The sequence below is a fragment of the Carassius auratus genome, unplaced genomic scaffold (genome assembly GCF_003368295.1).
Source record: "Carassius auratus strain Wakin unplaced genomic scaffold, ASM336829v1 scaf_tig00000876, whole genome shotgun sequence".
Taxonomy (NCBI): domain Eukaryota; kingdom Metazoa; phylum Chordata; class Actinopteri; order Cypriniformes; family Cyprinidae; genus Carassius; species Carassius auratus.
Genome location: NW_020523328.1, coordinates 1 through 53,013, shown reverse-complemented (window position 1 = coordinate 53,013; position 53,013 = coordinate 1). Strand labels below are relative to the sequence as shown.

Sequence of the window (53,013 nt, the reverse complement as noted above, 5' to 3'; positions counted from 1 at the left end):
ATTCTTACAAGTTTTGTTCATCATATCTTCCCAAATTAACAATACATTTAGGTTTTTAAACAAGCTATGCTAAGGTCACATGACATTAACACCACCAGCATTAATATTCTGACAACTGACAAAAAGTAAAAGCTTATATTTTATATAATTTAAAAGGTATTTTATGCTATAAAATGTTAAAATATTGTGAGCTTGTGTAAAAAAAAAAAAAAATACATAAAAAAACCCCAACAACATTTTAACCCTGACTTCAGGATGATGGAACCCGATGGAAAGCTTGTTCCAGGTTTTGGCCAATAAAAACATCTCCAAAATATCCCTGCAGCACTCTGTGATCTCATGTGAGCCACATGTTGTTGTTTATGTTTAAAGATTATGAGTGCACAAGAATAAAAAACACTGCAATATATAAAAAAATAACTAATAATTTAAATAATAAATATTTTTTTTCATTAACGCAAGCTTAGACAATGACCTTTTTTATTGAGCTTTATGCTAATGTAATGTACACATCTTATGCTAAAATAAAGAAAAAAGTAAAAAAAAAAAAAAAGAGTAATATATTTATGTACATACACACACACACACACACACACACACAATGATACAATAATAATAATCATAATTCAATATATAAAATAACTTATATAATTTATATTCAATAATTTCAAATCAGTAATTTAATTTAATGTAGCCTACTTATTTTTTGGCATGCAGTATGTATGAAGTCCAGTGAAAAGAAGGATGAAGTGCAGTCAGCAGGTAATTATCACTTTTACATATACATTTGAAATCAATTGTATTGTTAAAATACATAAACACTGACAATAAAAATATATTTTTTTGCAGTTCAAAATTCATTGAAGAAATGGCGGGAAAACACCCAACCCGTGACGTTGTCAGTAATCACCAGAGCACGTCGCGTGAGTCTCACCGCGTGGACGTAGAAATACTATTCAGGTAAAGCGGCCTCATTAAGGTTTGTTTAAAGCACTATGTTGTTCTTTGTCCCAGGTAAATTTCACACCAGCTTCTAACAAGGTGAGTTAGTAAATGTAATCGAGTTTATAAATTAATTCACACATTAAACACTCGTTTTCTCGCTAAAACATTAACTTAAGTTACATGACCAGACACACTAACGTAGATTTATATTAAACACATGCAGCCTACATGAGTTATTCACCTTAAATATGACTTAATATCCGCGTATATAGTTTCCCGTGTCTTCTCTGCTGATTTAAACTTGGAAATTGTTGTCTGTGGTATTTTCCACGGCCACATGAATGAACCGAAAGGCGTTTCTGTGAACATATAGAGAGACAGACCCCTGTGAACAGCTGTTGGTGCTGCTGACACGGCTGTGGGACACTCAAAACCGAGCGAGCTTACTAACATTACTTAGACAGTCTTCTGGAAAACAAAGCCGACGTTTCGTTCACCGAGCATCGGAAATCATTTTCCTCAGGCCCTGTGTTTTCAGATGCATTAGTTTCCCACACCTGACAACATGCCAGTGTTTGTGGAAGACCCCGCTCTTTTCTCTAAAGAGAGGCTCAAGTCGGAGCTCATGGCGCATAATGTGGATCTGCCCCCACCGGAGAGCAAGAAACACGCTTATGTGGAGCTTTATCTCAAACACGTGAGGACAAACACCACGGATTTCTCTAGCGATGAAGAGGAGGATCATCTCGGTGGCAGCGTGAGTTAAAGAAAGACGCCGGTGTAGCAGCTGTAGAGGTCACGTTATTAAACGTGATTCCCGGAGACTGTCTTTCTGTGATTGACGGGTTTTCACGTCTTGCAGACTGATTCTGAAGGATTCCCCAAAAATCTTTCCATATCCGCCCTTGTCTGTCCAACAGCTTGACACAAGGTGGCGTGATTGAAATAGATTTGATTTATGCTGTGAATATTCATACCCATATGTTCTTTGCTTTCAAGCTGTTGAGAGGTTTGTGGGTTATTGCCTGTCAGCTCCCAACTGCAGGGGAATACAGATAAAGCACGCATGCTTCTCAAAACATCAAAGACTGCTCTGTCAAAATGGGGATTTTTTTTCTTCCTTGAGAGTGAAACATGATTTCTTAGTTGTGAAATAAAGCTCCAGCTGTCTCACACACACTCGCTGGAAGTGTGTGAGACCACTGCAGGTGTGTGTGTGGGTCAGGGGGCCCTGAATGGGGGCTGGGGAATCTGGGTCAGAGCCATCTTAGACTTGGGTGTCAAATTCTCAGTTTATGATTAGACGTGTTTAATGTGCGTTGACCAAAGTGGTGTTGCACTGGAAAGTAGCAGGTCTTTGCCAGATTCAGGAGTTGGCCATTTCTATTTTATATTTTGCATTAAAGCTAGTACTTTTGAATCTATATCTAGTATTAATAACTAAAGCACTAAAATCACAAAAAAAAAAAAAATCTAAAACTGGAATAAAAATAAATTGTATAAACTATAAAATTACTAACATTTATAAATGAAAAGGTAAACCAAAAATACTATAATAGTGTAAAAACAATACTAAGAATACATCTTTTTTTTTTTTTTAAATGTAATGTGCATATATATTATACATATATAGATTGTTTTTAAGTTTCTGATTTATGTGACTCAGTTATGCGTCAGTGTATGTAAATGTTTGGCTTAACTTGGCTAACAGTCGGCTTATTTAGGCTCATTATCTGATAGTAGCATTCTAGTTCATTCCAAACTGCTGTCTAGTGTTGTTTTTTTATTTTGTTAGAAAAATGATGGATAATATTGGAGGCTCAAGGCAGGATCAGTGAAGTCTATTAGCAAATGAGACTATTAGGTTTTCTGCAATTAGTTTTATAGTTGGAGTGGTCTGCCGCCTGTAAGTTTGAGGAACAAAGTCCTAAAGGGATTTTTGACTAAATGTAACGATGAAATGGCTCAGATAAATGCCATCTGTTCTGAGCCATTAGCACTGCTGAGTATTTTTACATAATGCAGACCTCAAATATTTGTCCAGCATCATTCTTTCTTTTTTTTTTTTAAGTTGTTCTATACTTTTTCTCAATTTGTCACAATTGTGTTGACTTTGCATCCGGACTCAAATTTTATTTAATCGCTATCTTTTTATTTTGTGCAAAGCGTTTTTGCTCAATTCTGCTAAAAAGTGAAGAAGTTTCTTCAGCCTGAGGTTGGTTGGGAAACTGCAACGGCAGCTAATATTGGATTTGACCCCTTTTCAGAACGTGTCGGTGCAAGATGCGAAGGCGAAAAAAGCCTCAAAACAAGAGTCTGTTGAGGATTGCATGAGCCGAGGTTCACCCTTTGGCAAGCTAGTGTCAGCGTATGTTTATTAGATTATGCTAAAATGTGCTGATTCCTCACTCCAGCATGATGAATCGCTGTAATTTCACTGCCTCGACAGGATTTGTTTATTAAATTGTTCGTTGTGTGTATTCCACTGTACAGGCCGAAAAGGAAGAGAAAGCAAAAATGGTAGACCTGGGCTTACTGACTGATGATCAGCTAAAAGCCAAACTGCTCCAGTATGGAGTCAAAGCTGGACCCATTGTAGGTTAGTCTGTTTGAGTTAAAATCATTTCTTTCCAAAACTGAAAATACAATAAATGTAACATGTTCTTATGGTGTCTGTGTGTATGTTTTGAGCAGCTTCTACTAGAGCTTTATATGAAAAGAAGCTGAAAAGGCTGATGGATTCTTCAGCACAGGCCTCACAGCACAGGGTCAATGGCACGAGGGATGCAGGCCTCTACTCAGACAATGAGGAAGAGGACGGGAGGGAGGAAGACGAGGACAAGGAGTCCTCCGGTAAGGAGCAGCATCGACTCCTGAAAAGTCTTGGGGTTGCCTGAATGACTGAGCCATTAAAAACAAAACCATGAATGATTAGGCTTGTTTGAGTTCACCTGACCCCAATTAGAACGGTTTACAGCCTCATATAGGATGTGCAACTAAAGAAGTGGATCTAAAATGATCTAAATTAACTTCTGAAGAGTGGATGTCTTGTGGTCATCACTAAGTTATAGACATTGTATTGTCTGTTTATATAAAGGCTGTATATTACTGTTGTTGCTGGTTATACATGTGTTTTACATGTTTCTTTAGAGTCAGAGCAGCTTCGGTCTGATACGATTGCCCGGACTGAGACCAGCAAAACGGCAAGCAGAGTAAGTGGCTTTACATGCACCTCAACCCCCCCCTAGATTTAAACATGATTCATCCATTATCTCCACTGCCTGTTCTGCAATGAGTGTATGTTGATCATTAACATGAGCAGAAGTTGTTGCTTGTAAAGAGGTCAAACAACCAGCTGTCTGTCAGTTTTGTTGTGTAACTTATATAAATTATGTATGTGGGACGGACACTTTTGATGCATCATAGAAGCTCTTGATGGTAACTCAAGCTGATTTGGTGGTATAATGAGTTTAAAGCTGAAGTGTGTAATTGTAGTGCCTCTAGCATCACAAAATGCTGTGATAAATAATGACAAACAAGATAATCCTGCCCTAAAGAGCCAATGCTGCTGTGTTGGCCTGCTCAGGATACATCAAGGTTCCTAATCTTAAATTCCGTTCTATAATATAAGGATATAAATCTTAAAATGGCATGAAATTGAAAATCAAAATATCTATGTTATAAATGCATGTTATGGATAGTCCATCCATGCACATTGTGGTGACTGTGTATTGACATAAACCATTTTAATACACAGTGAATAAAACATGTCTTGATTATTTTACATTACTGATTAGCAGTGTGAAGTCCTCATTAAATGTGTGCCGCAGTCTGTTTAATTAAGCAAAAGATTTTAACATTTGAGAGAGTTTCTTAATTATTTGTTTTGAGGTTATGTAAGTTTGTACTGAATGGACAGTATTGCTATTAGTGCAGATCTCTAAAGGGCCTTAAAAAGCCTTAATTTTGACTTGACAAATCCTGCCGATAGCCTTTAAACAAACTGAGCAGTTGGTGCTGTGCATCTATAGCCACCTAAGTAGAAAAGTCATTAAATTGCTTTTTTGTCATTATTGTTAAGAAAGTACCTTTAGCTAAATAAATGTCAATTTTGAGCCATTTTCCTTTGATTTCCTCTTTGCAGGTATTTTGTATGGGCTTTATTCAATTTCTGCAGCTTGCATCTAACCTAATTGCACCCACACACCAAAGAGAGGCAAGCTCTACGAGCAGAACAGTGTTTAGCACTGCAGAGCCTCATTGTTTCAACCTACAGAGACGCCCTATAAGAAGTTGTTTCTGCTTATTAAGCTGGGCAGGAGAAAGTATTTAACATATAAAAATTGATGTTGCAGTTTAATGTCTCTGTTATTCAGTAGGATGAACAATGGTACCACTCTGTGGTTAAAATTGATATGACATTAAATTGCAATGAATGTCATACTGCAATTTTTACATCCACAGACAGGGACGGTCAGTCAGAGCAGAGATTTTTACCCACGCTGCTTTCTCCCCTCAGCTGGATTCATAAGTGTACAGTATGAACATTTCCTTTTGGCACAGGGATGCAGGGGATAAAGAAGTCAACAGCACTGTAATTCTGTTTCTTCCACAGATTGTTTTGTGGTGTGAACAATTTTGAATATTTTGCACTTTTCGGTTTTTAGAAAACATTGGATTCCTTTTCACTGAAGGATTGTGGGCTTTTGTTGCAGCAACTGATTGACTATTCAAGATATCGTAATCCTTTTCAGTTCTGCTTATTCAGTTTAGTTCACTTGCAGGGAAAGATTCAGCACAAGTCTTCAGATGCCACCCAGAATGAATCTTTGAGTCAAAGCGGGTCCCCGTACAGATCCTTCAGCATCACTCAGATGGTGGAAGAGGGGAGTGTGTGTGTTTGTGTGTGTGTGTGTAAACTGAGAATCTCAATCATTTTAGGATGATATTCAGTGGTAACTGTAAGTTATGTGAGTCTTGGGTGTTTATTATTGCTGTGGGATTGTATTTTTGTCAACAGATTGAGACCAGATTCAGTCCTCAGTCAAAACAAACAGAGATTGAGAGGCGATCTGGTTCGAGAAGCAAGCAGACGGTGGACAGCAGGGTCCTGCGGGTTTGTGTCTACAGATATGTTTGCTTTAATAGCATCCTTCAACAAATCTAACAAAAGCTCTGGTTTTCTCATCAGGACTTCATGAGACTGGATAAAGACACCATGACTGGCAGATCTCTTTGTTTAACATCTCCATCATCCCATCAGAAACTAACAGTCACAGTAACTGCTTTTTCCCCCTCAGCCTTCCTCTTCTCTCCTCAGGGTCTGCCTCTTCGTTTGTCCTCACTCTTTCGGTGGATGTTTAATTCAGCAGACATGCTGCATTGCCAGACATCTAATGGGCTTTCACACTCCCTCTGTCCTTTGGGAAATACTTCTGAGTTCTCTTTAGTTTCTTCCTTTTCTCCCTTTATTGCACTGGCTTTTCAGATGAAAGAGCTGTACTCACAGTGAAATGTTCAAAGGAAAATGTCAGGAAAATGCATCTTTTTAATTTGAGAGAGATGGGGTTTTTTGTATTCCTCTCTTCCTTATTTTATGTAAAAAGGTAGTGTAAAGTTTAATCACAGCATTGATGTTTGGTAGATCAGACAGAGAAAAGTTCTATCAAAGGCCTGGCTTTCTTGTTTCTGACTCGTGTTTCTTAGATGTTAATGCTGTGCACATGAATGCAGATCACATGATGCTTAAGCCCTGTACGGCTGAGCTGCACTGTTACACTTCTTCTTGTGCCATATTTCAATCCAGAAGCATTAGGAAAAAGTTTCCTAAATGTACCGATCGTTGTGATAATTATATTGTGTTAGCATGATTAGCATGTTTGGTGGTTGTAGGAAATACACTTTAAAATATGGTCTCGGAAGAAGTTGTTTAATTAGGATTTCAGTAAGTTGGCTTTTTTAAGCAACTAATAATATAAATATAGAAATGTGTAAATGTTTTCAAAACATATACCGTACTATATATATATATATATATATATATATATATATATATATATATATATATATATATATATATATATATATATATATATATATATACACACATATATATATATATATATATATATATATATATATATATATATATACATAAACGCAATACACATACATATGATGTAAACAAAAACTTTTATTTTGGATGTGATTAATCGTTTTACACCCCTCTATCTATCTATCTATCTATCTATCTATCTATCTATCTATCTATCTATCTATCTATCTATCTATAATATAATGTAACTTATAACTTGAGATTCTGATGAAATATACTTTATTGTCATGAAAATATAATTCTCAGATAACATTAGTATACATTTAAATGTTTAGGGTCAGTAAGACTTTGTTTTGGAAAAAGTAACTCTTTCAAGACCAATTAAATTGATTAAAAGTGATGGTAAAGACATTTACAGAAGATTTTCTTTTTACTAATCAAAAAAAAAAAAAAACTATCAGGGTATAATCAGCATATTAGTATGATTTCTAAAGGAGCATGTGACATTCAACTTTAAATGCATCTTATCACTCATGGACTGTGATTTGTGCTTTCCACATGACTTCCAAATCTGCTTTTCATGAGCCTGGGCTTCATCTCTATATTTTTACACTCCATCCTCCCTCAATTATTATTATTATTATTATTTTTTTTTGGTGGTGTCTGTTTGACTCTAAATTCTCTTCCTTGTTTATTTGTTGACCACACCTTTAAAGTATATTTTCTTATTCCGTCTGTTTTAATTGGTTTCTTCTGGCCATTAGGAACCTGTGACGGATGTTCTTTCAGAGATGTTTCCTGACACTGCCAGAACCCCCACTGGCATCTAGTGAGTAACACCTGTCATACTTTACTCCCAGCTAAATACTACATTGTTCACAAACTATGGACTTGCATGCCTAAATTTCAATACACCATTGTAAATTAGTTGTAAGTACGTCTTGTTCTGCCTGCAGTGCTACAAAGAGGCGGCCTATAAAGGGAGCAGCGGGCCGCCCTGTGCAGTTTAAATACCCTGAAATGCCACTACTGAGTCCCACTTCACTGGAGAGGCAGGAGATTCAGCAGCGTCTGGTGCCTCTGTGGGTTCAGATCGTGGTCTTCCTCCTGGTTGTCTGCATGCTGTACCTCATCTATGCATCCATGGAGGAGCCGCTCTCCAATACTTTCACTGATCTACTTGAAGATCTGCAAGAAGCTGCTCTCATATTCACCTCAGAGGACTAATCCACCACTGACTCTACAGCTTAGGTGTGCAACACGGATGCTAAAGAAGGTTCATTCAGATTTACCTCAGGCCAAGTGTCCTTCAGACGATTATCTTTTTAAACCGGTATCAGAGGAAACCGTGTGATTGGACTGAATGAAACCCAAAGAGAGCTACATCAGAACACCTGCATTCACTTGCTTTCAATGATCATATAGGATGTTAAACTTGAATTGATGAGATATGTAGTTGGCTGATCCTGTGCATGGTGTTTTCTCTGATAGATCTTTTACCATAGATGTGTATTTTATACAGTTTATTTGAGATTTGAACTCCCACAGAAACGATCACATTCTTCTCCTACAGTCTTATACAGTTGGACTAATGAGTCATGGGATATCTTGCGGTTTTTAATGTTTACTTTTTGTTTGTTTTATTTAAAGTAAATAAAAATGGTTCTCCTGTGATTGTTCTGTCTTAATGAAGATACACTTGCAAATTAATTTATTAACACCAGGAGGGTATCTAGATGCCAAATTTGTGTAAATACTTCAATATTTAATGATTGATAATTTTGTTAAATATCTGTTGCTGATTATTCAAACCCCCAGCAGGTGGTTAAAAAAAATCTCAACTGCTTTTTACCTTTGTGATTGGCTCCACACCAACCCAGGCCCCTTATGTTGCATCACCAGTTGACAATAAGGCTATAAAAATGTGAACCCTGATCATGCAGATGTAATTCCTCCTGAACTTCTGAAAGATGAAGACCAAAATCACTAAGAAGACAATTTTGAAGTTTTCTGGAATACTGCTGTTAATCCTTGTGCTTCCAGTTTTAATTTTATTTGCTGTTGTGATCGGTAGGGCGTTTACATTTAAAGTGAACACCGAACTTGGACAATGGGAAAATGCAACAACAATTTATCCCAGTTTAAATCCAGAACAGAAAAAGCAGCTGCTGGAAAATTTCAAGGGTAAGAAATGCCTAATTATATTAAAATTATACTTGTTCATACATAAATACTTTATAAATTGAATGTAGAAAGTAATAATAAAAAAGTAAAGAATCAGAATTTGGTTATTTTCAGACAATGCAAAATTTAAATATTCAATGAAATGCCCTGATTGGCATAACTTATTTGCAGTGCTGTATAAAGCACCTGAAAGCCATGCTCAAGTAAAAGTACAGATATCTTACCAGAAAATGACAAGTTGAAGTCACAATTTTTAATATTACTTAAGTGAAAGTCTTAAAATATGTGATTTTTATTGTACTTAAGTACAAAAAGTATTTTTTTTTTAAAATCTTAAACGCACACGTTTTTGTAAGTAAAAACAATTGTACATAGTACAAGTGCAAAATGGAAAATAAGCAAATATATTCATACACCGCTTGAGTAGAAAGATTTTGTTCCATTTTATCTCTTTATCTATTTTGTATTTTTGGATGACCAAGAAGCTCTTCATCTGTACTTTAGTGTCTTTCCAACAAAAGAAAACCTTTCTGTAATCTGCATCTGAAAAAAGCATTTATGTATATTTACAGTTTATGTATCTCAGAGAGAACACGGATGCATTTAATCTGCAGTTACAGATGGATAATGTTTTGTTTTCAACATAAAATGTTGAATACTGATTAAAAAAAAAAGAAAGTCACAATGTGAAATTAAAACCACCAGTAGGTGGCAACAAGTTACTGTTAATGAGCGAGTCATTGCGATTCAACCGATTCATTCAAAGGGCTGCTTCATTCAGAAACAAAGCATTTGACTGTTAATGAGTGAATCACAGAATCATTTATTCAACTTATTCGTTCAGAAAGCTGATTCATTTCTTTCAATAAGTAAACACCGTCCATTGATTAGAGACGCAAAACAGTGCTGTGATGTTTCTTTGGAGCTTTTTTCGTTAGCAAAATTGATCAAAACAAGCGATATTATGTCTAAACCCTAAGTCACTTATTTCTTTACTGAAATTTATAAAAATTATTATTACATTTGTTCATGCTGACATTTGCAAAAAAAAACAAAAAAAAAAAAAAAACGGTACACTTTGTGTAATGTAGATTGTTAACTATATTAAATTATAAACAGAAAAGGATACAGAAGCATTTTTCCTGGAATTTTTAGTTTTATTAAACTAATAAATCACATGGGGGCACTCTGTGTGATTTGGTGATATACTTGATAATGTCAGATAGCACATCATTACAACACCTTACAACATCACCCTTCACAAGGAGGGTAAGCCACAAACATTAATTGCCAAAGAAGCTGGCTGTTCACAGAGTGCTGTATCCAAGCATGTTAACAGAAAGTTGAGTGGAAGGAAAAAGTGTGGAAGAAAGAGATGCTCAACCAACCGAGAGAACTGCAGCCTTATGAGGATTGTCAAGCAAAATCGATTCAAGAATTTGAGTGAACTTGGACTGAAGGAATGGACTGAGGCTGGGGTCAAGACATCAAGAGCCATCACACACAGACGTGTCAAGCAATTTACTGAACCACAGACAACATCAGAGGCGTCGTACCTGAGCTAAGAAGAAGAACTGGACTGTTGCCCAGTGGTCCAAAGTCTCTTTTCAGATGAGAGCAAGTTTTGTATTTCATTTGGAAACCAAGATCCTAGAGTTTGGAGGAAGGGTGGAGAAGCTCATAGCCCAAGTTGCTTGAAGTCCAGTGCTTAGTTTCCACAGTCTGTGGTGATTTGGGGTGCAATGTCATCTGCTGGTGTTGGTCCATTGTGTTTTTTTAAAAACCAAGTCACTGCACCTATTTACCAATAAATTTTGGAGCACTTTGTGCTTCCTTCTGCTGACCAGCTTTTTGAAGATGCTGATTTCATTTTCTAGCAGGATATGGAACCTGCCCACACTGCCAAAAGCACCAAAAGTTGGTTAAATGACCATGGTATTGGTGTGCTGAACCTCAGAGAGAATCTATGGCGTATTGTCAAGAGGAAAATGAGAAACAAGAGACCAAATAATGCAGATGAGCTGAAGGCCACTGTCAAAGAAACCTGGGCTTCCAGACGATCACAATTTAAAGAACCAAGGACTTAAACTACTTCAGTCTGTGTGCATTGAATTTATCACGAATTTCACAATTTGAGTTGAATTACTGAAATAAATGAACTTTTCTATGACATTCTAAATTATAGAGATGCACCTGTATTTATAAAGAGATTATTAAGTAAACCTAAGATGTGTCAGTACAGCGAGTGTTCATCTTAAAATATTACTTAAAAGTATAACATAGTACAACTTAAAAGTACTCTTTTATGCTTATGATTTTTTTTTTAAATACATAAGCATGGACATTTTTACAATTATTCCAAAAGGGCTTTTACTTGCTAATATGGTATAAAATATAGCCGATTGTAAACAAATAAGGTAGAGCCCTAATGAAATTGTGTGAAATACAATCTAGGCTAAGTTAAGTCCTGTTTTTTTGTTTGTTAATTATTGAGCTTTTGTCTGAATAAAATAAATGAAAATTCAGGGCCTAAAAACCTCATGAAAATCTAATTTCAGAGTAAAGGCTTAATCGGAATATTGACATACATATAAACATAGTCAGATTTTCTTTTTTTATTTATTTTATTATTTTTAATTTAATCTCCCACAGTGGCAGTTCAGATTCCCACAGTGTCATTTTCAGAGTCAGACCAGAACACAACTGCCCTGCAAGAGTTTGACCTACTACTGAGGAGAGGTGAGAAAGTGATGATTTAAGGATTATTTTTGCATGCTTTATTTGTAAAAGGTTAATACTGAACTGTTCCTTTCTCAGTCTTCCCAAAGGTCTTCTCATCCAGTGTGGTCCAGCATGAGATGGTGGGAAGCTACAGCCACCTGTTGACTGTATCGGGAAGCGAGACTGATCTGAAGCCCTACATGCTGCTGGCACACATTGATGTAGTGCCGGCCGATGAGGCAGATGGGTGGGATGCTCCTCCTTTCTCTGCTCAAGAGATCAATGGCTTCATTTATGGACGAGGAACCATCGACAATAAACAGTCTGTGATGGTACAGTGAATCAGCACTGCATCGTCTTCACATCTGTTCAGTTCAACCTGATGCTAACTGTAGCGATGTGTGTTTTGAAGGGGATCCTTCAGGCGTTGGAATACCTGCTGGAACGAGGTTACACTCCTCGGAGAAGCTTCTACATTGGCTTGGGTCACGATGAGGAGGTCCGTCTCTGTTCTAATCATAGTTTATCTGCTAATATCCCAGCAGAAAGCTTGTGTTAATGCAGCTGTTAATTTGGTTTTCTCAGATCAGTGGCCCACAAGGTGCTGTGAATATCGTGAAGCTCCTGAAGAGTCGTGGGGTGAAGCTTCTGTATGTTTTAGATGAAGGTCTCACGATCATGGATGGTGTGGTAGATGGCCTGATCGGACCTGGCGCACTGTGAGACCTTCGTTTTACTGCGTTAATATGATCATGTAGATATTGATTTAGTGTTTAATATACGTCTTGTATGTTTTTGTAGAATTGGTGTGAGTGAGAAAGGTCAGGCCACAGTGAAGCTGAGTGTCAGCAGCGCTCCAGGACATTCATCCATGCCTCCCAGAGAAAGCAGCATCGGCATCTTGGCTTCAGCAGTTGCAAGGCAAGACAAAAGCATTTACTGTAATATGAAAACTGAGAGCATGATCTTAATTTAAATATTAAATATTATAGTTGACTTGATCTTGCATTTAAAAAAAGCAAGACAGAATGGAATAAACCCAACGCAAAAGCCATAATCAATATCCATCAGGCACATTTATGTAAAAAAATTAATAAATCTTGCTCTTAAAATTGTATTACACTGTATTCTAGCATGTAATTAAGTAAAATACCATAAACCTTCTTTGCATTTTTATTCATTTATTTTGCCATTCTACTTATTTAGTTACACTGTGGTGTAAAGTACCGATTTTCATAATGATATCATGTTTTTATAATTAAAATAAAAATTTATGTTTATATAATACTGATTGAATTTCATATTCATAAATGTAAATTTACAATTTATAACATATGGTCTTATTAAATTAAGCCAGGTTTTCTGCTGTCTAAATAAACAAGCCAATTTTACTAAAGAAATATTCAACTTTTAAGAAATATTTGTGAGCTTTTTAAAGTATTTATTTGAATGATGAATCTGAATTTGTTTTATACATTTTGTTTTATGAATAAATCATTCTGCCTTGCATTCTTCTTTTTCTTTGTATCTGATTTTGAAGTAATTTCATGTCTATTTTTGTGTAATATTACGTTTTTCTTAATGTATGTTGATGTTTACAGATATGAAATAAGATAAATAATTTAAACAAATGCATAAATTAATGAATAAATAAATCCTACATAAAGTAATTATGTAGGTAATTCTTTGTGTTTTGGTTAAAACTGACCCAGGTTGGAGAAGAACCGGATGCCCAATCTTTTTGGTCATGGTCCAGAGCGTGCCACATTTGAGCATCTGGCACATAAGGTAATAAAACAAACATGATATAAAATGCTCATGACACTCCTACAATAATAAATAGTTTAATACGTTCTCTTTTGCCTTCTAGTTTGGCTGGCCATACAGAATGGTCATGTCTAATCTGTGGCTCTTCTCTTCACTGCTCAGCAGGTAGGCTGTGTTTTTTCTCACTACAGTAACTAATGAGTACATGCTTTGATCCGTGGTACTTTCCAATCACATGTGCAGTGTTTTGGAAGAACAGCCAGACACAAATGCATTTGTGAGGACAACAACTGCTGTCACAATGTTTAACTCTGGTGTTAAGGTGGGCTGCCATTCACATCAGTTATTTTCTGTTTATACATATATTCACATAAAATACTGTAACTCTTAGCATTAATGAAGATCCAACTGTTAACTCCCGCATCTCTCTTTCTCTCTGACAGATCAATGTAATGCCAGCATATGCAGAGGCCTTTGTCAATTTCCGCATTCACTCTTCCCAGACACTACAAGAGGTGAGAGGTCAGCATTAGCACATTAATTAGTTGATATTTTTTATAAGATTTGCTATACCTAAAGAAAACCAGTGCTTGGAAGACAACAAAGGAAGTTTAAGCCCATCCCTTAGTTAAACCTACAGTTACAGAAATATACTGTTTATATACTATTTTATGTTCTTCTGAAGCCAGGCTCTCTACTCTCTGAACAATAAAATAATAAAATAAAAATAAACTCTTAAGAGTTAAGTAATCTTACATGTTAAAAAATAATGATTATAAAGTATTTATTTAAATTATCTACAGGTGCATCTCAATAAATTAAAATGTCGTGGTAAAGTTTATTTTAGTAATTCAACTCAAATAGTGAAAGTCGTGTATTAAATCAATTCAGTGCACACAGACTGAAGTAGTTTAAGTCTTTGGTTATTTTCATTGTGATGATTTTGGCTCACTTTTAACAAAAACCCAACAATTCATCTCAACAAATTAGAATACTTCATAAGACCAATAAAAAATTTTTTTTTTTGTGAATTGTTGGCTTTCTGGGAAGTACGTTAATTAACTGTACATGTACTCAATACTTGGCAGGGGCTCTTTTTGCTTTAATTACTGCCTCAAATCAACGTGGCATGGAGGTGATCAGTTTGTAGCACTGCTAAGGTGGTCTGGAAGCCCAGGTTTCCTTGACAGTGGCCTTCAGCTCATCTGCATTGTTTGGTCTCTTGTTTCTCATTTTCTTCTTGACAATAGCCCATATATTCTCTCTGGGGTTCATTTCTAGTGAGTTTGCTGGCAGTTAAGCACACCAACACCATAGACCAACGCTACTTTTGCGTCATCGAAGGTTAACGCCCCTTTTTGGGGGAAAACAAACGGATTCCCCTGATACAGAACTCGCTCTAATTTCTTGATAGCAAAAATGGCAGAAACATACACACTCTCTTTACCGGCCGAGGACCGTGAGAGGTATTTAATGAAGCTACTGGATACGGTGTTTACAGAGGTTTCCCTTTGAAATGGTCGAAAAACTGGATTAATAACCCCACGCAGTGGCCAAATATGGACATCTAACGTTACCATTATCTCGTGGAATCACCAAGTAGCCTACTTTTGTCATTAAGTATACAGTATGATAAACTAGACGATGAGGCCATGTCAAGAGGAGTCGGTGGTTTACTTGGATCATATTTCACTTGATTTAAGCTATTGACAGTTTTGTTGTAGTTAGAAATACGAAGCTGCTAGTAGCTACGTGATTAACGTTAGCTCTCATTAGGCACGCTACCTTGGCTGTTAACTGATTTTAAGTTTCAAATATTCACATGCTAGGACTAAACAATATAACTATTATACAATATCTGTTTGTAATTGTGTGACACATCAGAAACAATGAAAAACAAAAGGTCCCTGGAGCGAGTTCTGTATCAGGAATCCGTTTGTTTTCCCCCCAAAAGGGGCGTTAACCTTCGATGACGCCAAAGTAGCGTTGGTCTATGGTCATTTAACCAACTTTTGGTGCTTTTGGCAGTGTGGGCAGGTGCCAAATCCTGCTGGAAAATGAAATCAGCATCTTCAAAAAGCTGGTCAGCAGAAGGAAGCACAAAGTGCTCCAAAATTTCTTGGTAAACAGGCGCAGTGAATTTGGTTTTCAAAAAACACAATGGACCAACACCAGAAGATGACATTGCACCCCAAATCACCACAGACTGTGGAAACTTAACACTGGACTACAAGCAACTTGGGTTATGAGCTTCTCCACCATTCCTCCAAACTCTAGGACTTTGGTTTCCAAATGAAATACAAAACTTGCTCTCATCTGAAAAGAGGACTTTGGACCACTGGGCAACAGTTTGTGGCAGTTTCTTCTTATCCTTAGCTCAGGTAAGACACCTTTGACATTGTCTGTGGTTCAGGAGTGGCTTAACAAGAGGAATACAACAACTTTAGACACATTTCTTGACCCGTCTGTATGTCTTGACCCCAGCCTCAGTCCATTCCTTCTGAAGTTCACTCAAATTATTGAATCGATTTTGCTTGACAATCCTCATAAGGCTACAGTTCTCTCGGTTGGTTGAGCATCTTTTTCTTCCACACTTTTTCCTTCCACTCAACTTTCTGTTAACATGCTTGGATACAGCACTCTGTGAACAGTCAGCTTCTTTGGCAATGAATGTTTGTGGCTTACCCTCCTTGTGAAGGGTGTCAATGATTGTCTTCTGGACAACTGTCAGATCAGTCTTCCTCATGATTGTGTGGCCTAGTGAACCAAACTGAGAGATCATTTTGAAAGCTCAGAAAAACTTTGCAGGTGTTTTGATTTGATTAGCTGGCATGTCACCATATTCCAATTTGTTGAGATAGTGGAGCCAAAATCATCACAATTAAAAGAACCAAAGACTTAAACTACTTCAAACTGTGTGCACTGAATTTACCATGAGTTTCCAAATTTGAGTTGAATTACTGAAATACATGAACTTTTCCACGGCATTCTAATTTATTGAGATGCACCTGTATGTATTTACTTGATTTTATACCTCTTTTTTTGGACTTTATGATGATAGGGCAGTTTAAAGTTGACAGGAAGTGAAGTCGGGGAGATAGGTCTGGTATTATTAGTTGCCTCAAGTTTTTTCTTTTTCTTTGTTTATCATTTTTGTTCAATGTTTTAAGTAGTCTTATACCCATCTCTTTTTATATAATGTTGGTTTCAAATTGTATACTGTATAAATAAATATATAGAAAAATAATAGAAATAGTTATTGAAAGTCAAGAGCAGCAGTAAGAATTAGACAAATATTATGTTGATAGGATGTTGCTGTTGGTTACTTCAAATATATTCAGTGTGAGTGAAGGATTTTCAAACTTTAATAAAAGTCTTACATTTTACAAATGCAAAAAGTTCATTGATTGATTTCCTATTTCCTTTCTAGGTTCTAAAGCTGATTGAATCCACTATATCAGATGAGCGAGTGAAGGTAGAGTTTGTCAGTGGATTCGACCCGCTGCCCATTAGCTCCTATGATGAGGATACATTCGGCTACCAGATCATAAAGAAAACAGTGCATGACATTTTTCCTGAAGTCACTGTATCTCCTGGTATGGCTTTCAGCATTGTGCCATTAAATACTGCATGTTTGCTCTCTCTAGTAAGAGCTCAAGGGGTTTAAGTGGCCCTTATATACATCATTGACCAATGAAGAGCTTCTCCCACTCTTAGTCTTGTCAATGATTTCCTCTCACAGGTGTCTGCGTGGGGAACACTGACAGCCGTCACTACACAGAACTGTCTCCGGACATTTATCGTTTTGCCCCATCATGGTACAAACCTGGAGATTCTGCAAGGTAGGACACACAGAAATGCTGAAGCGACATACTGGCCTCATGTACTATAAAAATAACAAAATAATAAACCACTTATTCTTCCCTTTAGATTTCATGGTGTGAATGAGAGAATCTCCATCCAGAACTATGAAGAGATTGTGCAGTTCTACTTTCAGCTCATGCAGAACAGTGACATCAGGAACTTGCCAGGACCTCGCACCTAAACCTAAATGTTTCCTAAACAGCAAATAAGCATATACGAATGATTTCTGAAGGATCATGTGACACTGAAGGCTGTAAATTAATTACTAATATTTTACTATATTGCTTTTTTACTGTATTTTTGATCAAATAAATGCATCTAACTTTGGAAAATTCTTGTAAATATATTTTCTTAATTTGCTTGTGGAAATTATGTAAAATTACATAATGGATAATAATAAAAACGTGTGTTTCTTTTTTTTTTCTTTTTTTTACAGTATCTTTAGTTAGTTTTCCCAGGGTGAGTCAACATTCTGCTACATTAAAATACAAATCACAAGGTTACTCATGCCATACCAATGGAAATGTTATTAAGATATGACAAGTAACATTTCCTTCCTTCATGCTAAACCACAGTGCTTGCACTTATTATTTTAAAGCTGTTTTAGTTTTTAAAGTTCAAAAGGGTAACCTATGCATCTTCTGTCTTTGCAAAATACTCCTTGCAATATTTCAATTATCAGATTTTCTTGTTATTGAAAAAAAAATATCTGAAATGCTGTTTACCGGCTATTTTGTTAGTGCTGAGTAACTGAAGGCTATAGGTCTGAGGCCAGTCGCTGCACATGCAGAGATTCTCTGTGAATGAAGGACATCAGCCGGTTTATTGTTTGTCTGCACAGATCACTGCTCTTCTTCACTGAATAGACAATCTTAGGTCGCAGGTTATTGCATTTTTATGTAATATTTATTCTGTATGTCAAAGTTTATATTCTTGACTTTGCTCTATCAAGCTGTCAATGATTAATAATTCTAACATTACATAAAATGGACCAGTATGTAAATGTTTATGGATCTGTCTGAGAGGATAGTTGCCCTATAAAACTATCCTGTAAAGTCATCAAGTTACAGAGAGCAGATAAAGACTTCTTCAAAATGACATTGCCTTTATGTAGTTTATAACCTTGTTATGCATTTTACCTTTGTATCATTGCTCTCCTTGGTGTCAGACTCCAGTCAATAATTTCCTTGGTTGCATCAAAAGTAACCTTAAAAGAAAGTGCAGACCTAAATAGAAAAAAAATATATAAATTATTCTGAGATAATTGTCACAACAACATTACAGCATATTAAACAGACACTGGTTTCCAGTGGTAGTCTATACAGTGTTAGTGCTTCATATTATAATTTAATTTCACAAGAATGAGCTGAGCCTCATTTTAAGATTGTTATGGCCTGCTTTCACAGACGGGGCTTAGCTTAAGCCACAACTAGGCCTTGGTTAAATTAAGATATTTAAGCAGCCCAGTAAGAATTAGTGTGTAGAATGCCTTAGAAAAAAGTTAAATGTGTGTATCTTGAGGCAGAACGAAGATATGTCAGAGCAAGATATGTTCAGTCGAGACAACTCAAACATGCATTTTAGTCTGGAACTAGCCTTAAGCCAAGTCTGCGAAACTGGGAGGTATATGTATGTCTCATATAAAGTGCAGCCTTTCAGAAGGAACTCAAATCTCATGCACAAACAGTTATTCATTTACTTCCTTGTTGCTTTTCTCCTAGTGTCTGCAACAAATTTTGTATTACCTGCCATCTATAACTCTGGCCTACGGATGATTCTTATTGTGCAAATCAAATGGCAAACATAACTGAATGTTTTTTTTTTCTTTTTTTCTAAATTGAAATGTAGAACATTTTTTAATATTAATGAATTGTTATTATTAATTTAAGCTATTTAAAATTTATTTTTTAACTGAAATAAAACAGAAATAAATATATGATTTATATTTATTTAAAAATAAAATATGAAATGTGTATATACTGTATATATTTAAAAACCACAGCACACAACAAAATTATTAAAACTTAAATTAAAATTATAAAGAAAATATAATAAAACGTAATTCAAAATATTTATAAAAACTTTTGTGTGTGTATATATATATATATATATATATATATATATATATATATATATATATATATATATTAGTGCTGTCAATCGATTAAAAAAAATTAACTAATTAATCGCACAATTTTTTAAAATTAATCGCGATTAATCGCGATTAATCGCAATTAAAAGACTGAAACTTTTTGGATATGTAAATGTAAAATGTAAATAATTAATGTAAACTCAAGACAAAGAAACTATTTAAATTCAAAATATGATTGTTTATTGGAATTTTTGTTTAACTTGTAACACAGATTTTCTCATGTAAACAACATACCTGCAATAAACCATCAATATCCTCCAAATTAACTGTTGGCTTGAAAGCCATATTTATTACAGAAATAAAAACACAGGCATGTAAGTACCATTTGAATTTCAAAACAATCAATGCCAATAAAAAACAAAAATGATTTCCATGTTGAATTCTAAGTGGACTGCAAAAAAATTGCACTGGTACTCAGTACCGCCACTTCCAAATATAGCTCTTGAGCGTACCGCCACCTCTCCGTGCGCCCAGAACGTGCTTGTAGCGTACCGGTACGCTCATTTGGACATCTGTTTTAATAGAGGTTTTAATCTTTTACCTGCACTGCCGATTTTCAGAGCGCCCTTCACAATGCAAGCTTCCTAATTCATCCCACCGAGAGCAGAAAATACATTACCCATTCACCCTTAAGTTATATACAAGTGAATAGCGCATTTGTGGCGCTTTCCCACTGTTAAGTGTCAACAACTCAACGTGGCCGGAGAAGGTGTGTGAAACTCGTTGTGAGTTATACTAAAGCAAAATCTTCAGTAGTTATTGTCTGATAAACATTAAAAACTGTCTGCGGAGGTTGAGTCGTCCTGCAGCCCCCGCTGGCTGCTCATTGGCTGCAGCATCTTTTTTCTAAGTTCTAAATACCGTAGACGGCAAGGCACAAATTTAGATATTCATTTATCTAATTAATCTATAGCCTATGCACAAAGACAATATGATCTTTTTGTCCCCTTTTTGTTTTAAAGCTTGATGAAGAGAGAGAGCGCAAGCAGCTGCAGCTGCGAGGAGGACAGTGATGCACGCGCACAGGAGTGATTGACAGTTCGCGGCACTGTGTACAAAAAATACTCCGCTACACAATTATTTCGTTATTTTCATTTAAGCTTATTAACGTTAGCGTTACAGAAAGGTCTGATTTACGCACTGTTACAGTCATTGTTTTTTTTTTAAACAATGACATTTGAGTTCATGATTTTAATGTTGCTGTTTCTTGTGGCAGACTAAATGAAGAGTAATGTTTCTTGTGGCAGACTGAAGAGTAATCCGGCAGAGTTTTATACTGAAACTTTCCGTCTAAAAGTCCTTCCTTGGTCTTATCCATATTTCTTTGCAAGTTGAACACACATAGGCCACAACTGGAAATAAAAAAAAACTGCAACCGCGTTAATTGCGTTATTTTTTTTTAACGCGTTAAATATTTCAAATTAATCGAATGCGTTAACGCGCTAATTTTGACAGCACTAATATATATATATATATATATATATATATATATATATATATATATATATATATATATATATATATATATATATATATATATACAGTGTTCGAACTATACCGTGTCCTTTGGGGGAGCCCACTTCTTTTTTTTGGGGGGGGGTGGAGGTCGTGCACATGCGCATGCCTCAAATAAGGACTTACAACAGCTACAAGTGTATGCACTATTATACATTATCGACACGAGTGCCTCAAAAAAGGACATATAATGACTTACAAAGATACATAACAGCTACAATATGCCCTATTATACTTTATCGACACAAATTGATAGGTCAGGAAGACAGCCTTGAATGATGTTGCGGTCTCCTCCGTTAATTTAGAATTCACCTCAATTACTTTATTTGCCAGAATCGCCTTTTGCTTAGTCAATGCCACTTCAATGGCCATCTTGTGTGCAATGCTGTCCCTGTATTTATATATAATTTTTCGCGACTGGTTCTGAGCATTAATCATTAATCCACTCCTCAGACAAGTGCGTGCCAGGTACCTTTTCAGACAGAAGAAGGTTTTTTGCGTCCTTACAAGTTGCAACGAGTGGAAAAAAATGTGGCCCCTTTAAGAGCTGCGCGCTCCCTGTAAAACGGTATATGCACTCTGTATGATAATGTATACAAGCGCGACTCGAATCCCCCATGTATGCAGGTAATCTCTGTTTGGAAATCATTTTGTTTTAATCTTGTTTGTTTTGTTTTGGTTACGCTGTGGACGGTGGAACATGGGACAGACAATTGCCCGAGTTCGATTGGAGAAATAAAACGAGTCGTTGTTAAATGTCAATCGCCTCCGTGAGTTTTGTCTGGCCTAATTACTTTGTGAGCTATCCATATTTTTCCCCCTCCTGACACAACGCGTTACAAAGTGATGCACCCCAAGCTTCCATCCTTAACACACAGCCATGTATATTGGCTCTTCCAGTCTCTCCACTGCTGGCTGTTCCAGAGATTAGTTTTCTTCAGCTTCATGCGTTTTCACAGTGGGCTTGGCTTGAGGTTTACCAGTGCTTGCAGCAGGTGAATCAGTCGTGCGTTATCACTACACAATTTCTTAATAATACCAAAATTAATTGAACTACCTTGTTTTCTTTTTGCCCTAGCTATGATGCTATAACTGCATAATGGAAGGACTTTGCGCACGATAAATGGCCTCCAACGTTTATTTTTTTTCTACGAACCTATGACATATAACATGTGGAATTTGCAGCGCAGCACCCCCACACCTTGATGCTGTGACGTCTTTAATCTTTATTGAAGTTAATTAGGTTTTAATCGCCGTCATGCATGAATGAATAATATTTTTGCCATCATAATCACATTACAAAACTGAAATTGCACTTAAAAATATTCACATTGTCAGTATTTTTTGAGACCCCCCAAAATTTCAGATTTCTCGTTTTCAGGGGAGCCCATGTCTTATTAAGGGGAGCCGAGCTCCCCCTAGCTCCCCCGTAGTTCGCACTATGTATATATATATATATATATATATATATATATATATATATTTATTTATTTATTTTTTTTACATGCGCCTGCAATCCACATCAGCAGATGGCGTTACTGTGTTATCGGTGAGGTATTAAATAAACATGAACTCTGGCCATGAAATGACTGTATTTTGCACTTCCTGAAACATGACAGGCCAAAACGCTGAGTGGAAATTATTTAAGTTTCTCAAAGTGCTGCTGTTTAGTGTCATATTTTTGATTACAGTTTTGTTCCTTGTTGCCACAGTTAGGACGTTTACATTTGACGCGGACGAGGGGCTTCTGTTGGGAAAATGGGAAAATACAACAGCCATTTCTCTTCATTTAAGTCCACAACAGAGAAAGAACCAGCTGGCACATTTCAAAGGTAACATACAACGAATAAATACTACGAAGAACACCTCTCTGTGCAGATTGCTAAACCAGTAGCTCATCACGTGACATGAATAGATGGCTCTGGAAAACGCATACAGTTGACGGAGATAAAGGATGTGCTGTCAACATGAGCAGATTGCTGCTGTAGATATTAAAAATATTGTAATGTGTTGTTTTCGTCTCTTTTATAGCGGCCATCCAGATTCCCACTGTGTCATTCACTGAGACAAATGTGAACACGAGCGCGCTGCGTGAGTTTGACGCGCTGCTGAGGAAGGGTGAGACACCATGCCTCAATACTTATAATATAAATAAAATATAACTCATTTTAATTACCAAAAACATATTTAGCTGATTCGTATATTTTGAGTTCAATCCTGTTACCAATTGATCTCCCCCACTACAAAAAATACAATAAAAAAAATAATAAAATTAGACATTTTATAAAATTGTGCACATGAAGTGACATAATGTGAACCTTTTCTGCAGCATAAAAAGCATAAAAAACTCATATTAAGATTTCTCAAATTGTAAAAAAGTATAATTTAGGCTAAATCTGCAACCCTATTACTTGCATTTCCTTAGTACTTATTAACCTAGAGCATCATTATTATGTGATCATTTAATTTACTGTAAATATATTACATATGTTTATTTATTAGCATTATATAATTAAAACAAGTTAATTTTTATGTTCAATGTTTATTGCTTGAAAACATTGTAATATATAGCCTAATTCAAGGCATTCAACTTTTACTAATTTGGTAACAGGATAACAAAAACCACAAACTATATATAAAACGAAAAGTATTTTCTAAAGGTAAAGCAGTTCTTTTGACATTGTTTATAAATATTAATTGTTAAAAATATATAAATAAAAAAAACCTTTTCTTGTATTGAGTGTTATTTAAGAATCTTTTCTTTCTCAGTCTTCCCAAAGGTCTTCTCATCCAGTGTGGTCCAGCATGAGATGGTGGGAAGCTACAGCCACCTGTTGACTGTATCGGGAAGCGAGGCTGATCTGGAGCCCTACATGCTGCTGGCACACATTGATGTAGTGCCGGCCGATGAGGCAGATGGGTGGGATGCTCCTCCTTTCTCTGCTCAAGAGATCAATGGCTTCATTTATGGACGAGGAACCATCGACAATAAACAGTCTGTGATGGTACAGTAAATCAGCACTGCATCGTCTTCACATCTGTTCAGTTCAACCTGATGCTAACTGTAGTGATTTGTGTTTTGAAGGGGATCCTTCAGGCGTTGGAATACCTGCTGGAACGAGGTTACACTCCTCGGAGAAGCTTCTACATTGGCTTGGGGCACGATGAGGAGGTCTGTCTCAAGTTAATTGACTAACTGTGGTTTAGAATATGTATTTATATGAACTTATTTCTATGGTTTTGTCAGGTGAATGGTTTACATGGGGCAGTCAATATCGTGAAGCTCCTGAAGAGTCGTGGGGTGAAGCTCCAGTATGTTTTAGATGAAGGCCTGGCAGTGCTGGATGGTGTCATAAGTGGCCTGGATGGACCTGCTGCCCTGTGAGACTGTTATTCTGAGTGGTTCTACTAGCAGAGTCATTTAGTAATTGTATTAGTGTGTAATTTTTGCCCTGTGTGTGTGTTTTTGTAGAATAGGTATCAGTGAGAAAGGTCAGGCCACAGTGAAGCTGAGTGTCAGCAGCGCTCCAGGACATTCGTCCATGCCTCCCAGAGAAAGCAGCATCGGCATCTTGGCTTCAGCAGTCAAAAGGCAAGCAGAAACATCTATTTTTTTATCTATTTTTGAATAGTAAAACAATTAAAAAAGATTAAAGATGGATCCAAGTTATTCTCAAACCAGCTGCATGACAGTAGTATTAGACCAAGCTACATGTATTTAAATTAAGATTTATTGTATGTAATGTTATCAATTACGGTAATATCTTTTCCCAGATTGGAGGAAAATCCAATGCCCAGGCTGTTTGGATATGGTCCTGAGCGTGGTATGTTTGAACACCTGGCACATAAGGTAAAATGCTACAAGATTTTGCAGGCCATGAAATACTGTCCTTTATTTTATATATGTGAAAAGCATTTCTCTTATTTTCTTTTGTAGTTTGGTTTGCCTCTCAAATTCATCATGTCTAATCTGTGGCTCTTCTCTCCGCTACTCAGCAGGTAGCTCATATTGGTTACCTTAATGTAGTGAGTAATGTCATATCAAAGTGTTTTATATACAGGATTTTTCCTGCATTGAAAACTTTTCTGACCTCCAAAGACAATTTAATAAAGGTTATGTTTTTTTTCCTCCTCTCTAAATGACTGTCATCACATCCCACCCCTTTTTAAACGAAAAGCTTGTTATACAAGTCAGGATTTAAAGCCCTGAGTCTGGCTTGTACCCATATGATAATAATTCATAGCACTGATTAGTGACAGAAATTAATAATTTACTTTAGCAAGGATACATTAAATTGCTCAAAAGTGACAAGCCTACAAAATCAATTAACAAACAACTAACAGTTATATTGTAATTATGCTGTAACAATTATATCAACTGACAAACTGTAAAATATAACAAGTTTTAAGAGCCCTCTGTTTTTAAGACCTTTTATAAGATCTGCAAAAATTAATTTTAAAATAAAAATAAATACCATATGAACAGGGTAGGGCAGTGCCTATGGTAACATTAAACTGTAAAAAGACTGTGAAAAACTGGTTTAATTACAGTTGAGATACAGGTTTTCACAAAAACAAAAAAATATATCTAAAAGGAAAACCTCATATTTCAGTCATTAAATCATTTTTTTTTTTTTTAAAGAAAAGAGACGAGTCAAAAGTATAAATTATGATATTTAAAACAGGGTTATATGGGCGGATGGGGGAAACTGCAGACAGGCTTATTAAAAATCCAGATTGATTCTCTGTCAGTAGCAGGCGCTTTTGGAACGTCAAAAATATAGGGGTAACTCCAGTAACGACTGTAAACAAAGAAGTGCTGTGCTCATGAACCCTACTTCATCAGGAGCAATTTTGCCCAAATATCTTGAATTTTAGGGCATAACTGCATTTATGGGGTCATATTTGTCAGCACTCAACTGTATAGGACTTTATTGAATAAGATGATATTACAGGTCTGGGGGCAGGGCTAGCACATTAACTGCATTCAAACATTTTAATCAAGTTATTTTTTCATAACTAATTAAGTAAACACTTTATTAATTAATTGCATCATGTACAGGTGCATCTCCAAAAATTTGAATATTATAGAAAATTTATTTTTGTAATTTAATTAAAAAAGCTAACTTTCTTATATTTTAGATTCATTGCACACAAACTGAAATATTTCAAGATTTTTTATTTATTTATTTTCTTTTAATTCTGATGGTTACGACTTGGGAAGATTAAAAATTCTGTATTTAGTATCTCAAAAAATTAGAATATTCCATTTTGAGCTTGATTAGTTTGATTCACTTTTAATATAAATACTGAGTGCCTCTTGGGCTAGTTTAGAACATGCAACTACAATTATGGGAAGACTACTGACTTGACAGTTGTCTGGAAGACGATCATCAACACCTTCCACAAGGAGGGTAAGCAGAAGATCATTGCTGAAAGGGCTGGCTGTTCACAGAGTGCTGTATCAAAATATATTTATAGAAAGTTGACTGAAAGGAAAAGGTGTGGTAGGAAAAGGTGCACAAGCAACAGGGATGACCACCTGACATGAGAATAAATGGGGTATTGTGAAGAGGAAGATAAGTAAAATCTCACAAACAATACAGAGGAGCTGAAGGGTGCTATCAAAACAACCTGAACTTCAATAACGCCTCAGCAGTGCCACAGGCTAATCGCCTCCATGCCTCGCCTCACTGTAGCAGTAATTCATACAAAAGGAGCCCTAACAAATTATTTAATGCATAACTAAACCTGCTTTGGAGATCTTGAACATTTCTGTTTTGTGAATCTTTTTATTTTATTTTATTGATCTTTGAGAAAATATTAACATTTTTGGAGATACTTAATTTTTAAGATGTAAATTATAACCATCAGAATTAAAACGAAAAACTCTTGAAATATTAAAGTTGGTGTGCAATGATTCTAGAATATAAGAAAGTTTGCTTTTTTAAAATTAAATTACAAAAAATAAAGAGCTTTTCCATGATATTCCAATTTTTTGAGATGCACCTGTAAGCATTTAAAACTCAGGAGAATCCCTTTCATATGCAGGGTGTTGGAGAGAAAACCTGACACAAATGCTTTTGTAAGGACCACAACTGCCGTCACTATGTTTAACTCGGGTGTAAAGGTGGGTCTCTCTTTTTTGTTGTAAGTTAGTTCACAAAGCAGCGTGAAGGTAGATCTGATTATTTCTCCTTCTCTGACAGATTAACATAATCCCGTCATATGCTGAAGCTTTGGTTAATTTCCGTATCCACTCATCCCAAACACTGCAGGAGGTGAGAGGTCACACCGTGTGCCACAGCAATGACTCATTCAGTTCAACCAATAACTCTGATAGATCATCCATTAACTTTTGCTTTTCGCACCTTCTTCACACCAACCAGTATCTCATGAATCACTCTGATTTAAAAACTGATTAACTGAAGATGGTTAGTGTGTAAATAATGATTCTTTTTTTTTTTTTAGTGGGCTATCCCTTTAAAACAAATGCTATTTACAATAGTTTAATAAACGCTCTTTTCCTCTGAACTATTTCATAGTTTGATTCAGTGTCTTCTTTTAGGTTCTGGAGTTAGTCGAGTCAACTGTGTCAGATGAGCGTGTGAAGGTAGAGCTAGTCAATGGATTCGACCCACTGCCCATCAGTTCCTATGATGAGCGGGCGTTTGGCTTTCAGATCATAAAGAAAACGGTGCAGAGCATGTTTCCTCAGCTAACGGTGGCTCCTGGTAAGACAAGTGATGCATTTCTGCTTTCCGTCTCTTACATACATCATTGACTTGTGAAGAGCCTCTTCTAACTGAGCTGATTTCCTCTCACAGGTGTCTGTGTTGGCAACACTGACAGCCGTCACTACAAGGATATCACTCAAGATATATATCGCTTTGCTCCGTCATGGTTCAAACCAGGTGATCCTCAGAGGTAAGACACAGGAGATATGCTCTTTGTAATATTGTCCAGCTAGAAATGTCATGTTTTTATATAAGTAAACATTAATGTTCCTCCTGTAGATTTCACGGTGTGAACGAGAGAATCTCCATTCAGAACTATGAAGAGATCGTGCAGTTCTACTTTCAGCTCATCCAGAATAATGACATCAGGAAGCTGCCGCCACCTCACAGTAGCCAGCATGAGCTGTAAATGGTGCGATGTTACTTACACGGATCTCAAAACACTGAAGATTTAGAAGGCTTTGATTTAGCATGTATTTCTTTTTAAACTGTATTATCACCCTGACTTTTAAGTAATGGGTTTTGCCAGTAAGCCCAGCCAAATTACTGTAAGTTTACTGTAAGCAATCCTGACCATGACCAAAAACACCCTGAAGCATTGCTGAACACGACTACACTTAAGCTGAGCCCCTTCAAAAACTGTAGGTATGCAAATAAATCAGAAGAAATGGGGATTGTGATATTTGAAAGTGTGAGTGGGTGCAGAGGACATGATTGAATTAGTTAACTCTGCTTCAAAATACTTATAAATACATTTCTGAGAGATTCATCTTAAACAGCCTGAGCTCTATTATATGTATCTTACCTTTATAGTGTTTTCATTGATTCAGATTTTATTAAGGTCTAAGTTAGTGCTGTGTTACATTTTCCAAGCTTGCATTATGGGCCAATAGCGCTGGACTGAAGTGATTTATTATGACTGATTATGTCTGGATATAAACATTTACTTCTGCATATCACCTGTAACTCGACCCAAAGGTATTGTTATCGGTTGTTTAAATGTTACTTTGAATCCTTAGTAATTTAAATGGAGTGTGCTGAGACTGAAAATGAGTGTAAATGTTTTGCATTAATCATTTTGAAATGTCAAGAATGTTACATGAATTTTTAATTTAAATTTTAAATTAATAAATTGTTTTAATAGAAACAGATTGGTGTTTTCTCTTATTTATTTATTTATTTATAATTAACATTCTAATTAACATTCAGACATTGGGGAAAAAAACACCTTTATCTAAAAATGTTTAGAAATGTCACAAGCTTATCAATGCAGTCTCTCTATGACTGATTACATCTATTTTTTAGTTGAACTTTTAAAGTTAAATTCACACTAATTCAATTTGGCCAATTGAAAAATTTAGATGTGATCAGTCAATAGGTTAAGTTGGAGAGTACTGAATTTTTTAACAAAAAATTTATACAATGTTTAAGAGAGTAGTATTACATCAAAATTCGACACATTTTCTTTGCCGAGGTGGAGCACTGATTATTTCTTAGGCCAGTCGCAGCACAAGTCAGGATTGAAGAAATTTCCATCAGGGCAATTCATCACATAGGTCCCACCATTAGAACACTGAATGAAGGTCGTAGGGTCGTCTGGGTTTACATATGACCCGTCCAGTTTGCCTACACAGAACTCTGAGGTCTCATCAGGCTCATGTGTTGGGACAGCTGGGAAATCTGGAGGAGGAAATTTGAATTTGATATTTTATCTTAGTTTTACAGTTATTGATCTAGTTTATTACATGGCTTTCTGGAATAGCTGTGCAATAAGCAGACATTGTACAATCAGCCAGTCATTATCGTAAAATAAACTGACAGGGTGACGCAGAACTTATCTTTATATAATCTTTATAGTTCACGAATGTTAAAAAGACAGTCACACAATTAATTATAACGATCTATCAGATATGTTTGGAATCCCTGAGCTTCAAAATGCCCAGGTGATATTTCTGACATTACACCTCCAAACATGCTGCTTCGGTGATTTGGAATATTTTTTTAAGAGCCTCATCTCAAACAGCCTGGTCTCAATATTGAGCTATTCTAGTTACCTTTACAGTGTGTCCATTAATTCATATTATAATGCTGTGGTACATTTCCAAAGCTTGCATTATGGGCCAATAGATTATTAATTAAAAAATGTGATTTATGTCTGGCTCTATGAACATTTATTTCTGCATATCACTTGCATCACAACAAATTATTTATTGCTCAACACATTTATTACTATTGGTTGTTTAAATGTCACTTTAAAAAACTTTATTTCTATCACTGAAATGGTCTGTACTGAGACAGTACATATTTTTTTAAAAATATTTAATATAAATAGTTTTGAGATTTCAAGGTAATTTTTTTTATAATTATTATTTTAGTTTACAAACAAACATTGATGGATGTTCTTTTTTATTTGAATAAATATTCTAACATCATAATAAAAGCACCCTTTTTCAGGGACGGACTGGGACTAAAAATGGCCGTGGACTTTGACTAGGCCCGGCCAAAAGCAATCGGCGCGCATAAACTCGACAACAACAAAAATAACGCCTGGCATGAGTGTCACAAGACTTTAATTGTGGCTCATGATACTTTACCATCCAAATTATAGCAATAGCACTGATGTAATTGAATAAACAAACGATGGAATGGATAAAAAAAACACACACAAAAAACAGGTTTTATTCCAAGATAGCATAGCATAGTTTATATAATATGCTGTTATAACAGTATATTATACAATCTATTCCATGCTGTCTTAAAATGAATTTATTACTTAATAATCTTAATTTATGCAGTAATTAATCTTACTGCACAGATAATAATACCACATCTAAATGAAAATACACCATTACATTTGTAACTTCTGTATTCAACATTTGTAAATATTAACTGTAACGTTACCAACATTTTTAAAAGTAAAAGAACAACATATTTCTTAATATTAGCTACTGCATGTTACATTTTACAGCTAAAATGCTGAAGTTTAGCTGTTTTAACTACTGTAATCATTACAAATGTAGCAACCTGAACATCACTTCCTAACATCATCCCTAGCAAGTAACTCCCTTTCTCCTCTCATGTTACATACTTGGATCTGGATCTGCCTGTGGAACTAGCTCATCTTTCTGTCCATCTTCATCATCACTGGTGGCATGTTGCTCATAGACAGTAAAAGAAATGGACACAGCGACCCTGTTGGATTCAACGGAGGAAAATGAAGTAGATTAGAAGCACGTACTTCCTGGGGGTCGGTCGTACTGCGCAGACTCAAACTGAGCTTGATGACGTAGATGTTATGTGAGCAACCTGTAAGTCTTCTAATCACTGTGCTAAGAGAAATCTGAATCACCCACCGAATCTTCCATAGAAGGCGAGCGTGAACAGGAGCAAATTTTGGTAAGTATTCTGATTAATTATCACCCCTGACTTTATGTCTCCACGTCCCTCCGATAGCCTCAAAGACAGTAAAAGATTGCCTGCAAGTTTCTCCTCCTGTCCATACGGTAATTTCTCTACTGTGTGACAGAGAGTCGCTGGTTATGATGCAATCGTTAGCCTATTTTTACAAAAACTGCTTCTACAGGGCCATAACGTAAGATACAAGGTAATGGAGCCTTTTATACATTTTCGTGTTTCTCTAGAAATAATTAATGGACAAATGGATTCCAAAATGAATGGGATTCAATGGAATGCTAACAGCAGGTGGGGGTCCGCTAGCCAATGGCGGCGCCCAGGGCAGGGGTGCTTGAAATCCTGCCCCCCGATGTTGCTGCATAGCTGTCTGGCTCACTTCTTCACTGCTGCTAATGCTGCTAGTGGGGAGATGGGGTGGAGGAGGGATGCTGATAAACCGTCAATGGATAGAGGTAAGTCAGCGTTATTTATACTATGGGATTGATTACTTGATTATGGTCCACCTGTGTCGATTAGGCTAAGTATCTGACATGCTCCTCCCAAATCCTAATAATAAAAACATAATTTCACTAGTTCACGCTTACATATAATTAGCTGAGGTATGGTATGGTATGGTATGCGTATTTGGCGTGCTGTCCGGGGAAGGGCTCCGACCTCGGGAATGGCCCGAACCTAGAGTACCCCCCAAAAAGCAAATGTACAAGAGGACAGCCGCCAGTTTAAAGAACACCCCCCCCCCCACAAAAAATAGAATAGAGTACTGGAGGGGGCTGATTTAGATTTTCTGAGAAGTCGTCTCGTTGGCAGGCCAGAAGGGCCTACGTACTCTGGTGGGAGCGACTCAGGCATTGGAAAAGTAGGCCCTACCGGCTGCAGGTAGTGAACTACGTGGTTGTTGGCGCCCGGTCGGTAGGGCTCGAGCCGATGCTCAACGGGAGCTTGTGGCATTGGAACGGCGAGCCCTACCGACTGATGAGGAGGTGCAGCGTGGTTGTGGTGCCTGACCGGGCGACCCGAGTTGCCTGGACCGGAATAGGTCACGGTGTCGGCGTACGGGCCCTATTGGCTGATAGCCCCTGCTATTCAGTGGGCAAAGGGCCTAATGCTGACCGAGAGGGCCCATGATCTCTGACATGAGACTCAGGATGACGTACGTCTGGGTCCTCTCGGTTGGGCAGATAAAAAGCTTTGGGCTGGCCTACAAGGAGGACTCTGGCAACATCCAAAGGGAGATCCTGACTCACGGCATCGGATGGATGAGACTCACTTGCGGCCGGCAAGTATAGACCCGACTGGGAGAACTCAAACCAACCAAACGTCTGAAGGGAGCACACGCATCAGACGGGTTAAGTCTCGCCGACCGTAGAGTGGAAAGGTAAAGGTTGTCTGTCCAGGAGGCTCTCACCAGCATCCGAAGGGAGCACTCGCATCGAATGGGTAAGCCTCACTGACCATAGAAAAGGAAAAGGTAAGGTTGTCCAACCGGGAGGCTCTTCCCGGCGTCTGAAGGGAGCACACGCATCGAACAGGCAAGCCTCTCTGGATGTGAGACAGAAAGGGTAACATTAAGTGGCCAGGAGGCTCTCGCTAGCATCCAACGGGGACTTCCTGTTCCCGGAAACAACTGGGTAAGCCTTGCAGGCCATAGGATGGAAAAGCTAAGTTTGTGTGGTCGTGAGACTCTCGTCGACGTCTTATGGGAGTTCGCTACTCACGGCATGAGACTGGTAAGCCTTGACGACCGTAGGAAGGAAGGAGGGTTTATTTGTGTGTTTGGTACTTGTCGCATCGGATGGCTTGCTTATTGGGTAGATCAGTTTTGCGACCTAGACTACGTGGAATGGTAGTGGTTGTCTGGCCAGGAGGCTCTCGCCAGCCTCCGATGGGAGCACTCGCATCGAACGGGCAAGCCTCGCTGGCCAAAGGATGGAAAAGGTCAGGTTGTCTAGCCAGAAGGCTCTGACCGATGTCTGATAGGAGCTTAGCTCCAGGAATCGAACGGGTAAACCTCTCTGGCTGAAGAACGGAAAAGGTTGTCTAGTCGGGAGGCTCTTACCTGCGTCTGACAGGAGCTTAGCTCCCAGCATCGAACGGTTAAGCCTCGCTGGCCAAAAGACGGAAAAGGTAAAGTTGTCTAGCCGGGAGGCTCTCACCTACATCCAATGGGAGCCCCGACTCCATGCTTTGGATGGGTAAACCTCTCCGTACGTAAGACATAATGGCAAGAAAGGTAGCAGGGGGCTTTCACCTACTTCCGAAGGGAGTGTGAGCTCCTGGCAACGAACGGGTAAGCCTTGCTGGCCTAAGAATTGGAAAATGTGAGGTTGTCTTGCTGGGAGGCTCTCGTCAGTATCCGATGGGAGCTCGAGGTCCTGGCATCGAAGAGAGAAGCCTCGCCGGCCATAGGATAGAAAAGGTTAAAAAGGTTATCTGGCCGGGAGGCTATGGCCGGCATCAGTTTTTTTTTGTTTTTTTTTTCATTTGCGACACCGGATGTGTAGTCTCTCCGGCCATCAGAGGGAAATTTGAGATTGTTTTATCTGCGAATCACCTGTTGTTGTTCGGCAAAAGCTTAATTTGCGGTATTGGATGGGTCTTGCCATCGGAGGGAAAATAGTTTTAACTGCGATGTACTCGGTGTTCAATATGTAAGTGTCGCTGACTGAAAGAATTATTTTCTTCAGTGCCTGATAGGAGTTCAATACTAAGGATGTTTTGGTTGTCTATGAGGGTAGACGCTGTGGGGCTTACTTGAATAATTGTTTAGCAAATCCAATGAGCTGCTTCCGATAACGAGTCAGAAAAATCTTGGTGCAGTCATTGTATTCGAAATTAAGCGTGCAAAAATAAATTGGATTTCCTGTGCCAGTGTACCCCGAATAGGTGCCGTGAATCAGCGATGTGTCAAATCGTCATATTGTCAGCACGTGAGATCGATGGTACATAACGACGATGTAATCGTGCATGAGTGGATTAAGAGAAAGATTCTTTATTCTTGTCTGAGCTTACTATTTGCCATTTTAACCATGCAGGTGCACGAAAAAGAGCCTATGGAATCACCAATAATCAAAAAATATACTTTCGGACGTACTGATAAACTGGCATTAAATATAAAATACTATATTTAAAACAGCTAGTTCATGTAGTCGGCACTACTGTATCTCGTTTGTCCTGTGACAGTTTTTTTTTTTGCATCTGCGCACGGAAGTTATCAGTCTAAATGTTCTTCAAAATCAGTCAATGGTGCAAAAACAGTAGTAGATTTCATTTAAAGTCCAACGATTTAACCCTAATATGGACGTAAATGAACGCCTTAAATATAAGGTATATAAAAACAGGTAAGTTCATATATTTGGAGTGAGTTCGGTTGAACTGATGCCTTGGTCATATGCGCTCCAGACAACATGCCTCATGGTGGGACCAACGCGCCGCCCCGGAAACGAGAATGAATTTGCGTTCTAACGTAACTGTGGCATTAAACTCTGTTAGTGAGAGCTTGTTTAAAATATGGCACATATCAGATTACCTGTTAAAGTACGATGTAATACCTTATATCTGCAAACGATCTATGTCTATTTGTGGATGGAGACTTCTTCGCCGCCTACAGGCTCACATCATCCTTTGAGAGCACGGGCGAGCATGAAATGCAGTGCTGAGATAGGATAACGGAGCGGTTTGATAGCCGAATTATGGTAGGCCGCCTAATAATAATAAAAACGTTGATTGGAGAATGAGCCTAATATCATCTTGGCTATCGTCGATACATGATACTATCACCGCAGCCTAGGATGCATGGCATATGCTCCTGCAGGAGCATACACTGCTGCGGCAGTGAGGAGATAAAGGAAAGGCTCCTACAGGAGCAGACACTGCTGCGGCAGTGAGGAGATACGGAAAAGGCTCCTGCGGGAGCAGACACTGCAGCAGCAGTGGGGAGATTCAGAAAACAGAGAAGTAAAGGGGAGCATGAGAAGAGGAGGAGAGATAGCTGCTTGGGCCACCTGCGGAGCTTGCTTCGGCTGCTGTAAATGTTGGCTGCGGGAAGAGTAAAAAGGTTTAGTAACATTTGATGGGGCAAGCTAAAAATGAATGGCTAGCCTACTGTGTTGCCAGCTTAGAAATTGGTTGCCTGATTTGACAATTTCTCAAGCCTTGTCCACATTATTATGTTCCTGTTGGAAAAGCGTTTTTCCTCTCGTTTGGCCTCCAACCTTTTTAGACGGTCTCCAGGGTGGATACGTTAAGAACGCTGTTTACACGTTGTAGTATGGACTGTGGAAACAGAGGTTTTTGGAAACAATGAAGCATGTTTAGTCTTGTAAGACGTTGTAGCGAAAGACATGATTATAGCTGTAACGTTAACCCTTTACCAGTCACCCCCCATTTTTGGCATGGAGACAGAAATTACATACTCAAAATATAAATGTTTCTGCTCATGATTCTTTCTGACTAGAAACATGGTCAACATTTGTCCATGAGCTGACACTTCGATGTTTACCGTTCAGGAATCTGAATTGTTTTCCTGACATAAATTACTAAATGACTGTCACTGAAACTATGTTTTATTGAAACATTGGTCAAATATAGAAGCCAGAGACTTTAGACTTTCAATTGATACACGGTTTATCCATATCAAGTAATAGAGTGATGTTTAACGTACTGTGAAAGTGAAACAATAATAAACTGGGGCCGTTGGCGATGCTTGCAAGCAAATAGGTTAATAGCAGTATATGTGCTATTTGCTTCCAAGTGGTTTCTAAAGATATTTACTTGCCTGTTTTTTGTATTACGGTCCTAAAAAGGCAACAGAAATTTTGCTCACACTTGCTATCCTGCGTCAAAACACGAGGGCAGTTGCGTTTTAGATTAATTTTGAGTGATCACGCCAGTGAATGGTGAAATAGGTCCCTAAATAAATTGGTCCTGACAGAATACTTGCATGGAAAGTAAAATGTAAAATTAAATTTATGCATTTAGCAGACGCTTTTATCCAAAGCGACTTACAGTGCATTCAGGCTATCGATTATTATTATTATTATTATTATTATTTTTACCTATCATGGAACTTATGTCTCTATAATTTCAGTAAGGTTTAAACGTGCGCGGTAAGGCGGATGTAATGTCTTGGAAGACTCTGGCTTCGTGGTTAAAAGTGGCATAGTCATTCGACGGAACTACGTTTGTGTCTTTCTTCCAAATTTATGCGCACTCCACACTCCAGATCAGCAGGTGGCACGATCGTTGTGTCGAGCGAGGTGAGCTCGGAGCTAACACGGCCTATTGCCCACAACGTGTGGCTTGGCGAAGAGAGCAGCTGTCGCGATGACACTTAATGGTGCTCAACGGCCGTGTTTGGCTGGGTAGGAATGATCGCAAAAGCAGCAGATCTGATAAATCCCCGGTATAGCTCTCTTCATTGGTAGGAAAATTGGGTCTGTGATAAGGTGACAGATGAAGCGAACCAGCATGCTGATAAACCATCAATGGATAGAGGTAAGTTAGCGATATTTATACTATGGGATTGATTACTTGATTATGGTCCACCTGTGTCGATTAGGCTAAGTATCTGACGCGCTCCTCCCGAATCTTGTTAATTAAAACATCATTTAGATGTAATGCAGGGATTTCCAAACTTTTTTGTCAGATGAACCTCTTTCACTTAATATATTTACTTGAACTTAAGGTAATAAGTTAATAAGTAATGCATATGCATGCTCACAGTTCTTTAATGTTGGTTAATGGTCACATGACATGCAAGCAAATAAAATACCGTAATTCCTCAAATAAAAACCGGTAGTCAAATAAACGCCGGGCCTCTTATAGTGGCCGGGGGCATGGTCAACACGGACAAATAAAGGCCGGTCTTAAATAAAGGCCGGGGGGGGGGGGGGGGGATTTGTGCAGCAGAGCCAGATAACAAATGTACACGCCCACTGCCGGAGCATTTCTCGCTCTCGAGTCAAGAACCGGTTGCATCGGTTTTCAGATAACCAGTACACTGAACCGAGAACCCTTTCTGTCAGACGCGTCCGATTCAAGAACCGAGGAGCTGATGATACAAGAGTGAACCCTCAAAAATCTAAATTATAACAGGAGTTCTGACCGTTGTTAAAAAAAAAAAACTTCTTTGTTGCCTTTTTCTCTATCACATTTTAGAAATCATCAGAAATGATTTATCAACTGAAAACTTAAAATCTCAAAATTCATCCTTTAAAACCCATTTTAAAACCATACATTGCATTACCATGTAAATGGTACATCAATATCATGTTACAAAATGTTTTCATTCATGAATTATAAAAAATTAAGTTTGGATTGTGCACTAAAAAAATTTCAAAAATGTGAGTGACAGTTAAGGGGATTTTTTAATCAATATGATACAGGAATATTCTATTTAGATCAATCTAATAAACTAGTTAGCACGTAAGTAATCTAAAAAGAATTTAACTGTTTATGTAATGTATTAAATTACTCATTTGCTCATTCTTCTGAAAAGACTCATTCAATCTGATTCAGTATAATTCTGATAGCTATAAACTTTTGCTCTGCACATCTTCACTCTCGAGGGGGATTTCACCCAAAAATGCATCATCAGCTACACACCCTAATGTGAATCCATTCATGCATTTGACAGATGCTTTTATCCAAAGTGACTTTATACAGTACTATAGCTAATGCCATATACACTTTTTGTATTTCTAATCAAACCGGTTGGTTGAAGTCCATTGGCAACTTGGAGAGTGTCTCTGTTGTCATCCTTCCTTCCTTAGAAGCTCAATAGCATTTGAGGAGAAAGACTTACAGTCATGAAAACAACTGTAATGTGTTCATTTACATGTCAAATACAATACACACTTTATACATTTTAGATATTTATTAATATAGATTGTATGTTTATCAGACACTTTTATCCAAAGCAATTTACAGTGCATCAACAGTTTTTACCCAACATGTTTTTCCAGGGAATCAAACCCAAAACCTTGTGCTGCTAATGCAGCACTCTACCACTTGAGCCACAGGAGCACATTGAAAATAATTTAGGTAAAAACAAAAGACTGTATAAAAACAGGTAAAGATGAGGCCATTGTATCACTTTCAGGTAAATTTCTGGGAAACTTTTTTGATGTTAATAATGAGTTTTAATGTCAGAAATAATTTCACCACCACAATAACACTGTTAAAATACATAATGTAGGCTAATACAAAATATACAATAACATGTTATTACAAATGCCTGAAAAGGGATCCTGAAGAATGAAGAGTCATAATAAGCCAGCTAAATGTCGAGAGTTACAATTGTAATTTGTAAATAATACAAATTTATTTACTTAAAAAAATTTTTTTTATTAAAGTTTCTATTTTTCTAGTTTTTGTTGCTGTTGTTGTTTTCATGATATTTGAGAAAGGTGGGCACAACAATACAATCCAGCTTGGGGCACCCATTTTGCCAGTAGATTATTAATTAAAATGTTGTTAGACAGAAGTGATTTATCTCTGCACATTTATCTCTGCATATCACCTGCATCACAAACCTGTTGCTCAACACAAAGTTATTGTTATTGGTTATTTAAATGTCACTTTGAATGACATCATTGATTACGGATCACAAAATAAATATTATACAGTAAATATTTTACATAAATAGTTTTAATTATCTCAAGGTGGTTAATTATTTGTTTAGTTTACAAACAAAAATACAGTAGATGGGTGTTTTTTTATTTGAATAAATATTCTAACATCGTGATAAAAACACACAGATTTTGCATAAAAAATAATAATGTCAAGGTTGCTAAAGCAGTTCCACTTTAAATGTAAAAATTAGCGGATATCAGGTAAGTTTTAATCAGGCAAGTAAGACTGTGCTTCTTTTTTAAAGAAACAACAAAATTTAGCATATTATTTTATTAAAGTAGTATTATATCATATATGTCTTAAAATAAAAAAAACCTTAACAGAAAACGTAAAGGTAAAGTGTGAAATTACTGATACCAAATAGTTTTGCAAAACCCTGCCAAAGTTCTAAACATTTCCCTAGTAGGAGTGGAACAGTGACAACATGAGGTTCATTCTTACGCCAGTCACAGCACATGCAGCCAGGATTGAAGACAGTCCCATCAGGGCAATGCATTTTATGGGACATGCGATTAGAACATGAGGTCTTGTGGCATAAGATCCAGCGCTGGATGCTGTGGTCTTACCAGGCTCATGTGTTGGATTTGGAGAGACAGTTGAGAAATCTGGAGGAGATACTAGTTAAAATATATATAAACATTTTTTTTTTTTTGAGTGATGAATCTATTTTATTACACAACTTCCTGGAATAGCAGAAGCTTTAAAATAATGTAGCGGTAATTATCCATTATGTACAAATTTCTTAAATCAATATTTTACAGATATGCACTAATTTAATGAGAGTAGCACTGCTCATTATAATTATTGTACAGTCAGTCAGTCATTATCACAAAATAAACTGTGACAGATAAAGAAACAGACCTGATTGTAGATCTATTCTTTTTTCTCATCTTAAAAAGTACTTAAAAGGCAATCACAATATTAATTATAATGATTTATCAGATGTATGGAAGATCATCTTTGAAAGAAAAAATTATGGATTGGTGAATTTATAATTATGACAGATCATAATATATTTCATATTTAATATAAATCATAATTGTGAATCTCAGTTTCTACCTTTTGTCTTATAATTATAACTTAGTATCTCATCATTTCAAATTCTTGTCTCATAATTATAAAGTAAGTTTTTTAAAGTCTGTTCATGTCATAATTTTGATTTACCAAAGCATGATTTTTTTTCCCCTTCTGTGACAATAATGAGCTTGATTAAGATATGAGATGTACCTCTATTAAGAAGTGTGCTGAGATGTCCAATGAGGGGGTATTCGCCCTGATCACAGAACTGTCCTTTAAAGTCATCAAGATCCAGAGCCCAGACGAAAGCTCCTCCAAACTTTTCCTTCTTTAGGTAGTTCACCTGAAGCAGAACAGATGGAGTTATTTTGAGCATGAGAGCTGCATTACATTTCATGTATTTCCCAATCTTTATGATATATCCTAACCTTTATCTCAAAGCTTTCCTTATTGTCGAATCCCACCCATTCTTGTCCTTTTGTTGCATAAGGAACTTTCTGATCTTCAATCCATTCCACAGAGGTTCCTTGAAGGAAAGTACAGATCTGATGGGAGATTATTGGTTCATTACTCTTTTGATTTTATTTTACACAATCAAATAACAAGCTGTAATGTACAGTAAATGCATGTGTTCAGGTTGAAGGTAAGACCTCATAATAGGACCAGAATCCGTCCTCTCTGGTGTAGTTTCCAGCTGATCCAGAACCATTAGCTGGAGCTCCAACTCCACTGGGTCCAGAAAGTGAAGACAGGCGAAATGTTCTTCCATATGTAGCAAAGCCCATCCTCAGCTTCTCCACAGGAGCGCCCTGATCTCTCCAGTATCTCATTGCAAAATCCTGCATTGTCATGATTAATAATTTAATGATGTTTTATTAACAAGGTTCGGGAGGAGCATGATCAGATAATCATCCAATTTGGCACAAGTGCATCTCGTTTAGCTAACCATCTTAACTAGCACTACAAATGTACAGTGGGGCTCGAAAGTTTGGGCACCCCTTGCAGAATCTGTGAAAATATGAGTAATTTTCAAAAAATAAGAGAGATCATACTAAATGCATGTTATTTTTATTTAGTACTGTCCTGAGTAAGATATTGTACATAAAATATATTAACATTCAGTCCACAAGACAAAAACATTGCAGAAATTATTAAAATAACCCCACTCAAAATTTTGGGAACCTTTAAAAAAGATTCAAACATTCACTGATGCTCCAGAAGGAAACAAGATGCATTAAGAGCTGGGGGGTGAAAACTTTTGGAATTTGAAGATCAAGGTAAATTGTACTTAATTTGTGTACCGGGAAACATACCTACCTACATACCAAGTATCTTCTGTTGCTTACGAAGGGCAGAACTAAATTTAAAAAAAAAATATTTCAACAAAATAAGACACATTTGGCCATCTTCACCGTGTTCAAAAGTTTTCACCCCCCAGATCTTAATGCATATTGTTTCCTTCTGGAGCATCAGTGAATGTTTGAATCTTTTTAAATAGCTGTGTTTGAGTCCCTCAAATGTCCTCAGTGTGATAAGATGTATCTCAAAATCATAAAGTCACTGCTGGAAAGGGTTCAAATATGCAAAGATGCTGGAAAACTGAAGAATCTGCAGGACCTTAAAGATTTTTCTGAAGAACGCTGCTCAGTTTAACTGTTCAGAACAAACAAGGGACTCATGCACAACCATCACAAAACAGAAAGACAGTCGAGGATCATCAGGTAACAGAACACAGTATTAAGAACCAAGGGTTCCCAAACTTTTGAGGGGGTTATTTTAATAATTTCAGCAATTTTTTTGTCTTGTGGACTAAATGTTAATATCTTTTATGTACAATATCTTACTCAGGACAGTACTAAATAAAAAATAACATGCATTTAGTATGATCTCTCTTATTTTTTGAAAATTAATCCCATTTTCACAGATTCTGCAAGGGGTGCCCAAACTTTCGAGCCCCACTGTATATATATGTAGTCTTCCTACCTCTGTCCTACGAAGTTTTTTGGCACTCAGTTTTGCTCCCTTGGCCTTAATAATCACAGACTAAATTTTTTCGGTACAACGAGGAGATCTATACTGGGGATTTATCGTATCCTCTGTCTCAACCTGCCAGCCCTAAGCATACGCCTTTTCACTTTATCTCCAGGCTTAATCATCACAGACGAATCACTCTCATTCTCTTCTTAATTCTTGTTATGAAGGGTGTTCCACAAGGTTCAGTTTTGGGACCCTTGCTTTTCCTAGTTTATATTAATAATATTTGTGATAAGTTTAAATTTTGTAAGTATCATCTGTATGCAGATGATACAGTTTTGTATTCCTGTGCTCCCACAGCTGAGTTAGCCTTTTCAAATTTGCAGACAGATTTTGAAACCCTGCAATATGCTCTACAAGATTTGAAGCTGTTGTTAAACCCTCATAAAACTAAAGTTATGGCTTTTACTACTGGGCGAACAAAGCTACCATCCGTCTCCATCACCTCACTGGATGGAGTTTGTATCCAGTCTGTAGATAATTACAAAAATCTGGGATTTTGGATGGATAATAACCTAAACTTTAAATACTTTAAAGAAAATTCACTTTGGGTTTTTTGTATAGGCTAAAGTCCTGTTTTTCCTTGACTTCACGAAAACGCTTAATTGCTAGCCTTTTTCTTGTCTCAGATTGATTACAGGGATACTATCTACAGATTTGCCTCTCTGTCCACCTTGTCCAAACTTGACCCCCTTTAGCACTCTGCTCTCAAATATGTCACTGTGACGAGTGGGGCGGGCCGAGAGACGTGGGCACGAGAAGGCCAGGTGTAGTGATTGGAGATGCGCTGCACCTGCGCCCCACCGCCGGTCTCGAGTCCCACGTAGGAGTTGGAAGGATATAAAACTGGAGCGACGACCGTAAAGGACGAGAGAGGACCAGGCCTGGGCCATATTTTATGTGTTAGCTTTTTATTTATGCGCACCAGCTGTTTTGTGTTTATTTTGAATTATTAAAGTTTCATTTTGATTGTGCGACGGTTCCCGCCTCCTTCTTCCGGATGATTAGGAAGTTTTATCATTACAGTGGTGCCGAAGCCCGGGAAAAGGAGGGACGTGCTGCTGAAGATCCCTCGCCGCTGTGGTGAATCCGCGGTGCCCTCGAGCTGGCGATGAAGTGTGCCGCCATGGACGCTCGAGGCGGTGGGCTGGAGCGAGTTGCCGGGGACGGGCGAGCTCGCTGCCGGCCGCTCACGATATGGAGGGGTGGCTGCCGTCCGTGAGGGAGCAGAGGAGTCGGCACCGTTCCCCAGAGAGCCGGAGCCTGCTGCCATCCGCCTGAATGGGGAGGAGCAGGGAACGGGGGACTCCTGCCGGCTGCCCAAAACCGGAGGAGCCGTCGCCGCCCACCGGGCAGCGGAGGAGTGTCGTGCCGTCCGCCGAGGGCCGTCCAGGCACCGCGGAGGAGATCACCCAGCTGCTGGAGGACCGAGCAGCAGTGCGTCTGGGAACCCGAATTTTTTTTTTTCCTCTCTCCCCTCTCTCGTCCCTGTTGCTCCTTCTTCCATCTCCTTTTCTCTCGCCTCGTCTGTCCTACCCCCAGGTTCCCGCAGGTCCCCGTGAGCGGTCCCCACCCCGGAGGGATGGGGGTAGAGCGCATTCTCGAGGGTACCCCCGGCCTGCGAGGGGCGATGGGGGTATGTGACGAGTGGGGCGGGGCCGAGAGACGTGGGCACGAGGAGTGAGGCCAGGTGTAGTGATTGGAGATGCACTGCACCTGTGCCCCACCGCCGGTCTCGAGTCCCACGTAGGAGATGGAAGGATATAAAACTGGAGCGACGACCGTAAAGGACGAGAGGACCAGGCCTGGGCCATATTTTATGTGTTTGCTTTTTATTTATGCGCACCAGCTGTTTTGTGTTTATTTTGAATTATAAAAATTTCATTTTGATTGTGCGACGGTTCCCGCCTCCTTCTTCCGGATGATTAGGAAGTTTTATCATTACAGTGGTGCCGAAGCCCGGGAAAAGGAGGGACGTGCTGCTGAAGATCCCTCGCCGCTGTGGTGAATCCGCGGTGCCCTCGAGCTGGTGATGAAGTGTGCCGCCATGGACGCTCGAGGCGGTGGACTGGAGCGAGTTGCCGGGGACGGGCGAGCTCGCTGCCGGCCGCCCACGATATGGAGGGCGGCCGCGTGAGGGAGCAGAGGAGTCGTCACCGTTCGCCAGAGATGGGAGATGGAAGGATATAAAACTGGAGCGACGATCGTGAAGGACGAGAGAGGACCAGGCCTGTGCCATATTTTATGTGTTTGCTTTTAATTTATGCGCACCAGTCGTCCGTGAGGGGCTGGTGCACTGTTTTGTGTTTATTTTGAATAATTAAAGTGTTATTTGATTGTGCGCTGGTTCCCGCCTCCTTCTTCCCGACGACTATGGAGTTTTTATCATTACAGTCACTAACTCTAGTTTTAGGACACATTGTATATTGTACAGTATGGTAGGATGGTCATCCCTTCCTTTGTGCAGGCTTGAACATTGGTATATTTTAATTTCCAAAGTTATTTTAGGAAAACTTCCAAATTATTTAAATAGGAAATTTTTATCATTTCAAAGCAGTCATAATCTCAGGTCACATAACTGCCTACAGTTCAAAGTGCCAGCTATTAGATCAGAGGCTGGAAAGCTAAGCCTGTTTTATTATGGCCCTTGGTCTTGGAATGATGTGCAGTCCAAACTCAAACTACAATCCCTCATCTCTTTAAATTATTTTAAACATAGAACAAAGGATCTGTTCACTGCTAATTGCAATTGTTTTGCCAAGTCTTCTACCACTTAACTCCTTTTTTTAAACGTATGATTTAATAATGTCGTATCTGTGATCAGTATTATGTAAGGTATTGTGTAATATCTAAATGTATGCGCTGCTGTGCTGTGTTTCAGTGTTGTATTATATTTTGTTGTGGAGACTTGTTTGTTGAGTTTTCTGTTGTATCAAATGATAATGTTGTTTTGTTTTCATTGTGGCTTGTTATATGTTTAATTCTGCTATTCGACCCTGTCTTGATCAGGTCTCACTTGTAAAAGAGGTTTTAACCTCAGTGTAACTTTCCTGTTTAAATAAAGGTTAAGAAGATAACATCATGGATGGTGATGTCAATTTTGTAGAATACAATGAAATTACTCACATTTCTGTAATTTTCACTGTCATTTTACCTGTTTTTAAATCCCTCATCATACTCAGATCGATAGGATGGAAATTGATTTGACAAATTAAGTTCAACGCTGTACCTAAATAATTTAAAATTATAGGTACAAACTAATAGCTAAGGAGTATAAAAAAAAACATAAAAATGATTGAACAAGTTCAACTGGCAACCTAATTTACATGCATTGTGCATACTGTTAGGCACCTCTCTCCATGTCTATACCAGCTGATGAGCTGCTTGGCTGTGTAGATGTTTCAGTACTTGCTGCTTTTTGTGTGGTTAAGAGGAAAAGCATGTATTTTGTTTCTCCTGCTACTAACCACTCTCTCTTTTCAGTGGTCTCCAGCTCCCATAACACATGCTTGTGAAGCTGTTTCTGCTAGCTGTGCATGCTGCACAGGCCCCTTAGCATTTCCCCCCTGAATATCACAAGCCCCCATGGACTACAGCTGCTTATGCTGGCAACGCATGCCCTCATATCTCAGTCTTTTCCCTCTGCTACTTCTAATCCTTTTCCTTTTCAGCTGCCTTCAGCTTGCATAGCAGATGCTAGCATGAGGCTTCCTCTGCTAGCCATGCAGGATACACAGGCACTTCGGGATGTCAATCCAATCCACTCCCTCCCCGTGGTTTACAGCAGCTGAAGGAAGCATTAGGCTTTCTCCACTTGTAACTCAGGCCAACACATCTCAGGCTTTTTCTCTAGTTACTAATGACCAATTTTTCTTTTCAGTGGCCTCCTGCTCCCATAGAAGATGATTTAAACGTCAGGCTGTCTCTGCTGACAGTTGCAGCCCATGCTCCTCTTCCTCATAGCTCACTACTTCATTTAAAATGACGTTGTTTTCCAGATCAAGTTCCGGCTCTCCTTGAGCTTCAAGACAAAGCAAGTTTAGGTCCCAGATTCAGATGGTTCTCACATTGCACTGCCTCCCTCCTCCTCTCAGCTAATCACTGCATGTAACATCGCCCACTGGCGTGGCTTCTCAACCTCCATTCATTTCCACTCTACCTCCGGATGCTAGCATGAGGCTGCCTCTGCTAGTTGCTCAAGCTCAGACACCTTATTTTTAACATTCCACTTTTCCTTTTCCCCATCAATGGTCAGAAGCCCCTGCTGCAGATGCCCAAGCAAGCATACTGGCCTCCTCCCTAATTTCCATCTTTCTCTTCCTCTTCCTATGGGATTCCCCAAGCATCAGGGACTAATCGGTGAGTGAGGCAGCTTCTGCAAATGGTTACGCCCCCTCCTTATCTTCCTTCTAACTTCTACCCAAACTACACCTCAGTATACTTTATTTTCAGTGGCCCCTCTACCTACTGCACTGAATGCTGCCACTCTGGAACCACCTCCTGTGCCTAATATCATAAAATCTCAGATTCTCATTTCTAGATGCCATGTTTTATTGGATTTTTTGGTTTTCTGAGATTCTCATTAATTGCAATAACCCCTAAATTCAACCCCAGACTTCACCTGACAATCTCTGATTTGTCTATACTTGATAGTGAAACTATCGCTTACTTCATTAAATAAAGATGGACCAAGAAAGGAAAGGCCACTCCATATACATGTTTTATCTCCAATTCAACCCTATCAGGCTCCCTTTTCTTATGTCCAACTCCGGAATGCTCAATCTAAATCTGCACTGGACCCTCTCTTCGACCCTCTGATCCTTGCTCAGTCAGGCTTTCCCGCAGAAAAGTTTCCAGTCACTCATTTTGTGAAAAAAAAAAAAAAAATCTAATAAATGAATGATGAAATTAAATTTTAAGTGTTTTTAATTCATTTTATTCACTCGATTATGCAGTAAGTCACCACTCCTTTGGGCAAAGTAAGGGCCTTCCAGCCATCGTTACAAACATCCTCGTCTATTCAGCATTGGACAGGGCTCTCCCTTTTGGTGCAACAGGGCCGTTGCTCCCTTTGGTCCCAGTGTGAGCCTTCTGTCTGTTGTTGAGTTGCGTCAAAACAAGCCTCATATCCAGTCGCAAGGGGGACTCTCCCTTCCTGTGCAGCAGTGCTGCAGCTCCCTTCAGATGCAGCAAGAGTCCCTCCATCAGTCATGTTTCATTGCTTATTCTTCATAAAACCGGACAAGGGCTCCCCTTCCGGTGCAGCAGACCCACGGCACCCTTATGGCGCAGGGTGAACCCCCTGTCTGAGATATGTTGCATGCTCAATGGCGGTCAGGGATCTCCCTCCTGGTGGAGTAAAGCCACTGGCTCTCTTCGGTTGCAATAGGAGCCCTCCATCCGATGAGTCAAACCGTGTCTCGTATCTCCTTGCCTATTCAGCATCTGACGGGGCTCTCCCTTCTGGTGCAGCAGACCCACGGCTCCCTTCGTTCGCAGTGAGAGCTCTCCATCAGATGCATCAAACCATGCCTCATACTCAGCCGCAAGAGACAGTCTCCCTTCCGGTGCAGCAGAGCCGCAGCTCCTTTTTATATTTAAGAATTTGCCACTGATGATTCAACACAAGTTTTAAGCAGTGTAGAATAGCGCTTGTTGTTCATCATTTTTTTCTGATCACAAATGCAGACATAGTTATATGTTTACACAGTCCGATACACAATGCATAAAAACACAGCATAAGTCACCTCGCTGTTCAGAACGATGAGCTTTGTAAAAATCGACACGTTAGCAATGTCACATGACCCCTTTAAACCTCTATGACTAAGTTCAGTGAATCAAGAACATAAGTCTTCTGCTCCCAGTTCCAGTTGGCCTACATGCAGGATCGGACTTAGTGATTTGGGGGCCAAATCTCTCTCTCTCTCTCTCTCTCTCTCTCTCTCTATTATGCTATACCAACATTTTTGGGATAACAAGTGAAGACGTAATTTACAAAACTGCTTGCAATTGTATATTTTATGAATTGTTAACTTCTTCAAAATTTGTACAAAAAGGAATCAAATGTCATAAAAGTTATCCATGCAGCTCGTTCTGTATCCCAAGTGTTCCCTCTTCAGCTCCGGCCACACCAATAGCACACTAAGAGTATATATATATGCAGCCTACCTACCTCTGTCCTACAACAGTTTTTCGCCATCCCTCCTCCACCCCAACTCCTCACTTCTAATATATTTTTTATCCCAAATTAGGGGTAGGGGAGTTCTTTGGGTTCGGGCTATGTTCCGGGCCCGGACCCCTCCCCTAGGTCAGCATGCCATAATATGCTTACTATTTGCTATCAGATTAGATTTAAGGGTGAACTCATGAATTTCCTGTTGCATGTTTCCAGCTTCTTGTTATTTGGAATGACTCACGGTCTCATTCACAATCATTTAAATGTTACGCATGAAGTTAAGAATACAGTAGGATATATGGCCGTCTTACAGTGTTATAGTAGATGTTGCCTCCTGGGTATCCAGAGCCATCATACAGAGGACTGTTGTGCCTGGTGAAATTTTCAAATGAACCGTAGAAGTCATAGGTCATCACATTAATGAAGTCCAAATACCTGCATAACCAGAAGTTCAGAGTCATCAACTCAGACTCAAGACATAGAAGCAAATAATGAGGCAGACTGTGAAGGTCTTGGCCAGACTACATATTAATTTGATTCATATTCATTCATCTAAAAATTCTTACTTGGCAATTTCTGAAATTTCATAAGCTTCATCAATAGTTCCTTTAAAAGCAGCCACTGCAGCAGTGAGCATGAGTCTGGGACGTCCAGTGGCAGCACTATCTGCCTCATAAGCTTCCAAGAGCTCCTGTTACAGTCAAAGTAAATTATAATGGAAATATTTTTAAAAAATTATGAAAAAATGTGATTATGGGATTCAAAATCTAATATAAACTTGTAAATAAACAAAGTTTTTGGATTAAAAAAAAATGTTACATAGATAAATGTTATGAAGTAAAATGAATAAGACAGTTTACACTTCAGCTTAAGCTGCTCAGAACCCTTGAAGTTTAAAACAAACTTGTGGAGTTCAAATACTTACAAAAGAAAAGAGTATTTCACTAGTGGACTTACAAACTCATTCTTTCTCTGATTATCTATTATCTTTATTGTTTTGTACTTAAGCTTTCAACCATGTTAGAATCTCATCATATAAACAGCATAATTAGATTTTTAAAACTACTATATTGTGTAAAATATCTGTAAATACTGCAGTACCTTACAGAGCAGAGTGAACCTCTGCTTGTCTTCTGGAGGACTTCCACGGGAACCTGGATACTCCCAGTCCAGATCCAGACCATCAAAGCCATGTTTCCTCAGAAATGTGATGGAGGACTGAATAAACGTAGTCCTGTTTGCTGGTGAGGACACCATGATACTAAATCTGACAAGAAGTACCATGAAGATAAAATTACGTTTACATTTAACACACATCCTTCAAAATTCACTGTTTTAAGCAGGATTCTTACTGTTCTGAGCCAAAGGTCCATCCTCCGACAGCCAAGAGAGTTTTCAAGCTGGGATTTCTGTCATGTCAAATATTTGTATCATTATTCACATTAATGTCTCTGTCAAATTATCACTACACTCTTAAAAAATAAGGTTCCAAAAGAGGGTTTTCACAACGATGCAATAGAAGAACCAGTTTTGGTTCCCCAAATAACTTTTCAGTTAACAGTTCTTAACAGAAACATTTATTTTTTACATTGTAGAGGACCTTTAGTGGAACGAATAGTTTACATGAAGGGTAAAGGTTCATTGTGGAATCATTGATGCGAATAAAAAAACTTTATTTTTAAGATTTTATTCAAAACTTCATAATGCATTCTATTCAATTACAAAATGCATTCACAAACAAAACATCAGATAGCACATACTTTTCCTTTAGTCCATTGAAAGATTTGTAGAGAGTTTCATCATTAGATTCAGAAGTGATCAACTCATTTACCGGATTAATGGCGGAAAAAGCATAAATTAAATGAGTGCACAGATGTGGATCTACATTTTCTGGCATGTACTTGCCAACACCAGGTCTGTACTGAGACCAGTTTGTGAAGTAGCATATCAGTTCGGAGGACCATCCTGAAAGATAAGATAAGATATAATATAATATAATATAATATAATATAATATAATATAATATAATATAATATAATATAATATAATATAATATAATATATTCTTCTTCTCATTATTATTATTATTAGGAATTGAAAAACTAAATAAAAAACTAAAATACCGAAGTGACACAATGCCAGGGAAAAACCTGAAAGACAAAACAGAATGTTACAATTTATAACATATAAAACACTCCAAGGCCAACAAGCTCTTTCGTTCTGTAAGATCAACATTAACTTACCAGCTAGAAAAATAAATTTGGTCATCATAATGTGATGGTTGTTTCAGTCAAGAAGTTCTGTCTGCTACTGTTGTATGAAAGACAGAAGTTATCGTTTATATAACACGTCATTGCCACTCCTTCATATACCAATGATTAATAAAAAAACACGAGAACTGAATTTCCCTGAAATAGCTTTTCCCTTTGTCATTGGCCCAGTATATGTTATCACAGTTGGAGTCTTTGTTCCATCGTTTAAAGGGGTCATATAATGCAATTTAAATTTTCCTTTATCTTTAGAGTGTTACAAGCTCATGGTGCATAAAGATGATCTGTAAAGTTGAAAAGTCTAAAGTCTCAAATCCAAAAAGATATTCTTTATCAAAGTTAAGACTTGTCCACGCCCTCCTAAAACGGCTCGTTCAAACATCTCTGATTTTATTCTTAATTCGATTTCCTATTTTATTATTTTTTTTATTTTTTTCCCTACTTAAGGAAAGCAATAAGTACAAACAGCAGACAACAAATCAGCGGTAAATTCCCTCAGGTGCGTGATTAACGATCGGCCGATCGTGATTGGAGCAGCTCTAATCAAAAGCAAGACAAATGTAACCCCCATTTTCATATGCGGCTGGATGGCTCTGTTTCAGGTGAAAGAATAGATGTGTGGTGCTGCTGCTTTTGACTGCGATGGGCTTTAAGCAAATGTTGCAGCGTGGGGTCTCTTGCTCCACGTCTGTCGCAGCAAACCCATACCAGTTCCAAACAACAGATGATTTTATTCCTTTCTTTGTGAACAAACTTCCAACTCTCACCAGTAGCCATGTTGTCGCTTGCTGTTTCGTGTGTGCTATGATGTTTTTGTTGCTTGCCATACTGCCATGTGAAACTAATGCTACGGAAGCTCCGGGGAGCCAAAAATGCACCATTACACAACTCGATTTACTTATTTTTTAAATCGCCTGTAACAAAAAATTTGAATTAATTCATTGAATCGATTTTTCGCCCAGGCCTACGTGAGCGGGTTTACTGCCCTCGATTGGGTATTTAGGAGTGGGTGTTTCAGCCCCTGTTACATTTGGCGTAGTCGGCAGGGTGCAAATATTAAGGCGGTGGGTATATGGTCCATGGTTTTGTTTTTTGGTTGTATACTGGGAAAAACAGTGGTTGAAGATTTGGATCGTCATCCTCAGGGGTCCTGAGCATCAGCTGGGAGCAGCAGATTGTTTATCTTTTGATTTTGTTAGTAATCCTGTATTTGGTAGTTTAAAAAAAAAAAAAAATGTCCCCCTCTTCTCTCTTTTAGTATGGCAGAGGAAATGGCAGCACAATTACAGGCATTAACAGAGTTAATACAACAATTGCAGTCAGAAAATGCCATGCTTAAAGAAACCACTCAAAGAGCGGTAGTTGTTCCGGCTAATGATTTGTTGGAGGGTTCTTCCTCTGCGTCTATTCCTGTGACTAATTCTGTACCATCTCCTGTGTCTATGCCATCTCTCCCTGTAGTAACCAAACGATAAAGTTTAGGACCCCTGCAGAAAGAAATACTCCAGAAAAGATTTTTTCCATTCTTCGTGAAACTTATGGTTGTTCTAAATCTTACATAGGGCTACAGAATCAACGAAAACAACGAAAACAAATGGAGGGTGAATCGCTGCGAGAATATTCTCATGCCCTTATGTCTCTCATTGAAGTAGTTAAGCGGAGAGATCCACAATGTTTTGCTAATCCTGATTCTATTCTTAGGGATCAGTTTATCGAGCATGTTAGAGATAACATGTTGAGACGAGAATTAAAGCGACAGGTACGGATGGACCCTTTTGTCTCCTCCTTGGATATTCATACTGAAGCGGTCCAGTGGGTAGAGGAAGGAGAACGTGTTGTTAGCCAAAGGCCCCGTGCTTATTCGTATAGCGCTCAGGGCGTGGTTGGGGAGATTCAAACAAATGTAGCTGCAGTACAGTCAGTAGATGAGTTAAAAGAAATGAAGGAGTGCCTTCGTAAGCAACAGGTACAATTAGACACCATTATGACACATCTTGAACCCCCTGCATTTCATAAGAGGTATGATGTTCGTCCACATGGCACGAAGTTTCCTTATCAGCCAGATGGTAAGCCTATATGTATTCGTTGCAATAAACCAGGCCATATTGCTAGGTTTTGTAATGTAGATCTGAGGTCATCTCAGGAAGCTGCTGGGAGGGACAGTTTGGCAGAATGTAGACAGCTCGACCGTGTCTTAGAGACCGGGTTGATTGGCCGTGTCCGAGTTCGTCCTGGACCTGCTGTTATGGTTCCTGCTATTTGTCACACTGGTTTAGGATCGACATTTTCCTCAGGTTGGAACTCAGGATCGGTGGGTTCAGTCTAAAGTAGTTCTGGGAGAATTTCATCTAGTTTCTCTGCAGTCAACAACACTGGTACAGTTCCATGAACGGGGATCTACTGGTGAACAGGTAGCTATAGTTAAAGCTGTGGCAGTAGAAGAACTTCCTCCAGTGGATTTCTCACAAATGGCCTGGCCTAATTTGTCTTCTCAGGAAGAATTGGAGGCCCGTAAACTTCTGGAGAAGTATA

General features: G+C 38.2%; 4 protein-coding genes across 8 annotated transcripts; 3 read left to right on the top strand and 1 right to left on the bottom strand.

The window, feature by feature from the left end:
* The first annotated feature begins 702 nt into the window (after positions 1–702).
* Positions 703–8,674, top strand: lemd1 (LEM domain containing 1). Of its 4 annotated transcripts, none has more exons than XM_026242071.1 (10): positions 703–960; positions 3,439–3,544; positions 3,640–3,798; positions 4,096–4,157; positions 5,410–5,478; positions 5,730–5,831; positions 5,966–6,061; positions 6,137–6,223; positions 7,765–7,829; positions 7,957–8,674. In XM_026242071.1, exons 2-10 carry the CDS (start codon positions 3,463–3,465, stop codon positions 8,225–8,227), a joined length of 993 nt encoding a protein of 330 aa, XP_026097856.1. In that variant the 5' UTR covers positions 703–960; positions 3,439–3,462; the 3' UTR covers positions 8,228–8,674. The 4 variants fall into 4 exon arrangements, with proteins under 4 accessions (XP_026097856.1, XP_026097855.1, XP_026097854.1 ...); XM_026242070.1 differs by having other exon boundaries at positions 950–1,041; XM_026242068.1 differs by lacking the exon at positions 703–960 and adding an exon at positions 1,069–1,702.
* A 247-nt stretch (positions 8,675–8,921) lies between these two features.
* On the top strand, positions 8,922–17,818 carry pm20d1.1 (peptidase M20 domain containing 1, tandem duplicate 1). The gene is made up of 13 exons (XM_026242067.1): positions 8,922–9,184; positions 11,837–11,923; positions 12,002–12,237; positions 12,318–12,404; positions 12,491–12,624; positions 12,707–12,826; positions 13,618–13,693; positions 13,776–13,837; positions 13,916–13,994; positions 14,116–14,187; positions 17,103–17,268; positions 17,415–17,514; positions 17,603–17,818. The coding sequence occupies exons 1-13, from the start codon at positions 8,971–8,973 to the stop codon at positions 17,715–17,717; spliced, it is 1,548 nt and encodes a 515-aa protein (XP_026097852.1). The 5' UTR covers positions 8,922–8,970; the 3' UTR covers positions 17,718–17,818.
* Positions 17,819–22,760: 4,942 nt separating this feature from the next.
* pm20d1.2 (peptidase M20 domain containing 1, tandem duplicate 2) lies at positions 22,761–29,091 on the top strand. The gene is made up of 13 exons (XM_026242066.1): positions 22,761–23,035; positions 23,235–23,321; positions 23,973–24,208; positions 24,289–24,375; positions 24,451–24,584; positions 24,676–24,795; positions 24,978–25,053; positions 25,141–25,202; positions 27,255–27,333; positions 27,413–27,484; positions 27,772–27,937; positions 28,031–28,130; positions 28,220–29,091. The coding sequence occupies exons 1-13, from the start codon at positions 22,816–22,818 to the stop codon at positions 28,347–28,349; spliced, it is 1,569 nt and encodes a 522-aa protein (XP_026097851.1). The 5' UTR covers positions 22,761–22,815; the 3' UTR covers positions 28,350–29,091.
* A 10,159-nt stretch (positions 29,092–39,250) lies between these two features.
* Positions 39,251–50,537, bottom strand: LOC113069093 (acidic mammalian chitinase-like). 2 transcript variants are annotated; one of them, XM_026242064.1, is made up of 11 exons: positions 50,455–50,537; positions 50,335–50,361; positions 49,973–50,177; positions 49,565–49,621; positions 49,314–49,479; positions 48,779–48,903; positions 48,524–48,647; positions 40,654–40,842; positions 40,432–40,548; positions 40,214–40,346; positions 39,251–39,603 (listed from the first exon to the last, which is right to left on the bottom strand). In XM_026242064.1, exons 1-11 carry the CDS (start codon positions 50,480–50,482, stop codon positions 39,386–39,388), a joined length of 1,389 nt encoding a protein of 462 aa, XP_026097849.1. In that variant the 5' UTR covers positions 50,483–50,537; the 3' UTR covers positions 39,251–39,385. The 2 variants fall into 2 exon arrangements, with proteins under 2 accessions (XP_026097849.1, XP_026097850.1); XM_026242065.1 differs by having other exon boundaries at positions 39,251–39,591.
* Positions 50,538–53,013: the final 2,476 nt, after the last annotated feature.

What these genes read in the sequence shown, in the direction of transcription:
- lemd1 (XM_026242068.1), top strand. Translation starts at nt 1,511, where the DNA reads ATGCCAGTGTTTGTGGAAGACCCCGCTCTTTTCTCTAAAGAGAGGCTC. An exon ending in TCACTCAGATGGTGGAAGAG is followed by an intron (nt 5,832 to 5,965) that starts GGGAGTGTGTGT and finishes TTTTGTCAACAG; the next exon opens with ATTGAGACCAGATTCAGTCC. An exon ending in AGAACCCCCACTGGCATCTA is followed by an intron (nt 7,830 to 7,956) that starts GTGAGTAACACC and finishes TTCTGCCTGCAG; the next exon opens with TGCTACAAAGAGGCGGCCTA.
- pm20d1.1 (XM_026242067.1), top strand. Translation starts at nt 8,971, where the DNA reads ATGAAGACCAAAATCACTAAGAAGACAATTTTGAAGTTTTCTGGAATA. An exon ending in ACAATAAACAGTCTGTGATG is followed by an intron (nt 12,238 to 12,317) that starts GTACAGTGAATC and finishes TGTGTTTTGAAG; the next exon opens with GGGATCCTTCAGGCGTTGGA. An exon ending in TTCTCTTCACTGCTCAGCAG is followed by an intron (nt 13,838 to 13,915) that starts GTAGGCTGTGTT and finishes TCACATGTGCAG; the next exon opens with TGTTTTGGAAGAACAGCCAG.
- pm20d1.2 (XM_026242066.1), top strand. Translation starts at nt 22,816, where the DNA reads ATGACAGGCCAAAACGCTGAGTGGAAATTATTTAAGTTTCTCAAAGTG. An exon ending in CTGGATGGACCTGCTGCCCT is followed by an intron (nt 24,585 to 24,675) that starts GTGAGACTGTTA and finishes GTGTTTTTGTAG; the next exon opens with AATAGGTATCAGTGAGAAAG. An exon ending in TTGGCTTCAGCAGTCAAAAG is followed by an intron (nt 24,796 to 24,977) that starts GCAAGCAGAAAC and finishes ATCTTTTCCCAG; the next exon opens with ATTGGAGGAAAATCCAATGC.
- LOC113069093 (XM_026242064.1), bottom strand. Translation starts at nt 50,482, where the DNA reads ATGATGACCAAATTTATTTTTCTAGCTG. An exon ending in TGGACCTTTGGCTCAGAACA is followed by an intron (nt 49,480 to 49,564) that starts GTAAGAATCCTG and finishes ACTTCTTGTCAG; the next exon opens with ATTTAGTATCATGGTGTCCT. An exon ending in CAGCACACTTCTTAATAGAG is followed by an intron (nt 39,604 to 40,213) that starts GTACATCTCATA and finishes TATTTTAACTAG; the next exon opens with TATCTCCTCCAGATTTCTCA.